Source organism: Hoplias malabaricus, chromosome 9, assembly GCF_029633855.1.
Source record: "Hoplias malabaricus isolate fHopMal1 chromosome 9, fHopMal1.hap1, whole genome shotgun sequence".
Taxonomy (NCBI): Eukaryota; Metazoa; Chordata; class Actinopteri; order Characiformes; family Erythrinidae; genus Hoplias; species Hoplias malabaricus.
In genome coordinates this window covers 17,331,189-17,387,587 of record NC_089808.1, presented here as the reverse complement: position 1 = coordinate 17,387,587, position 56,399 = coordinate 17,331,189, and the positions used below count along the sequence as shown (strand labels likewise).

Sequence of the window (56,399 nt, the reverse complement as noted above, 5' to 3'; positions counted from 1 at the left end):
GTGGCATTTGGTTAAAATTTATTTAAGGTTAAAAGGAAAAGGAAAATAAGGGAAATAGAAGAGAAAAGATGTAATAAAAGAGAAATAATATAAGAGGATAAAGGGAAAAAAGGAAAAGAGACAGTGAGTTAAATAAAGAGAGGACGTCGCCGATTTGGGATTTAAGCCCTCTGTTGAGGCGGGATTAGCCCAGCCGTAAACCGTGAAAAATTCACTAGGTGATTTTTTAGGTCACTTTGATGAGAAACTGGAGGTGTGATACAGAGATTTAATTAGGGGTGCCCACTCGAAACACTGTTGACGAACACTGTATTGATGCTGCCTCTTTTTGAATTATTACACCTCATAAGGTAGCATAAATTAAAAATAAGGAAATAAAGGAATAAGGGCGGCACAAATCATGCTGTTAATGTGTGAATGAGTCGACTATGACAATTGTGTTGAAAGTGATGGGTGTGTAAGCGCTGTTTGGGGAATGTTGGATGCTGTGTATGTGTATGGTCAGCTGAAAGAGTTTGCAAGTGGGGGAATGATCAACACCCCTCCCTTCTTTGGTCCCTCATGAGTGTGTGTGGGGAGAACTGGTCTCTCCCTTGCGCTGTAAAGAGCCATAAATTTTCTGTGGGTATGTTTAGAGAAAGTAGGGAAAGGACACCTTGGCCCAGAGAGTGTCAGAAAGAGTGAAGAAAGTGTTTAAAGAAAGTAGGGAAATGTGATGAGGAATGAGAGATTTAGAAATTAATAAGGAAAGAAATTTGTAATGGTAAAAATTATGAGCTTCGTTCAAGGACAGTTATTTAAATGATTATGAACCTCAATAAAATGAGGGGTTTGTTTATTTATGAAAATGAGCCTTGAACGGAAGACATTTTTAACACTAGAACTACCAAACCGCTGCCATTTGGAAATTATACCTTTAAATCCCAAAGAACTGCCATTTGGCAGGTGTGAATAGCTCTTCTTGCCTCCAGTGTTATGTAAATGAGGCCATTACATTTGAAAGGAGACACTCTACTGCACTCTACACTCTTCTCTGCAACAAGCTGGTGAAACCCCCCCCCCCAAAAAAAATACAAAAGTATTCATAAATATAAATGTAAACTACACAGAAACATAAACTATGCTAATAAGCCTATTTACATACAGTCATTGTGCAGTAGTGTGCTACATTGCTTGTTGTCAGACTAAATTGTCTGAACACACCTGGCACTGCCACAACATCTCCTTTTTACAACACAATGCTTAGTGGCATGGTTATTGCCATGGGATTGCATTCAATTGGGCTGTGATGCAGAGGTCTTCCGATCTGTTCTTCATGCCACACTGTGCCATCTTTTGCCGTCTCTGTCAGCCACTCGTGTGTCTCCATGCGACCTCTCTTTCCTGGAGGTGGTGAAGTCTCCTCATCTACAGGACCATATGTTTGAGATTTGATTAGTGAAAGGTTGAAATAATGTGAAATTGACACAAACATGGTATTTGAATTATAATTCCAAAACATCTCAAGTATGCCTCCTTTGAACTAATGTAGGATTGTTTTCACAGTGCAAAAAGTGGCATATTGATTAGTCAAAATAGCTCTGATATTTTGTAACCTTATTTTAAGTTTTTGTCTTTTGAAAAACTGCCAATAGGTAAAGATACTTTTACATAAATATATACAAAAAAAAAAAAAACAACCCTCAGCAACTTGTAAAAAAGACATTTTTACTTAAACTTTTTAAAACCCAAAGTAAAAGAATCTTATCAGGACATTTTGTCTTGTTTTAAGTCAAAATACAAGTCAAAATTACTCAAATTAAAATAGAATAATATTCTTGAGCAATTTTAACTCAAGATTGTACTTTTTGTAGTGTGTCTCTTCTAAAATAACAACAGCCATAACCGGCAAACCAAAATAGAAAATTTAGGAAATCTTACCAGAAGAGATTTCAGAGTCACCGCTCTGATCAATAGTAATTTCTTCTCCATCAGAGTCACAGGGGTTGACATGGTTGAGGATCATGTCCAAAGCCTGCTGAGTACTGTAAACTTTTGCCATCTTTGCTTCTCGGTCAACAGAGTAAGTGAAATATGTGTGGTGACTTGGCTTTTTATCCACGTGGAAGTGGATACACACATAATCGTTATCATCATCGTTCACGTTATCACCCACCACACCCATCCCTGTTCACTGTTACCTGGTACTGGCATATTTGATCTAATGGCTGCAACAACAACATTTTTAAAATAAATATAGAACCCATCTCAGTTACCTCCATCGTGTATATTTGTAATATTTTACTATAGTGAGAAATGTTTATTCTATTTTATTTCACTCAGCATGTAGCCAGATAGGCTATTTACTTTGGTGCAGTTTATTATATAAAGTTTATGCACTTTATTAACAAGTTTTCATATGTCTGCACTATGTCATATTTCTCTTTATTCTGAAACTGACACAAAGACATTATTTGAACTATAATTCCAAAACACCTCAAGTCTGCTTCCTTTGTACTAATTTTGGATTGTTTTCTCACTGATGATTGGTCAAAATAGCTAAAGTTCAGATTTTTTAACCATTATTTTAAGCAATTTTGTCTTTTGAAAAACTGCCTCCTTTGTACTAATGTAGGATTGTTTTCACAGTGCAAAAAGTGGCATATTGATTAGTCAAAATAGCTCTGATATTTTGTAACCTTAGTTTAAGTAGTTTTTGTCTTTTGAAAAACTGCCAATAGGTAAAGATATTTTTACATAAATTTATACAAAAAAACAACCCTCAGCTACTTGTAAATAAGACATTTTTAAATTCAAAAAAGTTTCATTACTTAAACTTTTTAAAACCCAAAGTAAAAAATCTTATTGTCACGCCTAAATCCCAGGACTCCAATTCCCAGAATGCACCCAACAGTCACATGACTCTCCATCGGTCTCCCTCACCTGAATTCTAATCATGCACACCTGTTTGTTTCCCTATATATACCCCTATCATTGTATTGTTCTCTGCCGAGTATTGCCGTGGTTTATCCCTGCTTACAACGCATTCTCTTGTTATCAGTCTGACGATTTCTTGTTACCTACTTCTTGCTTGTTATTCCGGTTTACGTCTCCTGCCTCGTCCCTTTTGGTACTGTCTGTATTCTTCGGTTTTTGAACTCTGCCTTATTTTTGACTACGCTTTTCACTTATTCTCTGAGGTACTGTTTGCTCCCTGTTTTTGAACCTTGCTTGCCTTTTGATTACTCTTTTGGATAACGTCAATAAACTGTTTACTGTGATCCGCAACTGTCAGCTCTCTGTCCTGTCCTGACACTTATCAGGACATTTTCTCTTGTTTTAAGTCAAAATATCTCACCCCATTGGCAATTTTTTTCTCTTGACAAGTAAATATGACTCAAATTAAGATAAAATACTATTTTTGAGCAATTTTTACTTAACTTATTTTTTTATTTATATTTTTCAAGGTTTTTGTAAGTTTCACATCAAATAATATTGCATTAGATCAACAAATGTAAACTAAAAAGCTTAAATAATTCTTTGTGTGTATTCTAAATAAACAAGTATTATTTCATCATATTTTTAAAAGATTATAATAATAATTGTAATTATTATCAGCAGCTGAGAAAACTGCCAAAGTACCAACATATTTTTTATTTGTTGAGATTGTTGCCCTGAACTAAACTCCTGAAAGTCTGTGCCTTCTGTGACTGTCAGAGCTTTATCAGTCAACATAGTTCACACTATCACCCATCCCCCCGTTTAGCACCTAGTAGTGGCTTAATGTACATAACAAAAGATGGCCTAATGGGATGCAAAGTACCCCAGCACTGTCATTTGGAAGCCTCTGGTAGAAAAAGGGGTCATATGAAAATCCTGGTACTTCTAGTGTTAAATTAAAAAATAAAAAGTAAAAATAAATGAGCTTTCTGGGGGACCGTAAATTAAAGAAAACAGTAGAAAATGAGCTCCAGAAAGACGTTTTTATGAGCTTTCTTGGAGACTATACATTAAGAAAACAATAGACAATGAGCTCCAGAAAGACGTTTTTAGATGCTGAGAATAGGAAAAAGGAGAGCGAGGTGTTAAAGCTGAGTAATTAATAGGGTACATTGAGGAAACTAAGGTTTAATCATGGGAATTAAAGGTAAAATTGTTATTGGAGAAAAGGAGAACATTTGAAATCTCCACATGTTGGCTTTTATTGGGAGAAAAACGAGATCATGGTTTAAGTTCCTCTCGATTTCGCTGAAGCTTTGAGATCTTACACTTTGATTGTTCCACTCTTGAAAAAGAGAGAGATGGCAGGATTTTAATTTATGACGTACTGATAAAAGCCATGTTGATTTGGTTTAAAAAGAAACTAATAGTTATTTTGGGCAAATTAAAAATATAAATTTGGAGCTCCTGAGAATGGGTGCGTTTGAACTGAGTTTTTCAATGGGTGTGGTGCTTGTGTTGTGCTTATGATCTAAAATAAAAGGGAAATAGAGGATAAATTTAACATAGTGAGTGAGAGTGAATTGGTGGAGCAGTAATTTGTTTGGGTTCTCTTTGAATGCAATGGTTTGATGAAATTGAGACACATTGTATTACATTGTTTTTGGCCAGTAGAACTGAGTGATGGCCTTATATGGAGAGAGCTGCCACAAGATGAAATATGGATTGAATGAATAAAGTGGGTTGGAATGGTGTTGTTTGGTTGGATGTTGAGCATTAAAGATGCTCATTTGGGTTTAATGAATTAACAATTGTTGCTCAGAAAATTGTTGCCGCAAACTATAGTCTCTGGTGTTTAGATCTCTGTGAAGTACTGTTACTTTATATAAAAAAATAATTAGCTGCTAACTGATAAATGAAAAAGTACTGCCAATGTGGGAATATTGGAAAACTCTGAGTGTTTGACAGTGGTGCTTTCTGGGGTTTAAATATACCACTGCGATGTTTTTATATGTGAAAATTACAACATAGTACATCAATCTTATCTTAGTATATAAGTTTTAAGAACCAAGATTCAGGGTTGAAAATGTACTATCAGGAGGTCATAAAATAATATGTGACATGTTTATGTTTAACTGGGGAAAGCAAAACCAGATTTTAAAAGAAGCTGTATTGAGGATACAAAAATATCAGAAAAATTTTATAAGCGATGGCCTGACATAGACCAACCATGGCCAGTAGAGGGGACACTTAACCCAGATGTAATTAAAACAATGGAGGTACTTGTATCAACATACAAAGCAGGACAGAAGAATGGGCATCAAGGAGAAAAGCGAAAGGAAGAAAGAGAAATAGAGCTTGGCATTCTCCAGTTATTTGAATGAGAGAGTCAGAAACTGATAAAGGCGGCAAAGGAAAAGAGGGAGAAAGGTGCAGAAGCAATAAATCAGCGTACAAAGGCAATAGAAAAACAAATGGCAGAAGTTAATGTGTCTTTTTCACATGTGGACTCGGTTAAGACACCACCACCAGAAGGAAGTGAAAACTCAGAGTCTATCCTCAGCTTCCAGTGATCAGTCAAGTTGGAAGTTACCACATTGAAGACGAAGAAGAATGCATCATTGAAACAGGACAAGCAGAGACAACGATAAAACTGTATCCGAGTTCCAAAAGCAAGAAGAAAACTCAACGTCTGCAGAATAGAGGTGAACTGAGAATGAGAAGGAGTACCATTGGAGATGAGGATCTGAGTGACCAGGAGGAGGCCATGGGTGGATACGACCCAGCCATCAGACGAATGCTCGCTAAAGCAGAAAAAAAGAGATGTGAGTAGAAGGAAAGAGGACTCAAGAGATGGAAGTTCTGATGAAACAGAGAGCGGCGATGATGGATGGAAGAGTAAGGGACCTCCCCAGGTCTGGTCAGATGATTCGGACAATCGGGTTTGAGGGAGTAAAACAGCTGAATCCTCTCACAGAACCTATTGAGCTCTGCTATAAACATCTGAAGACTACAATACCCATACTGGTGTCAGAACATACACCTATTGCACTTTTGGGAAGAGATGCTTTGTGCAGACTGAACTGTACAATATAATGCACACCAGTCGGCTGCCTGGTGGAAGTGCCAAGTGAAATGATTGATCAATTGATGATGAAAACGGTGACTGAAGCTTCTTCAGTATTTTGGATTGGAAATCTTAGCGAAGAATTCTTTGAATCAGCCAAGATGTGGGAGAAGTTTATTGTAGCAAACATGCCTGATGCAAAGACTCCAGAGTATCCATTTCATTGTACACTGAAATACTTTAAGGATGCTGAACAATCAGATGCAGAACAATGGTTGAGTCATCAACCAAAGCAAGTTGAATTACACTCATGTTGCATAATTTTGGGACCACAAGGAGCTGCTATGAAGATTACTTGTATAAAGAGTTTGATATGGGAAAAAGTGTACCACATGTGACTTTGCTGGTGTCTGAGGATTGTGAGCAGAAACAAATAGGTGAAATGATGGCAGAAGCAGAAGAAGTTGTCTTTAAACCGTTAAAAGAGAATCTTTCCATCTGGAGGAGTGAAGATTAGGGGTCAGGATGACACACGAATCACTTTGCAATGAGAAGATGGATTCAAATTCTTTGAAAGAGTAGATGCTGCGATATGTTCCAAAATGTTTATGGTCACAACATAGCACTGACATTGGATTTGTGAAGTCAGCTCAACCAGTGAAAGTTGAACTCCGACCAGGAACAAAACCTCCATGGAAGCTTCAGTATCCTTTGAATGAAGAAGCAATCAAAGGGATCGAACCACAAATTGAAGGTCTTGTGAAAGCAGATGTTCTGAAGATAACACAGAATCCGCAGAGTAATACACCTTTGTTGCCTGTGAAGAAGCCAGATAACTCTTATCATTTAGTACATGATTTGAGAGCAGTAAATGAAGTAGTAGCAGACTTTCCAGCAGAAGTGCCAGATCCACATGTTTTGTTAGCCCAAATTCCTCTGAATGCAAAGTATTTCACATTATTAGATTTATGTGGAGCATTTTTTAGTGTTCCACTAATATAGAAAGTCAGGGTTTATTTGGGTTTACATACAAGGGGCAATTCTATGAGTATAAGAGATTACCACAGGGATATAAACATAGTCTTCACATTTTCAATAAAGTATTGAAAGATGATCTAGTTGGGGTAGATCAGAAGTTAAAAAGTACTGTCATTCAATAGATGGATGATATCCTTCTTAGTGCACCAGATGAGGAAACAGGTCATAAACTAAGTGTAAAAATGCACAAACTGTTGTCAAGTTTTTGTGTAGAGAAGTCATAAGCAGGTGGGGACTTCCAGATCGAATATCCTCATATAATGGGAAAGAGTTTGTGGATAAAACAGTGAAATTAATTTTGCAAAAATTGGGAATTAAACAGCGTCTGGGAGCTGTGTACCATCCGCAAAGTCAAGGGATTTGTGAAAAAATGAATGGTGTCTTGAAAAATCGGATTGTTAAAATCTGTCAGCATACGGGTTTAAATTGGATAGCAGCACTTCCATTAGCATTAATGGTGTGTCGCTCAAGTGAGCTGCGTGATTTACACATGACTCCTCATGAGTTGATGACAGGTAGACGAATGCCATGCCATGTTTGCGTACAAGTGGGAAAGGTCCAAGTTTAGCCCTTTTAGAAGATGACATGCGAGCATATATTTCATACTTAGCAAATTTACATAAAACAATATCCACATACGTTTCAGAAAAGCAAAGAAAAGAGGAGGAGCAGGAGAGGCTGGATTAGCAAAGGAAGAATACAGTGCAGCCTGGAGACAAGGTGTTTGTAAAGATATTTAGAAGAAAATGGTATAACGAACGCAGAGAAGGAACTTTTGAAGTTGTTCGCAGTACTGGAACGGCAGTTCAAGTTAAGGGGTCTCCAACGTGGTATCATTTATCTCACTGTGTTAAAGCACCAAGTGAAGAGAAGCCTTTCACAAAGGGAGGAGAGGTTGCAGGTTCAGGAGAACCAAATGAACATGAGGAAATAACATGCAAGAAACAAACCAGAGTAAATCTCCTGAAGAAGAGGTTGTCCCTGGCTTGGATGATGCTGATGACTCTGTGTATATTTCTGACAATGCCAGACATGACACAGCAGATTATAAACAAGACAAAAAGTTTGGAGAAATTGAATTTCAATATGTCCCAGAAACAGCAGGTCCCATTCCAGAAAGCAGTAATTCCATTTCAAAACAGTTCAGAGACGTGGATCAAGAAAAGAGTCCAAGACCAGTTCGAAAAAAGGTTAGACCTAAACGGTATGAGAACTAAAGAGAATGAAACTTTAGCGAATTTTACTTTTCCAGTGTCGAAAATTAGTGATGGGGGTAAATGGATCACATCTAACTACACTAGTGCCTTTGATAATTTCAACAACGTCATCACCTTTGAAGACGGTGATTAAAGTTAAATTAGGTAAAACAGTTCATCTTCCCTGTAAATGTGGAAGATTTAATATAGGGAGCAATAGTCCTCCTAAGTGGAAAAATAGTCATGGTGAAGAAGTGGTGTTAACAGGACATGAAGTTGATCATTTGCCTCGTGACCAGAGAAAGTATCTTTTGTTTAATGCCTTTAAGTGGTTCAAAGTTAGAGATGATTGTTCAATTCTTTTACATAATGTTACATGGGAAGATCAAGGGGAATACACTTGTACTTATTTGGAGCCAGAGCTTAAATTTGTGCCATTTCAAAATGTGTGGAGAGGGTACATAACTCATACAGTGATAGTGATGATAAAGGACCAGAGTTTTTACATCTACTAAAAGAATTCAGGACCAAACCACTATAGCAATGACTCTGAAGGTTACTAAAGAACAAATTAAGCCATTTACTTTAGCTCCAGAAGTAAGTAAAGGAAATAATGTAACAAATCAGATTACTACATTAGATATGCCATTAAAGGAGAGGAATATTACTACACTCCCAATGATAACTTCTGCTTCGGGTATATCTGAATCTATCACAACTGTTGAAAATGGAAAAATAACAAGATCACATAATGTTGTAATACTAACCCAGACTCCAGAAGTAATGTCCTTTCCATTGCAGAAGAAAGTAAACATAGCACAGGGTCCAGAGTTAAATATGGAGCATGAAGTGAATATTAGGCAAGTGACTTTAGAAGCTAGAAACCCAATGGAAGACATTGATTCAAATGGTTTAGTAACCACTCAGAAAATCACTTTAGAAGGGCAGAGAGAGTTTTTTGATTTTGACCTCTGAAGAAATTACTGACCATTACCATGCATTACAGAAAAGAGAAGCAAAATGGAAAGCATATGGATTTGATTCTTCAGTGTTACAAATCACAGACCTATGGGCAGCTAGAAATTTATGGTTTCAGCAAATAACCCATTCCGTAAGAAGGAGTACAAAGTTGACTGGTCCATGTGTGGTGAAAGTTCCAACACCAAGCACATGGCCATCAATTTTAGAGACAATACCAGAACCACTGCATGCTATGTGTCAATCTTATGCTTTATCATGGTTATTATATCAGCAAAACTCTGAAGAAGATAGAATAATGGCTTTATCAGTGCATTTGTTTAGACTATTAGACTGTTTAGTTAAATTGTACTTGGTTGATGAATAGCTGCCATATGTGAAGCTGCCATATGTGAATTTCCTTGATCAGCATGAAAATATACTGACAGCATGGCCTGATGCGATGGAAGTAAAATCTGTGGAGACTAAAGACTGTTTTTGTTCCAATGATACTCACAATGGACAGGGGATGTTTATAGGAATATCTGATTGTGCTCGTTATATGATGAATTTTAAAGAGCCTAAACCACATACACCAGATAGCAAATAGAGTAGAGCATTAATGGTGCAGTATGACATTTTGCCTGTAAATGTGACAATAGGAAATTTTAAGGATATTTGGTGGGTTTGTGGAGATAAAACATACATATTTCTACTAGATGGGTGGACAGGCTGTTGTTATATGGCAACATTAAAGCTAAAAGTATAAAAGTATTAATCTATTAGTATTACTATTATTAAAGTTGTATTTGATGTTTATTTGCATCTGTCATTTTTGCAAAAGATACTGGCTGTTGTTTCTTTCTTCCAGAAAGATAAAAGGGGGGAACATCACTGTAAGAAAGGATGGTTGTTCGAGATTCCTGAAGTGCTACAGGAATCCAAAAACTCAAAAGAGGACAATAAAACAGAAGGACTTTGAAACAGAATGGTGAAGACTTTCTGAAGCTCAATATGTCATCAACATCACATGAGAAGACAAAATTGCTGAAAAGACAATATTATGTCATATGTTGCTATTGAATTGTTTATTATTAGTAATCTTTGATATTGATAAATCATTATACGAGTGATATTAAAAATTGTAACAACTGCTTATTATGAAGACTTATAGACTGATGAAATGTAATCTGTGTAAGTGTATTGAAATCTCAGATGTTTTTGTTTTTATCGATGTTAGGGCCAAGGGGTGTGTCAGGTAGGGACAGGTCCATTGGAAGGTCAGATGGGTCGACCAGCCTGAATTTGGATATTGGTTTGATTTTATTTTTATACACATTTACTTAAGTCAACTCCCTACACATATAGAGTAAATTTAATTGGACTGGAGTACAGTTTGTGATCGCCTAGGCAGAAGGATTGTGGGGGAATTTTTCCTGTCTAAAATGTTTGAAGGATTTTCAAGAAAGATAGCTGCCTGGCAGGTTTTTTCGCCCTCACACTCCATGAAATTGTGTTACATCATAATGCAAGTGATGTTAAAATTGTGTGTAGGAAGGTATCACTTATTTGTTATGACATTAACATGTATGGGTTGCTTAAAATTTACGAGACTTTAACAGTCTTAAAGGGAGGACATTATGAGGTATATTTAATCATAAGGCCTTAAGCACAGTATTAAGTAATGTTCACTGTTTTATATGTTCAGCCATATGCTCTGTGTCTGTGTTCCACAGAGAGAAATGTTTAGGATAAGCTGTCAGTGAGGGTAAGAGACTATAAATTTTACCCCTCCCTTAGTCCCTTAGAACATGCAAATGTTAACCAACCTCTATGTTTACCATATTTGGAAAGGAGCAAGAACCATATAGATCAGGGTCCTAGCCAAGAGCACTGAATTGAACACTCCTCTCACGGGATCCTTAAGAACCCGTAAGACACTGTTTTGGTAAATAAAGATGTATTTACACCTTTAACCGTGTCTGCGGAGATTCTTTTCCATCACCTGTCTTCACAACACAGCAAAGTTAACAACACAATGAAGCATGACAAAGCTACGGTTCATTTAGTCAGTTTTACATTTCAAAGAAGCTCTGGTTTATTGGCACCATGTAGCGCATGAGTTACGAGTAATGAATTATTACAGCAGATGCTGAGAGCTGATTTCCTGAACAATAGGGCTGGCCCCAAATATTCATATATTCAGATATTTGTATATTTGATATGTATTCGGTTTCTAATTTTGAGATTCTGATACTCTTGTTTGTGATTATAGATAAAGGCAATGCTCCACCACATTCAGACTCCAGCAGTAAAAACAGTGCTCTCCACACTCCACCCATATTCAGGCTCATCAACATAAAAGTATTTGTGCAAATGAAGCCTAAAACTCCCTATAAAACAGCCTAACATGCTAAAAAAAACACACACTTACAACAAAGCAAGGCCACGCCACAAATTCATTTTGTTAGCTTTGTGCCTGAGCACCTTTTTTCTCCCTCAAATTATATTCTACCGATGAGGTGCAGCAGAAGTTTTTCATAAGAATAACTGGCTAAGACTTAGTATGCCATACCAGCAGGAGTAGAAGATTTGGAGCAGAGTGAATTATGCTGTACAAGCCTACAAACCCTGGCAAAAATTATGGAATCACCAGTCTCTGAGGATGTTCCTTCAGTTGTTTAATTTTGTAGAAAAAAAGCAGATCACATACATGACAAAAAACTAAAGGCATTTCAAATGGCAAATTTCTGGCTTTAAGAATCACTAAAAGAATTCAAGTAATATAATTGTGGTAGACAGTAACAGTTAGATTTTTAGAACAAGCACAGGGAGTGAATTATGGAATCACTCAATTCTGAGGAAAAAATTATGGAATCATAACAAAATAACACTCCAACACATCACTAGTACTTTGTTGCATCACCTCTGGCTTTTACTAACCTGATTCCAAAAAAGTTGGGACACTAAACAAATTGTGAATAAAAACTGAATGCAATGATGTGGAGATGGCAAATGTCAATATTTTATTCATAATAGAACATAGATGACAGATCAAAAGTTTAATGTGAGTAAATGTAACATTTTAACGGAAAAATATGTTGATTCAAAATTTCACAGTGTCAACAAATCCCCAAAAAGTTGGGACAAGTAGCAATAAGTGGCTGGAAAAAGGAAATTGAGCATATAACGAACATCTGGAAGACCAATTAACACTAATTAGGTCAATTGACAACATGATTGGGTATAAAAAGAGCTTCTCAGAGTGTCAGTGTCTCTCTGAAGCCAAGATGGTAAGAGGATCACCAATTCCACCATTGTTGTGCAGAAAGATAGTGCAGCAATACCAGAATGGTGTGACCCAGCATAAAATAGCAAAGACTTTTAAGTTATCATCATCAACCGTGTATAACATCATCAAAAGATTCAGAGAATCTGGAACAATTGCTGTGCATAAGGGTCAAGGCAGTAAAACTCTACTGGATGCTCATGATCTCCGGGCCCTTAAACGTCATTGCACCTAAAACAGGAATGCCACTGTCAAGGAAATAACAGAATGGGCTCAGGAATACTTCCAGAAAGCATTGTAAGTGAACACAATCCACCGTGCCATCCGCCGTTTCAAGATGAAACTCTACAGTGCAAAGAGGAATCCATTTCTAAGCAAGCTCCACAAGCTCAGATGTTTGCACTGGGCCAGGGGTCTTTTAAAATGGAGTGTGGCAAAATTATGTCATCTCTTTCAGGGAAGACCCTGCATTTTTCAACAAGATAATGCCAGACCACATTCTGCAGCAATCACAATATCATGGCTATGTAGGAGAAGGATCCAGGTACTGAAATGGCTAGCCTGCAGTCCAGATCTTTCACCTATAGAGAACATTTGGTGCATCATAAAGAGAAAGGTGCCACAAAGAAGGCCCAAGACGATTGAACAGAAGATTTGTGTTCTATTCTGAATAAAATATTAGATGTTGGCACCTCCACATCATTGTATTCAATTTTTATTCACAATTTGTTTAGTGTCCCAACTTTTTTGGAATCCGTTTTGTATAACTTCTTGCAGTCTCTGAGGCATTGACTTAATGAGTGACAAACAGTATTCTTCATCAATCTGGCTCCAGCTTTCTCTGATTGCTGTTGCCAGATCAGCTTTGCAGGCTGGAGCCTTGTCATGGACCATTTTCTTTAACTTCCACCACAGATTTTCAATTGGATTGAGACCCAGAATGTTTGCAGACTATGACATTGTACATTGACATATATGACATTTTCACAGATTTTGCTCTATAGCAAGATGCATCTTGAAAAATGATTTCATCATCCCCAAACATCTTTTCGAAAGATGGGATAAGAAAAGTGTCCAAAAGGTCAATGTAAACCTGTGCATTTACTGCAGATGAAATGACAGCCCCAGTGCTTTTACCTGACATGCAGCCCCATATCATCAATGACTGTGAAAATCTGAATGTTTTCTTCAGACAGTTTGGAACGGCACCAAACAAAAGTTCCAGCATCATCACTTTGCCCAATGCAGATTCGAGATTCATCACTGAATATGACTTTCATTCAGTCATCCACAGTCCATGATTGCCTTTCCTTGCCCATTGTAACCTTGTTTTTTTCTGTTTAGGTGTAAGTGATGGCTTTCTTTTAGCTTTTCTCTATGTAAATCCCATTTCCTTTAGGCGGTTTCTTACAGTTCGGTCACAGACATTGACTCCAGTTTCCTCCCATTTGTTCCTCATTTGTTTTGTTGTACATTTTCTGTTTTCAAGGCATATTGCTTTAAGTTTTCTGTTTTGACGCTTTCATGTCTTCCATGGTCTACCAGCATGCTTGCCTTTAACCACCTTCCCATGTTGTTTGTACTTGGTCCAGGTTTTAGACATAGCTGACTGTGAACAACCAGCATCTTGTGCAACACTGCGTGATGATTTACCCTCTTTAAGGAGTTTGATAATCATCTCCTTTGTTTCAATTGCCATCTCTGGTGTTGGAGCCATGATTCATGTCAGTCCACTTGTTGCAACAGCTCTCCAAGGTGTGATCACTCCTTTTTACCTGCATACTAACAAGCAGCTTTAATCTGATGCAGGTGTTAGTGTTTGTAATGAAAATTTACAGAGTGATTCCATAATTTTTCCTCAGAATTGAGTGATTCTATAATTTATTCCCTGTGCTTGTTCTAAAAATCTAACTGTTCCTGGCTACCACAATTATTTTTCTTGATTTCTTTTAGTGATTCTTAAAGCCAGAATGTTGCCATTTGAAATGCCTTTAGTTTTTTGTCATATCTGTGATCTGCTTTTTTTCTACAAAATAAAACAACTGAAGGCACATCCTCAGAGACTGGTGATTCCATAATTTTGCCAGGGTTTGTAGGCTTAATTTAGCTTACTGGTTAGCTTCCTTTTCTCTGAGGGGAATGGAGCAGATTTTCCCCTCCCCCTTCAAGGCATCAAGTCAAACATTTTCAGAAAACTAAATGCTAATAATTAACATCATGTACCAGCTTTAACCACAAGACAGCAGTCCAACTCAATAGAATGTCACTGCAGAGGAGACTGCATGGATCATCCAGCCACGTGAAAAAAATTGTTCACCTGGAAAGGCTATACCATGGATCATTAATCTTATCCAAAAAAATTGGCCTCTAAATTGATATACAGGGATGAAATGTAATGAAAACCTGCAATCACACAGGCCCTTTGTGGATATCATTGGTGGCCTCTGGGCTACATGAAGGATTTGAGCCATTACATTCTGCCTTAAACAACTGAATAGCTGAAAAAACAAGCTTAATGTAATTTTCATACTTTACCTCTTACTGTCACTTAAAAAGCTAATAATTTCTTCCAGGAAATATATATATATATACCCAGCTAGCAAAATTGTATCGGTCAACACTCGGGTCGAATCACTCACGTCGGAACAAAAACACTCGGCCCGATGCCGGCACGCAGAGTCGGCATTATCTCAGCCGTGATGTACAGCCGTAGAGTGGGCCGATAGTTCTGGTCTGAGTCTTGAGTCTGAGTGTTGGCTCAAATGACTCGGCCCTAGTCCAGCAAGCCATAACTAAATCACGGTAACCGGGTCACGGCCGAGTTTGAGGCAGAAGCACGCCATTAGTGCCAGACTCGGCCCAGATCTGGCTCATTATCGGTTGTAATAGTTTATTTCTATACACCACCCCCCCAACACACACACACAACCCACCCCCCTCCCTTCCCTCAGAAAAGGGTACAGTCAAGTTCATGGTGAAATTACTGCTTTATTAAATAACTTACACTTTAAAAAATGTACATTATTGGTCACTAAAGGTACAAGTGTTTAAAAGTCCAGTTTGTTCTTTAAAGGTACATTGCATTTTCTTCTCCAGAGGGAGAGATACATGTTTGTAGTATTTCATTATAGAAATGTCATATAACAAAAAACATAATAAAAGTCCTGAAGATGAAAAGTATGAAATCAACACATTTTAAAATCTACAATTATAATATAAATATGTTCCCTACTTAAATCTACAAATATGTACAATTGAGGGTACCACCACAATGGCAACATATCTGATAATGTAATATTAGTAAGTGTGCTTTTCATACAACCTTAAAACAATGTAAACATACAGCAATTGCAATGTATACAAACAGTACATAAAAATCTATAAATAGAAAATACATTTGTAACTGGCATTAAACTTTGAAATTGGCAGTGTCATGATTTCCTAAACCCAATGAACATTCAAATACTGTTTTTCAAAGAAACAACTGGTTTTACACCCTAAGAACTGCCATTTACATTCAGACTTTTCTTTAAAAATATATAATTTATGTATCAGTATTCTTCCTATCTCCGACCGTCCCGATTCTGGCCACTACCGTATAGGGTGCAATTCCACTCTCTCTCTCCGCCAATCCCATTGGATAAAACAATAAAACGTAAGTTCACGTCTTAGTAGGGCGTTTAACCATCAGTCTTGCAAAAAATCACATATCTAAATAATATTTAAGTATCTCTAACAGTGTTGTAATTCTGTGTGTGCAAAACTGCATGTGGAACACAACACATTTCCATTTCGCAACAGATATTTCCCTCAGTGTAAAAGTTAGCTTACCGGTTAGCTTCCTTTTCTCTGAGGGGAAAATCTACCGCCATTGTAATCCTTACATGTAGAGTATGGATACTAACTCAGGACAAATGTTATCTCATTGTGAACCTCTCAAAACCACTGATTGTGGTAGCAACTGTCTTGTTTCACTGTCACAAGCAGGGGAGGTTGTTAGGAGTTAGGGGGCACCAATAATCTTAGCCGTATTGGTGTCACGCCCTCGTCTCGTCTGTTTTCCTGATCTCAGCACATGGCTTTGTTTTGTTGTCGTTCACGCCCCGCCTTCTTGTTCGTCACTCTCGTTATCCGTTTCAGGTGTTTCTCGTTTGTTGGTGTATTTAAGTCCCCACCATCTACAGTTTACAAGCCTCTGCTGTGTAGTCACACTTTGTCAATACCTCACTGCCCTCAACAATGATGGAAATATCAGCTGTATCCTCATCTCTGGCAGCCTGGACAACAAAAATCTTCAGGACGTGCAGTGTAGTGAAAGAACGCTCAAGTGTAGTCACCTCAGTTGTACTCCTTGTTTAATTCCAGCTCTATAATTATACATACTGAGATTATGTACATGTTCTGTTTACTTCAATATATTTTCTTTAAAAATATTTAACGAAAAACTTTAAACTGTTTATTCATGCAAATTCATTAACTACAGAACTTCAAATGTAAAAGATTATCAGGTTATAGTACAAACGGTTATACAAATGATTATGCTACAACTGATGCTAAAGGTCTCATCTAAATAACTTAAATTAACCTCCTATCTGCTTTTCTCCCTGCCCACCTGCATTTCTCACTGCCCCACTAATTTTCTTACTGCAGTCAATCTTTACATAATTACATAAAGAAAACAAGGAAAAAAGAGCTAGCTAGAGTTAAACAGGTTAGCTAAAGTTTGTCATTTGAAAAAAAAAAAGGTTCAATATTACGTATGTAACATATATCAGTTGATAGAATAACGTACACAACATTAACGATGTTAACTACATTTGGGCGATATCAAAATATTTCCGTATCCAAAAATATAAGGTTAAATTGAAATATTTACGGGATGAAGCTGTTCCCTGAGGCCGGTGAGAGCTGCGGTTACAGAAAAGAGCGCGAATCTTCATCATCGTCGTCTTCTGTTTTTACAGCGGTTCACTTCTGCCACCTTCCGTTTTCTCATTCAGAGTTAATTCATTTTAAAGCTGTCGTTCCAGTCCAGTCATCTTCAAAAACTTAAATAGCAATTTCGTCCCTTCAGTACGGCACTGTCTCCTTATTAACCCTATTTATCATAATCATTTCTGTCGTTCGTGTCCCAGTCATTACATCAATATTCTAAAATATTACAGAGCTTACCTACAACTGTGTGGCATTTAACAAGTTAAAATAATGATTCTATTTATTTAACATTTATTACATCATGTTCCAGACAGTTACTAGAATTTTCTTTTATTTTTAGATGTGGGCCAAATACGATTAATATGCAGTATTTAATAAAATGCTCAGTGTAGTGTGCTAACTGCAATGGCAATCGCCTCGCCAGCCGACAGAGCCAACGTGCAGCCGGAATTTGGGCCAGATCCAGCGTGCCGCATTCACGCCGAGCCTCAGCCAGCTGACTTTGCCAACATGCAGCCGGAACTGGGCCAGATACAGGGTACCGTATGCACGCCGAGACGGCAGGCGGCCGACAGTACCAAGCCTGAGCCAGAATCGGTCCAGATTGCCAGATTGCTATATATATATATATATATATATATATATATATATACCATATATATATGGTACACTTTGGTTCGCCTCGGTAAAATAAAAAGAATAATGATGAAAGAAATTAGTTTTTAATAGCTAATATTGTACAAGTGATGCTAGAAATATTTTTTTGTTTTGATGTGTTATATAGTCTGATAAGTGGTGTGGGAAAGGAATTAAGAGATAACACACTTTAAACCTTTTTTTCCAATGTAACACTTCAGGGCTTCTGAAGTGATCCAATATATGATCAAATAAAGACAGTTTTAAATAGCACGTATATATTTACATAGGAATGAAGTTTTAATATTTGTTAAAGCAGCGTTTCTCTGGTTCTGGAGGCACCCTGTCTTGCATATTTATTGCTTTCCCTCCTCCCAGAACACCTGATTCAACTAATCTATTAATAAACCAAGCTTCAGAACTGTAGTAAGTCTGTTAAAGAAGGGAAACCACTAAAATATGCAGGGCAATGTGCCTTCAGGGTTGAGGAAAACAGTTTTAGAATCACATTTCAGAATTGTGGGAGCAGCCAAATATAATTTGTGTTGGACACATCTATTTCAACAACTACCATGTTTTAACCTTTCTGATGAACCACAATATTAATAATATTATAAATATATTGTATATAGCATATTTGCCCAGATGTCAGGAAATTATAGATATTTTGGGTTTTCCCCTCTTATTCTGAATCTCTTTTACTTTTAAAATTGGTTTACCATAAAAATGAAAACAGCTTTATGTATCAACTTATACAATTGTTTTTTAAAGACAGTCATTGTATAGTGCATAAGAAATTAAGAAATAAATTATACAGTCAAACATATATGATTGTGTCCATTTTCCAGGCATGATTAACATTTCACAACAATCAAATAATTGGATAATTTGCTTCTATGTATATTTTCTATATTGTTTAGCTGTAATTTTTAAGCTGCTTTAAAATCCTTTGTCCAGGCAACATTATCCTTTTTTATTTTTTATTTTTTTGTTTTTAAAGAAAAGTATTAACAAAAGTTATAATCATTTGTAAATATACATAATATTTGAAATTGTTTGAACAACAATATTTTTGAAAATATTTATTGGTTTAATTATATTTACAAATTAAAATAAAACAAAATATATTTCTTGTAAACCCAAGAATACCAGTGTTTTACCAAAATAAACTTAAACCAGTGAATTAAAATTGTCCTTAATAAAAGTTTAGCACTATTTCTTTGTTGACTTTTTTGTTCCTTCTTTGGCTCTTTTCTCTTCGCTCACCTTTTTCTCACTTGCTTTTTTACCCTTCCCTTCTTCTTTTTCTTCTTTCTCTTTTTTTTCTCCTTTCTTCTTTCCTGTTTCTCCCTTCTCCTCTCCTTTACTTTCATTTGCACTCTTTCCCTCCTTTTTTCCTTCTTTATCTTTCTTCTTCTCTCCTTTCTCTTTATCCACTTTTCCAGAGATGGTAGACACTTCCTCTTTCTTTTCATCAGGTTTTACAGCTGGAGGGAGATAAAAAATATGACAACACTATGAGCAGTTTTATTTTCCAGGTATGTGCCATTAAATTAGATCAAAATAGATTAAAATAGAATCCCCATATCTTGGAGGTCAGGGTCAGTGCTAAAATTGCTGCGCTTTTGGAGCCAGAGTAAAATTTTCTTTATTATGTTTGCTTTTATATAAACATTAAACAAATAATATTGAAAAATCAAAATCTTTAAAATTTTACAGTTTCTTCTCAATTGCCAAGACACATTTCCTGAAACCATGCATCTATTTTTCCACACTGTAAAGACAACCCAATTCACACACTAAATTCAAAAAACCTCTTACTCTTCCTGCAAAACCAAATAATTGCCTCAAAACAAGTCCAAGTGGTGCTCAAAACCTAACAATGATGTCAAATCAGGCCTCAATCAAAAAAAAAAAAAAGCACTGAATAGTCATTACACACAACACCGAAACAAGGAAAACACAATGATCAGATCGTGAAGCTGTAGAATAAATCTTTATTGTCCACAAAGGAAAATGCAGTTTCAAAACAAAATTCTTGTTTATCAAAAATTAGTAATTATGTATTGTGTAAAAAAAAAATATATATATATATATATATACACAAAGAAATACATTAACAGAAGTGCATATAGTATCTACTCTTCTGCAGCATTATGTCAATGTGCTGAGTCAGGCCACAGAACTTCATCTACATCACAGGCCACATTCACCCTGGCCAGGCAGTATGGGAAATAACTCCTAGTATGTCAGATCCATGCTTGGCATGCATCCACCTCTATGTCATTACAGGCCAGTTCCATGGCCTGCAAGAGATTTTCCCTGCTTTAAGGTTGCCGGTCATAAACTTTCCAACACCACGAAGAGAAGAGCTCCTCTGTTGGGTTGAGGAAAGGGGAGTATACACTTAGGAAATCTTGGTTGATATTGAACCACTGTCTGACCTGGACGGCAAGGTGAAAACTCACATTGTCTGACATGACATGGACAGAATGTCCTGTCTGTTCATGTTCCTGCTGCTCACGCCCTATGACAATATCTTGAAGATCACTCATAAAAGCCAAGAGATATTGAGTGTTGTATGGCCCCAACGTGGCATGATGGTGGAGAACCCCATGATAGCTGATGGAAGCACATAACATGACATTGCCACCACACTGGCCAGGGACTGCAACAATGGCTCACTGGCCAATCACGTTCCTGCTTCTACTACTCCTTTTGGCGAGATTGAACCCAGCCATATTCATGTACACAGTCTGAGGAATCCAGTTGAAACATTCTCTGCTGTATTTCACACAGTGTGATTACACTTGTCTTTGAGGGACCATGTCAACAATGAGGGTCTCTTGGTGTGGGTTCAACATAGACGCCCTCCCCCTGATGTGGCAGTCTTGCGATTCTACAAAAGAACATGCTGTTACAAAATATTACATTCAGCACTAAGCCTACAAATGTTTTAGGAAATTCATGCAATGAAACACCTTTTTACAGATCTGTATTGAGTCATACTGTAAACATATACGAAATGAATAAAGCAATTACCTGTTCTCCTCTCTGAATGTTTGGACTATGGTGGACATAGTGAATCTACTCAGTTTGGGCTGAACTCAAAGTCCTGTTTCCCTCAGTCAGAATGTGGTCAATGATGGTTGCCTTGCGCCCAATGATTCCATGTAGGCTCTTGTCCCACTGCGACCCACCGTGACCCTGAGCTGGATAAGTGTTACAGATAATGAATGAATGAATGAATGAATGTGTGTGTCACCCTGTAAGGCACTGGTGCCACCTCCAGGGTGTGTTCCTGCCTTGCACCAGTTATTCTGGGTGGGCTCTGGACCCACCACAATCCTGAACTGGATAAGCGGTTACAGACAGTGAGTAAATTAATGAATTAATAAATAATTTAACATATTTTTCAGAATAATATTTCAATAAGAAGGCAGCACAGAGGCGCAGCAGGTAGTGTCGCAGTCACACAGCTCCAGGGACCTAGAGGTTGTGGGTTCAACTTCGGGGGACGGTCTGTGAGGAGTTTTGTGTGTTCTACCTGTGTCTGCATGGGTTTCCTCCCATGGTCCAAAAACACACATTGGTAGGTGGATTGGCGACTCAGAAGTGTCCGGAGGTGAGTGAATGTGTGAGTGTGTGTGTTGCCCTCAGAAGGACTGGCGCCCCCTCCATGGTGTGATCCTGCCTTGTGCCCTGTGATTTCAGGTAGGCTCAGGATTCCCTGTGACCTTGACCTGGACAAGCGTTTACAGACCATGAATGAATGAATGAATTTCGCATGCCACTTGCCACTGCTGACATAGAGACATAAAAAAGGCAGTAAGAAGCAGTTCTCCTGGGAAAATGTAATGTGGACAGATTAGACCTAAGTAGAGCTTATTGTTAAAGCACATTGTTGTACCATTTGCAGAAAATGAAATGAGTCTGTACGGTAAATTGTGTGAATTAAGGTGAAGACTATAAAAATATTTTTTCAACAGGATAATGACCAAAGCATACTTCAACAACTACTTGTGAGTGGTTTAAGACAAAGTACTGGAGAGATGTAAAGCTCAGAACTGGTCCAGATGTAAATCCCATACAAATCGTGAGAGTGAGTGATGGTCTGGATCATGGTTGAGTTCATAGTTGTTCACAACTCAATTTTGTTTTTTCTACCTGTAGATGTATATTAGAAAATTTCTTAAAAGACCAGTCAGGCGAGATGATTTTTTACAGTTTAATGAAAACATTCAAAATAGTTTTAATTTTGCTTTCGAAAAAAATTATAATAATAAAATAAAATTGATTAACCCTTTATAACCTGACACAATAATAATACAATTTCTGAAAATCACAGATTATGTGGCCCTTTCGCAAAAAATCCTAAATCCTAAATCCTAAAATGTAAATTTTTACATTTTGGATCATATAAATTTTGAATGCATCATATTTAGGCATTTACCAATATATTTTTTCTTTAATTGGTCTTTCATTTAGTTCACTCCATCAGTTAAAACTGTTTTTTAGACTGTTTTACAATTTTTTCTTAATTTTGATTGATTTCAATAAAACAGTGAATAACAAATGATTGTCTATGTTCTTCAGAACTTATCAGGAAAACATAAAATTGCGCCGATGAATTGCGCTCCAAAAGGTCTGTGACCTATGAGTACTCTGTTCTTCATTCTGGCCTTTTTACATTTTATATACTGGTGATAATAAAAACACCAAAACCACAAAGGCTCTTTTTGTTTATCTGCACAACCATGTTTCCATATTTAGACTAACTACAGTTGTTTCTGTTACTGTCTAACCTGGCTTGATAATTATTAGATAATTCAACAGACCTCCCACACTCACCTGTATCATCATCTTCTTCTTCTGAATCTGTCTCACAAAATCTATGTCGACAACTGAGCCAACACATTTTACACACAATGGCTTTTGAAAAACTAAAAATACATTTTTGTTTCATAAAAAGACTTTGTAAAATTGTCTAAATGTGTTTTGCTGCTGTAAAGAACAGATTGAATTTTCCGAATATTTATTAACATTAATTAGCATTTGACAGGTAGAATACACTACATCTAAGTAATGGAACAAAAATGCTTAGTTTTACTACAAGTAACATCATACAATCATACTGAATTGCTTCAGTTTAGCAAAAAAAAAAAAAATTCAGATTCAGATTTTTTTCCTGTGTTTCCATGATGATAGCAACAATTTTGTAATGGTTTGGTAAATGCATGGAAATTCCACGTCATTCACAGGTAAGTAGAGATCTCAGAACACTTGCTCCAAAAAAACTGAAGTTTGTTTTTGGTATTTCTTTTCATTAGATGATTAAATAGTCACCTCCATAGATCATGTATCATATCTGATGTTTGGATTTAAAGGTTTAAAAAAAGATTTGTAATATATACATATATGAAAGTAAATAATACAATTTAACTGAGAAACTATTTTTGCTGTCAAATTCTGACATCCAGGTTATTAAACAGAACTACAACTATAGAACAAATGCACATTCATTGTACCAGTCAATATTCTCAGTATTTGTGCGTATGTGGGACCTGCTATTGTACGTAATATTGTGGCTTTGCTTTATCTGTACCTCGTCAAAGAAATTTGCTGCTATGTGGCAGTAATCCCTAGACCCCTGTTAAAGCATAGCCCCCTAATCTTTAGTCTCTAGTCTCTAGACGGCCCTGTTCTGCATCTTAGTGTTTTCTTTTAAAATCAACTAACATTTGTACTTTCCTTTTTGTCTGTCTTCATTGTTGTCTGAATAAGGCTTATAGTAGTGTGCATTGAGTGCAGTGAGTCACAAAAAATAAAAGCCGACAAAAATAAAATTATCCAGCTGCAGTCCTGCAGTGAACCCAAAGTTGGCCCATAGCTTTCGCTGTCAAATGCCATTAGCCTCAGGCTAATTTTTTTTAAAACCATCCTATGTCAAAATTCACAGAGAGAACAGGATGGCTACTGAAGTACAAAAAATGCAAGTACAACTATTAAATCAAGAAGGAGTGGGGTGGGACACTTCACATTTGTGCTGAGGGTGGGGAAATTTACACATGCAAATTGTAAAAAACAGCATTTCTATATTTTTATCCTTTTTATTTGTGCACTTTTGGAATTGTGTCGCAATGATTTCTCACTTCATAAGAGAGGGAGAGAGAGAGAAAAACACAGAGAGAGAGAGAGAGAGACAGAGAGAGAGAGAGAGAATTAGGTTAGCAGAAAAGGCAACAACAGGAAAATTATTTTTTTATTGAATGTAAAATAAAAAAGGCAAGAAATTATTTATAAAGAAGTAACAAACATCCATATAAAAAGTGGTAACACTTTATTTTCCTTTATTTTATGTGTAAAATATTATTTATTTATATAATTCCTTTATAAGATACTTTAAATAGTTATTATCTAATGTTCTATACATATTAATGCAGTGCAATATACAGGGTGGGCATATGGATACACCTTAATAAAATGAAAATGGTTGGTGATACTAACTTCCTGTTTGTGGCACATTAGTATATGGGAGAGTGGAAACTTTTCAAGACGGGTGATGACCATGGCAGCCATTTTGGATCCAACTTTTGTTTTTTCAATGGGAAGAAGGTCATGTGACACATTAGACTTGTTGGGTATTTCATAAGAAAAACAATGGTGTGCTTGGTATTGACATAACTTTATTCATTCATGAGGTATTTACAAGTTTCTGATTACTTTTAAAATGTGTTCAAAGTGCTGTCTATTGTGTTGGATTGTCAATGCAACCCTCTTCTCCTACTCTTCACACACTGATAGGAACACCGCAGGAGAAATGCTAGCACAGGCTTCCAGTATTCGTAGTTTCAGGTGCTGCACACCTCATATATTCACAGCATAGACAATTGCCTTCAGATGACCCCAAGGATAAAAGTCTAGGGGTGTCAGATCGGCAGACCATGGGGGCCATTCAACTGGCCCACAATGACCAATCCACTTTCCAAGAAACTGTTCATCTAGGAATGCTTGGACCTGACACCCATAATGTGGTGGTGCACCATCTTGCTGGAAAAACTCAGGGAACGTGCCACCTTCAGTGCATAAAGAGGGAAACACATCATCATGTAGCAATTTCCCATATCCAGTGGCCTTGAGGTTTTCATTGATGAAGGATGGCCCCAATATCTTTGTAGCCCATATACCACACCATACCATCAAGATGTGCAGCACCTGAAACTACGGATACTGTAAGCCTGTGCTAGCGTTTCTTCTGCGGTGGCAACAGGGCGAGCAAAGAAGCCCAGACGTCTCTGTCCCTCGCAACATCCACCAATTCTTCCTGGGGGTTCCCAAGACGTTCCCAGGTCAGCCGGGAAATATAATCCCTCCAGCGTGTCCTGGGTCTACCCTGGGGCCTCCTTCCAGTTGGACGTGCCTGGTATACCTCCAGTGGGAGGCGTCCAGGAGGCATCCTGATCAGATGCCAGAACCACCTCAACTGACTCCTCTCAACGTGAAGGAGCAGCGACTCTACTCCGAGCTAGTCACTGAGCTCCTCACCCGATCACAGAGAGTATGCCCAGCAACCCGTCAGAGAAAGCTCATTCTGGCCGCTTGTAACCGCGATCTCGTACTTTCGGTCATTACCCAGAGCTCATGACTATAGGTGAGAGTGGGGATGTAGACTGACCGGTAAATTGAGAGCTTTGCTTTATGGCTCAGCTCTCTCTTCACCACAATGGTGTGATACAGTGACCGCATCACTGCAGATGCTGCACCTATCCTATGGTCAATCTCATTATCTCTCTTCCCATCACTTGTGAGCAAGAACCGAAGATACTTGAACTCCTTCATTTGGGGCAGGTTCTCACCCCTTACCTGAAGGGAGCATGCCATCTGTTTCCGGGAGATTACCATGGCCTCAGACTAGAAGGTGCTGATACGCATACCAACTGCTTCACACTCGTCTGCAAACTGCTCAAGTGAACACTGAAGGCCTACGTGCGAAGAAGCCAGAAGAACACCATCATCTGAAGAAAGCAGAGATGCCACCTCCTGAGCTCCTCGAAGGAAGCCCTCCTGTCCCAGGCTACACCTCGCCACCCTGTCCATAAATATCAGGAACAGGAGTGGAGATAATGCACAGCCCTGACGGAGTCCAATGCCCACACTGAACAAGCTTGACTTACTACCAAGGATGCAAACACAACTCGAACTCTTACAGTACAAAGACCGTACGGCTCGCTGGATCGACCCTGGCACCCCATACTCCCGGAGCACATCCCACAGAATTTCTCGGGTAACACGGTTATATGCCTAATCCAAATCCACAAAGCATGTGTAAATTCCCATGCCCCCTCAATTATCTGTGAAAAAATGTACAGCTTTCATTAGTTATAAAAGGTGAAAAATTTACACATTTGTTATGGCCTTGCAAATTACTTAATATTTTTACAATTATTGTAGGTTGTTCTTTATTACCTACTTCCCCAACATTCATAAGTGCTTACTTCCAGAAACTGTGTGTAAATGAGAATGAGAATGTTCTGTTTTAGTTTTGCAACTACAATAAATGAGTCTTTTAATCAAATAACCACTGACATTTTATATAATGAGGATGAAAGAAACATCTGTAAACACGTAGTATGCTCTTGATACCTACAATAATTGTGAACATGCCTAGCAGATTCCAAACAAATTAAAATTATTGATATTAGCCAGTTGCCAGTATTTAAGACATTGTATAAATATATTTTTAATGTTTTAGGCTCTCTTACACATACGTTAATCTTAAATAAGCAACTATTAACTGCTTTTTAAAATATATAATATATTGCTTTTTTTATAATTTCAAATATAGATAGATAAATATAGATAGATAATATGAAGTACCATATTCAGTTTAATTTGATAAAGCTTGTCTAATTTCCTAATAGTAGCTATGAATAAATCAGTTTGTTTTTATTGAAAAGTTGATTTTGATTAATTATCAGTGCAATTTCCCATAAATAGTGTTTTTGTATAGATCAGGGTTAAGCTACAGGACACACCCAATAACAATTAAAAAAAAGTTGCACAAGACTTGGTTTGTTGGGATTCTGCTGTGTGAGGTTGTTCAGTTCAACCAGTGATGACATTTTTTTATTATTTAATATATTTTTTTAGAATTAAATTACTGTGTGTATCCCGTAATACCATGCTATTTACATTAAGGGTACCTAGTAATACCATGCTATTTACAGTAAGTTTATTTATTTACACTGTCCTATTTACATTAGGTGTGAGTTAAAAATGGCAGATGCCATGTATATTAATTTATGCAGGTTTGGCTTCTAAAATCGGACATCCTCTGAGTTCTATACAAACTTTTTTATTTTTTATTTATCTTTACACTTATATAGCGCTTTTCTAGACACCCAAGGACGCTTTACAATCCACACTGCTCAGAACGCTCAATCCACACACACACTGGTGAGAAGCGGCAGCCAAACGCGCACAGCGTACTCTCCACCAGGAACGACCGTCCACCTGGAGGACTGCATCGGGCACTAGGGTTTAACCCAGGATAGACCGCCAATCCATATCTGGGCACACACATACAGACATTCATTCACACACCAGGACAGTTATTAGAGAAGCCAATTCACCTACCCTCCATGTTTTTGGAAAAATGGACTAAGATAGTAAAACAATTGTTCTGTTTATGGATTACTTTAAGATTGCTGTGATATTTAAATTATAGTCAATTATTTATTTGAGTATGTGCATAAACTGAAGGACTGGTGCCCCCTCCAGGGTGTATTCCCGCCTTGCCCAATGATTCCAGGTAGGCTCTGGACCCACCATGACCTGGAACTGCATAAGCGGTTACAGAAATTGACTGAATGAATGAATGTGCATAAACTGTTCTGGCTGATATGTGGCACAAAATTATGACTGAAATTTGGAGAACAATATAAACTTCAGCCACTCCATTCAAATATGTGGACCTTTTGGAAGCCTGGAATGTTCCATTTGCTTCTTTACAACCAAAAAGTGCACACTATTTAATTATTGTTCTCAATACAGAAAAAATATACATTCTGCACCAGCAATGAGCCCAGATGAGGCTTCAGACATCAGACAGGTTCAACTGGTAAAAATCTGTGCAACAATCCCAGTTATTCTTTAAGCAAAGGAAATATTTTCCACACAGATACCCAAAAAAGAGTTTTCTGACAACAGCTCAAGCCTTTAGCATATAAAACTCAAATGAAAAGAACAATTGAATTTGTTTTGCGTGCAGAAGGAAGAGAGTCAGGAGAGAGGAAAGGATGAGGAAGAAACATCCAGGTGTATTAGAGGAAGAGTTGTAGATCTGTTATCCACTCTGAGATTGGAAAAGGTGATTGGTCAGTTCTTCTTCCTCGCTTACTGCCACTAGCTCTCGACTCTGAATCTGCTCTGAAATGGTCCTCAACTCTGAGAAATCAGCTGTAGACAGCAAATAAAACACAGGAAAAAAGGAGAAGAAATACAGACCAGCAGAAGGATCAAGTTGTAAAAAAAGAAAGCTCAGCTGAAGGTAAAGGAAAGAAATACACATAAGCATAGAGGCACAAAGTTAGGGTTGCTTTGGGTCCTACACTCTTAAAAATTAAGGTGCTACAAAGGGTTATTTTAGTGATACAATAGAAGAACTACTTTGGGTTCCATATGAACTGTATTTGTTTAAGCAATGTGTGATTGTGAAGAACATTTTAAATGTTTAAAAATCCATCACTTGACCCTCTTAGCACTTGATTATGTCTTCATGCATACTGACCCTGCGACCAACTAACCTTAAAAGCTGATAGAATATGTGTCAGTGTGACAACTCCTCTACATAATCTACAGCTAGGGTCTTCTCCTACCCACTGTCCAAGGTTTTGCGGTTTTAGATGGACGCCATAAGCAAAAACGTAATAAGATTTGCCTTCATGGCCCACAACACTTGCCAAGTGATCTTCCAATTCTCTAAATTCTCCTAACAAAGCCACTGGCCTTGTTGCACACTGGGGGAGCTGAGTACCATCATTCAACTTTCCCTGCCTATGATCCAATTAGAGGCTCTAATTACTACCTGCATTGCCATTGTAAACGCTAATGGTGAATAGCCATTATACCTATTTCTAATTGCTGCCATGAGGTAACAAATTCCCCTGTATTAACCCACTGGAATTGGCAATATTGCAAATAAGAACAGCCTTAGATAAGGAAGTTATTGAGGATCTATGAGGCCTGGGTCTTCTCCGCCGGACTACTACATCAGGAGGCGCCAGAAGTGGTGTGAGCGGAGATAGAAGCGAGCTAAACGCAGAGGTATCCGTGCTAGGCTAGTCTCTAGCCCGCATAGACCCGCAATACCATCCCTCATACTTGCCAATGTGCGCTCACTGGACAATAAGAATGATCCCTTAGAGCTCATGAGATATATGCTATGTGAAGGAAAATAATTACTTTTACTGCAAAAATACAGTGTATATATCTTGTCTAGACCTAATGTCAACATTTTAGTGTTTTTCTTTACTTTCTATGAGAAACTCATCTCCTGTCCCTCACCAAGTGGCCATTTACCCCTCACCAAACATTAAAAAAACAGTGGTGTGTTTTATTCTGATGTATTGAGTTTATTTCTGATGTTTACACTTGTTTCTCACCGAGTACAGTGTTCCTTTAAATGACTGACGTGTTAAAAGGCAATAGCTGCACTCTGATTGGCTGTAGAGCAAGGCAACCTCCCCCACACCCCTGCTGCATTTAAATGTCCTCAGTGGGGGAAATGTAACTAGTAAAAGACAACTGAGCTTTGAAACATGTTTATTGACTTGATAGTGACTGTCTGTGAGGAGTGTGGAGATCTGGCAACCCGTTTGGCTGTTTCTGTACCCGTTTAGAAGCTGTTTTGATCGCTCGGGTTTTCCTGTTTACTCGTTTCCATTGTTATTTCTATATTTATATCTGTTTTTATAACCTACTAACCATCCATAGATCTATCTTTTAGATTGTCTCCGCAGGAATATTCATTACAGAGGCACTAAAACTGCCACCGGACCCTGGAGTAACGTTCTTGGTGTAAGTTACTAAAATTCACTAAAAGCGGTAAGTACCTGCAATTCCATGGCTACTACTGGCTGTTTTGCCTGCTCAGAGTGTGGCATGTTTAGTTTAACGCCCTTTTCCACCTCTAGCGATAAAGATAGTGGTTCTGTTTGTACTAAGTGTCAGCTAGTTAGCTCTCTGGTGGATAAAGTTGAGGGATAAACAGCGAGATTCAGTGTTAGCAACTCCGGGTGCCTTAGGGAGAGTTAGCACCCCCACGACTCCGGCGTTAGAGCCCTCACAGCGGGGTGAATGGGTGACGTCTTGGCGTCATAGCTGGAAAGCTAAGGCTGATGCTAACACTGAGGCCAAAGCTAGCCCACCGGGACACCACACTCCTCCGATTCGCGTGTCAAACAGGTTTGCCCCGCTCAGCGAAGCACCCGCTGAGGAGCCTGTTAAGAGTGCTCTGGTTATAGGAGACTCTATTGTTCGGCACGTGAAATTAGCTACTCCTTTAGGGGCGCCGGCAGTAACAGTTAGCTGTTTATCGGGAGCCAGAGCGCCGGATATTAGTGGCAACCTTAGACTGTTAGCTAATAGGAGATATTCGAGGGTAGTCATTCATGTAGGGGCCAATGATATTCATCTGCGGCAGTCTGAGGTAACTAAGGGTAATATTACAGAGGTGATTAAACTGGCCCAGACGATGTCCGATGCCGTAATCTGCTCTGGCCCCATACCAATGCGGCGTGGCGACGAAGCTTACAGCAGACTTTGGGCGTTAAACTGCTGGATGTCCAAGTGGTGTTCCGAAAATCAAGTGGGCTTTATAGACAATTGGTTACGTTTTGAGGGCAAGCCTGGTCTTATAGGTAGGGATGGTATCCACCCCACGCGGGAGGGTGCTGCCTTACTTTCTTGCAGTATAGCACATAGTCTTTTAGTTAGTCAGCAGAGTAGTGTAGATAGCTGCTGACAATCCAGAGCCGGGACCAGGCCGCAGACAGACAGGCTAAACCGACCGTCTGCGAACTGTCTTGAGAAGTCACCCAGGTTCAACTGTATTGAGACTGTGTCTTTCCCCCGAACTAAATGTAAAAGTAGAAAAACAAAATCAGCCTGTTTCAGCAACCTAATCAATATTAAATCACACATAATCACACATACATTAAAATACACAACACCTAGCAGCAACACCTCAGAACTAAAATTTGGGTTACTCAACATAAGATCACTAAACTCAAAAGCACTCATCGTAAATGATATTATAAGTGATCATAAATTCAATGTTTTCTGTCTCACGGAAACGTGGGTTAAACCAAATGAATATTTAGCACTAAATGAAGCCACTCCCCTAGGCTATAATTATGCACATAGCCCAAGAATATCAGGCAAAGGAGGTGGAGTATGTGTAATTTACCAAAATACCCTAGAAATTAGTTTTAAACAATGTGACACCTTCTCTTCTTTTGAGGTTCTCTCCACTATTATTACAAATCCGGTCACAAAAAAGGACGCATTTTTATTATGCAACATTTACAGACCACCAGGGCCTTACTTAGAATTTCTGAAAGAATTCAGCGATTTTGCTACAAACCTAGCGGTGTGCAATCATAAAGTTATAATTGTAGGAGATTTCAATATCCATTTTGAGAAGGAAAGTGACCCACTAAAAAAGGCATTTACCTCAATCTTAGACTCTATTGGTATTACTCAAAATGTAACAGGGCCTACACACTACTGCAGCCACACTTTAGACTTAGTTCTGACACTAGGTCTTAACATTGACATAATTAATATCTTACCGGAATCCTCAGCAATCTCCGATCATTACTTAATTTCATATGAGCTACGTTTTATCCATAATATATGTAAGGACCCTCGCTATTCTACAAGGCGTATAATAAAACCATCTACCGCCCTATAATTTATAGAAAACCTACCAGAACTATCGACCCCAGTTCCAACTCCATCAGACCCAATGGACCTAGATGTACTAACTGATTACCTAGAACATACCTGTCGATCTACTTTAGAAAAGGTAGCACCACTTAAACATAAATGTATAAGACAGAAAAAGCTCGCACCATGGTATAACGATAAGACCCGTACTTTAAAACAAACATTACGAAAACTAGAGCGGAAATGGCGATCAACCAAGCTTGAAGTGTTCCATTCTGCCTGGAAGGACAGCTTTACAGAGTATAGAAATGCCCTCACTAAAGCTCGCTCAGCATATCTGGCCTCGCTGATCTCCCATAATAAAAATAATCCGAGAGCACTGTTTAGTGTGTTTTCTAGAATTACAAAAAATCAAGCAGGTTCTGAACAACTAATTCCAGCAACTCTCACCAGTAAAGATTTTATGGACTTTTTTAATAATAAAATTGAGAATATTAGACAACAAACTCTAGCCACAGGATCAAATCCATCCTGGCTGCCACCTGATGTGAATGAAATAAAACATAATATAACTGTAAAAGAAAGACTTGAAACCTTTTACCCACTCCCACAATTAGAACTAGAGAAGATTATCACCTCCGCAAACTGTACAACTTGCACACTTGATGCAATTCCCACAAAGTTGCTCAAAGAAGTACTACCAGCTATTATTGATCCTCTTTTAACTATAGTAAACTCATCGCTTAGTCTGGGCCACGTACCCAAAGCTTTTAAATTAGCAGTTATTAAACCTATGATCAAGAAACCAAATCTTGATGCTAGTACACTGTCTAATTACAGGCCTATTTCTAATTTGCCATTTCTGTCTAAGATCTTAGAAAAAGCTGTGGCCCAACAACTTAGTTCATATCTACATAAGAATCATATATATGAAAAATTCCAATCTGGATTCAGGCAACATCATAGTACAGAGACAGCTCTAGTCAAGATAACAAATGATCTTCTTCTTGCCTCTGATCAAGGCCACGTATCCCTGTTGGTGCTTCTTGACCTAAGCGCAGCCTTCGATACAATAGACCACAATATTCTCATAGAAAGGTTAGAAAACATGGTTGGAATCACAGGGACAGCCCTATTATGGTTCAAATCTTACTTAACGGAACGTTATCAATTCGTAAAAGTAAACAATCTAAATTCAAATTATTCTAAAGTAAGATTTGGAATTCCACAAGGCTCTATTTTAGGACCATTATTATTTACATTATACATGTTACCGCTAGGCACAGTTATAAGAAACCATGACATTAACTTTCACTGTTACGCAGACGACACACAATTGTATATTTCAGCCAAGCCCGATGACAAACACAGATTAAAGAAAATAGAGGACTGTGTAAAAGACGTGAAAGGCTGGATGTTGCGTAACTTCCTCCTTCTAAACAGCAACAAAACAGAGGTCCTGCTTTTGGGTCCAAAAGTGACAAGAAATAAATTATCAGACTTAATTTTAAATCTAGCTAACTTTCCAGTTAAACCTGGTTCAGCAGCAAAAAATCTTGGTGTCATAATTGACCCGGATTTATCATTTGATCAACACATAGGTAGTATCACTAGGACAGCTTTTTTACATCTTCGCAATATTGCTAAGATTAGAAATGCCTTATCCCTCCAGGACGCAGAAACATTAGTACATGCCTTTATTACTTCAAGGCTTGACTACTGTAACGCACTACTGTCAGGATGCACCAGCAGCAATTTAAGAAAACTTCAACTAGTTCAAAATGCTGCAGCTAGGGTCCTCACTAAAACTAGAAAATTTGAACATATCAGCCCAGTTTTATCATCACTTCATTGGCTGCCTGTTAAATTCCGCATTGACTACAAAATTTTGTTATTAACATATAAAGCTCTACATGGGCTTGCTCCTGAATATCTTCAAGATACAATTTCCTATTATGAGTCTCCACGTTCACTCAGATCACAGAATGCTGGATTTTTAAATGTTCCCAGAATTCAGAAGGCCTCAGCTGGGGGAAGAGCCTTTTCTTATAAAGCCCCCCAACTCTGGAATGATCTTCCAGAAAATGTTCGGGACTCAGACACAGTCGCAATCTTCAAATGTAGGCTAAAAACTCATTTGTTTAGTTTATCATTTGGTAGCTAATGCTCCCCCATATATAAAGGCGGCAGATCCGGGGGGCCCATGGACACAGGGAATTATAGTATACTGAGACGCTGGTGCTGTCGTCCCGCCGCTTCTCGCGATCACTCAGGTTTGTTGACGGTGGAGTGGAGGGATGCCAGTGTTTCAGGATGCTCCCGTGTCTGTGTGTCCTCCTGGTTCTCTCCTTTTAGTTAATGCTGTCATAGTCAGATCTGCCGGAGTCATTAGCCACACTCTGGAAATTTTCATATTTTCTACTTTACAAACACAAAACAGTTCAAAACTAATTCCATCCCTTTACATCTTTCCGAGTAAACGACTGCCCACCTGTCTGTCTGGACACTGATGGATGACTGTCGAGATCCTCCTCCACGCTTCAGACCAGCTGCCCACGCTCCAGCAACCACCAAGTGCCTTGAAGCTGTCCCTACACTGAAGTTCTCATGGACTACTAACTATCATCACCAGTAGATTGACCAGAGGAGGATGGGTCACCCCTTGTGAGCCTTGGTTCCTCCCAAGGTTTCTTCCTCAGCTGGGGGAGTTTTTCCTTGCCACTGTCGCCCCTGGCTTGCTCACTTGAGGGTTTTACATTTGTCTTTACATTTCATGTCAAATCTTGTCTTACTGGAATTCTGTGAAGCTGCTTTGTGACAACATCAGTTGTGAAAAGCGCTATATAAATAAATTTGATTTGATTTGATTTGATTATTGTTTGTGGAGCTTGTGGCTGCCAAACAGAGCCGTTTGAGTCTCTCGTGCGGTGTCTGGGTCTGTAAGGTGCTGAAAACATATGCGCTCTGCTGCATTTTTGTCCCTCTTAAAGCCTAAGCTACACGGCAGTAGGTATGACAGTGGTGGGCCTCATCACTAACAATGATGAAGCCAACTACAGAAATGAAGTGAGCCAACTGGTCCAGTTGAGAAAAGACCATAATATCCTCCTGAATGTTGGGAAGACCAAAAGATTGTGGTCGACTTCAGGAGAGGTCGCTCACAGTATCCCCCCTCATCATCAGTAGTGCTGCAGTGGAGAGGGTGAGCAATAATTATTTTGCTTTTATTCTCTGCCAAATTCCTTTCTCTTTCACCCCTTGTTTCACCCTCTCCTGCTCTCCACCATTCATCTGGTTAACATCAGATTCACCCTCCTTTATACCTGTGCTGGTTTTCTCCTCAGTAGTAACAGAGGTGTTAATATCCTGTGAACTGTGGTGAATAACCTGTCTGCACACACACACACCTGCAACCTCTTTCCTTCTCCTACCACCCCAGTTGCCACAATGTTTACCTCCTTTCTCATAGTCAAACCCGTTCCATTGTCCATAGCCATGACACGTGAGTCACTTTCCACCCCTGCTCTTGCAGACTCAGGGGGTATTAATTTATATGTTTCATAGTAGCCTTTATTGGTCGAATCCACATCATTGCTCACACCATGACTGCTGCTGCTATGGGTTGCTAGCCAATGGGTCTATTCCCCTATGTCAGCTGTCTCTCCAAGCTGCCAGAAGGTCTTTGCCCTGTTGTCAGCTGCTCTGTTCACAGCAGGCACTAGGTAACTTAGATAAGTAATTATATTCATACACAGGATAAGATGTAAAATATACCATGCCAATATACTAGAGCTTGACATAGCTCTAGTGTATTGGCCTCTTCCTACTGGCACCCTTCCTACACCCTCTTCCTACTGGCAGCCAAACAATTTCTACCGTTCCAATCCTACAGCTACAACTTAAGGTTGCTCTGGCTGTTTATGATCCAAACAGCAACCAGCTACCCTTAACATCTGTGGATACTCATTGAGCCCAGCCCATGAGTACCCAAACCACCCACAGCATCTAATAATAATAACTGACTATATTAAATTTACATTTCATATATCTAGAATTAAACTGACTTGTCATAAAGTAAGTTACAGATATTCTGCATTTAGTTCAGTCTCATAACTCCAAATCCTAAATTTGCTTGTTACTTAATATATCTGAAAATATCCTTAAAATCTTTTCAAGATATTCCCAAATTTCAGATATCTTGATAATAATTTACCTAGATGGTTCAGATACATTATATTGCCAAAAGTATCCAGTCACCCATCCAAATAATTAATTCAGGTGCTCCCATCTCTTCCAGGGTGTCAGGCCCTTGTCCCGTCATGTCTGTTTTCCCTGCCATGTGCTCTCTTAGCACATGGCTCTGTTTGTTATTGTCCATGTCTCTGCCCATGTTCCCTTGTGTCACTTCCTCTTTGTCGGTCATTTGTATTGTTGCATTTCATGGTTTCCCGATCTGTCTGTCTTCGAGTCATTTCCCAGGTTATGTTGCTTCCCAGTCTGTCTGTCTGTCTCCGGCATTCACCTTTGTATTGTTTCGTTCCATAGTCTGGTTATCTCTCAAGTCTGTCTGTCCCGTTTACCCTGTTTTGCCCGCCGTGTCCAGTTTAGACTGCTTAGCTCCCTGTGTGTTTTCTTTCTGTTAAAGTCTCTTTGTTTTGTTATATTTTGTAAATAAAATACTGTGTTTTAGCAAGTGCGCCTGCCTTCAAGCCTGACAGAATGACCGAGGGGGCCTCCGTGGACGTCGTCACAGGGCCCCCTGCCTCCGTGGACGTCGCTGCAGGATCCCCTGTCCCCGAGGACGTCATTGCAGGAATGCTTACCGCTGCTGCTTGAGTGTGCATGATGGCGGCGATCCAGGCCGCTCCTGTCCCTATGAAGGCGGCTTCCACAGCCGCTACTGTCCCTGTGTTCATGGCAACCGTCGCTCCTGTCCCTGTGAAGGCGGTGAACCCCGCCGCTCCTGTCCCTGTGAAGGTGGCGAACCCAGCCGCTCTTGTGCTTGTGAAGGCGGCGTACCCAGCCGCTCCTATCCCTGAGAAGGCGGCTTCCACGGCCACTCCTGTCCCTGTGAAGGCGGCATCCGCCGCTCCTGTCTTTGTGAAGGTGGCTAACCCAGCCGTTCCTGTCCATGAGAAGGCGGCTTCCACAGCCGCTTCTGTCCCAGAGAAGGCGGCGCACCCAGCCGCTCCTGTCCCTGAGAAGGCGGCTTCCACAGCCGCTTCTGTCCCAGAGAAGGCGGCGCACCCAGCTGCTCCTGTCCCCGAGAAGGTGGTAACCACTGCTCCAGTTCCTGGGATGGCGGCTTCCCCGGCCGCTTCTGCACCCGTTCTACACCCATTCCCAGTTCTCCATTCCGTCACCTGTCCTGTCTCCTGTCCAGTTCCAGCACCCAGCCTCAGTCCAGTCACCTGTCCTGTCTCAAGTTCAGTCACCTGTCCTGTATCAAGCCTCAGTCCTGTCACCTGTCCTGTCTCAAGCCTCAGTCCTGTCACCTGTCCTGTCTCCATTCCAGTCCCCTGCTTATAATCCTGTCCAGTCTAAGTCCCCATCCAGTATCTGGCCCAATGTCCAGCACCCTGTCCTGTCCCCTGTCCAGTCACATGCCCCTGTCCAGTCTTTCGTCTCAGGTTCTGTCCTGTCCTCAGTCTTGCCTCAGTTCCTGTCCAATGGGACAGTAAGGGTTTCACAACAGGAGAGCTTGGGATTGAGAGCACTGTTTCTTTTACAAAAAGTTTGTAGCTTTAGTCATTCTAGAATAGAATAGAATAGAATAGAATAGAATAGAATAAAACTTTATTGCCCTGCCAAAGCAGAACATTTTTGTTTGGTTTCACCACAGTACAGTTAATCATTGTGGGTTATGAAGCAATCTCAAGAGATTTATTTCATGAGGAAACATGTAAATTAATCCCATTAACCCCAGGTGGGCCCACATCCACATCAATGCCTATTTGCACATAGCATAACACAAACGTTCATGTAATTCGATATTGCAATGTGACATAAAATGTCTACCGTGTTTCAAACTACCTTTTTAAATTTACACATATCAAGCTGTTATATACTCTAAATAATATATTTTTATATTGCTCAAACCCTGCTAATCAACCAATAATTTATTTCTTTTGGCTCTTTTCACTATCTAATACCTGCTTTTGTGTCTATGTTTTGTACATTTGTCTTGAATAGTGCAAATATTCTATGCACTTGTCTTCCTTGTCTTATATGTTATAGTTCATACAAGGGTGCACTCACCAAGACAAATTCTATGTGTTGGATACTTGACAAATTTCCTGAGTATGACTCTGATTTCATTTATTATTAGCATTTTTTGCATTACGGAATCTTTCAAATTAACCCAACAAAATAAATGCTAAAATGCATACCTCAAACACAAATCACACTACATGTAAAAACATCAATATATGTTCTCTTATGAGTGCTGACTGAAGTGTAGGGTGTTTTTTACCTCCTGGTATTTCTGTGAGCTCGTTGAGTGGAGGAACAGTCTCTAGCGTGTTAGCATATGTTTTAGCTGCTTGTCTCTGAGCATGCCTTGCTTCTATTTCCTTCTTTGTTCGAGGAATTCGGCATTTGAAAATACAGCACAGCGTAATGACTGTGAAATAAAGAGAAGCAAACAAATTCGATTTAGAGCAAAGGGCAATTTTAACCAGCTTAAAAAGACCCCCCTCCAAACTTACTATGAACAAACCCTCAGAATGTGTTCATAAACATGCATACATAATTCTCATATGCATTTTAAAGGAGCAAGAATGTAAATGTTGCAGTAAGGTGCAGGGGCCAGTATGCACACTTGGGAGTGTTATTAGGTATGTAAGTATACTGGTGTTAAGATAGGTAGATATTAAGTGTAACTATCACTCATAATTCATTTAGATTATTAAACATACATCATATAATATTTACTATTAATTAGTTCCAATATCCCAGCCCTTAACTGTGGAACACATTGACCTATATTACAAATAAATTAGCCTATATATTTTTTGTAGTTATATTTTTAGTTCATATACATAATTTGTAGTATCTTTAGTTCTTCAAATATACCGTTATGTATTGCCTCTATTGTGGGCTATAATCTTCCGGTAGTAAACAGGTCTCTAAATGATACTTTTTTTCTGGCAAAGTCTTGATTTTATATTTTCATTAGTTCTATCCACACTATCATGAAGAGCAAAGCCAATTGGACCTTGTGTGACTCTGACTCTTGCAGAAGTGAAAGAATTTAATTTATTCAGCATTTCCTGAAAATGTCATCAACAGAACATTGTAGCGAAGTGAGATGAATGTGCTTTAATTTCTCTCATAAGAAATTAGACTTTTTGAGACTTTAATCTTCAGAACTAATTAAGAGAAAAGAGAGGAGCACAGAGGAGATGAACAGAACAGAGAAGAGAGAGTAGAAATGGGATAATAAAAGAACAAGAGAACTGCAGACATTAAGGGAGAGAGAAGGATTAATAGATTCACACCAATCTACTATAAGTAAGTTTAGAGCCATTACCTCAAGGCAATAGAAACTCCAGACGAAGTTTTAATTCTTTAGTTTAATCTAGTGATGCTCAGTGCCACACCCTGAGCATGAAATATACCTCAGACCTCTGAACCCTGAAAGCTGGGCAACATGAGCTCATTCTGTGGTCCAGGACAGACGTGCATGCAAGTGGATCACCCAAGGAATCAGATCCAATGATGGAGAAGGCCACAGGCTCCTGCAGAATGGTCACCCCAATATGGCTGTGTCTCTGACCAAAGCCATAAGAAGATTATGGGCTGATGACTGCTGATGATGCTGCTGCAGTGCAACAAGGCCATGTCTACAAGAAGCCAATGAAAGCCCTGTGCATCTGGGAACTCCAGTGCTCACAATCCCAACCCTTTCAAAGAAAAAGGTCACATGGTTCATTTATGACTCAGAGGTTGGCGTTGATTGTATTTCTGGGATAAACTATAGCTCAGGGACCTGGAGGTTGTGGGTTCAAGTCTCACTCTGGGGTCTGTGAGGAGTTTGGTGTGTTCTCCCCGTGTTCATGTGGGTTTCCTCTGGGTAGGTGTTGGTGGATTGGCAACTCAAAAGGGTTCCTTAGGTCTGAGTGTGTGAGTCTGTGTGTGTGTTACAAATAATTGTAAATTTTAAATGTTAACAACAAGTGCAATGGCAATAAAATATATATTAAATGCAGTTATTGCATGTTTCAGCCATTCAGATCTTAGACATGTCATAGGAACATCACAGCAGTCAATCTGATTGGAACGGGGACATGAATGAGAGGCGCGCATACACACAACTAGATTGATATGCATCATTTCAAGATGCCTCTTCATTTTAAAGGTGCCCCCCCACACACACACTAATAATAACCACTAATCTGCCGATAAACCATCTTATAAATGAATGACTGCAAAATCCTTAAATTACAAGTGATGTGACAAATGAATGAACAACCACAAACACACACAGGCAAACTAACACAGGCACAAGCCTAATAGCCTAAAAAGCAGAGAACACCTCGACAGCAATCAGGGATGTGTGACAAGGGCATAATGAAATCAACACCAGGGCCTGATGAAAGAAAGAACTGGGGAAAAACAGGAAAGCACTAGGCATACAATGATGTCAAAACATGATGACCGAAAAGGTGTTCTTTCATAACAACTTTAAAATAAGAGGTGTCACTTTATATGCCCTTCTTTATGCCTAGAGCTTTCTTAAGGCACTTAATTATTCTTTAAATTTTCATATGGAATTAGCTAAATTACAAATAACAAAAATACTCTCTTTTTATGTTCTCTTTTTATTTCAAGTAAAATTTTGATATATAACAAAGCTATTGAAAAAGAAAATGTGAATATTAAAATAAAGTGCTTAATGACTTGTCTTGTAATTGTTGCTGAATTTACTGCTTTTCAACAGTAGCATCACCGTATCGCTCGTTGCATGTCCCGCATGGTGATGTCTATTTCAGTCTATTGACTGAAAGTGGGGACTACATCCATATTGTTATATACCTGTCCATCCTTTTTGACTACAACCAGTCATGTACTACATTTATGTTGTCAGTCATTATTTATTAAAAAAAAAATACATTTATTCAAAAAATTGACATCTGGGCTTGGCTGTCATTTTCCAAGAAAAGGAGAAGTCAGTAGTCTTTGTGAACAGTGGCCTACAATCTTTACATGGATTTGGCAAACCCTGTATTACTAGCTTAAACAGTGCTATACTATTTAAAATATTTCATTAATTATGATGAGATTTCAAGTAAATGCAGCTCATAGGTCTATGGTGGCTGAAAAACAATCTTATTACATTACCATAATTGTCATGTTTTGTGTTCTGTTTGGTTTTGTCAACGTTCTTATGTTTAAAGCCTAAGGCCATGTGACTGAGCTCACAGGTGTTTGCTGGTTTCTGTAGATTTAAAGACATGTGTCTTTGTCTCATGCCTGGTCAGGCATTTGTCTTTTAGATCTCTTTGAACAATCATGTCTGTTGAAGCTCTTGTTTTGTAGTGTTTTCCTTTTTGTTCAATTTATTGAGTAATAAATCTCCATGTTTGCATTTGCCTCTTACTTCGACAGTGTTACAACATTTAACTTAGATCCAGTCAAAATGTAAGTACTTATGTTAAAACTCCTTTGTTACCAATGTTCTGTTTATATCAATGTTTAATATACAGACTGCTTATTTGGGACTCCTAAATTTGTACACTCTAAGAATAATCTTTAATGTTATTGTTAATCATATATGAAAATATGTAATGTTATATTTATGTATAAATATTATTTTTAATCAAAATGTTTTAAAATGTTTATACCCTCTCTATTTTAAAGTTTCCCTTGCTTGACAAGCTTTTTTCCCTCAGCCTCTTCCTGCACTTCAGAGGATTTACATCGCTTTGGAAAATGGGTGGGTTTTTGACAGTTTAGGGGTGGAATCAGGGCCATTTCTCTCAGTGAATTCTATTGGCTGATTTTTCCTGGTTCTGGACCCTGGACATTTGAGTTTTGTTTTGACATGGGGAAATTGAAAATTACAAAACTACTCAATGCCTAAACTTATTCTCAGGGTATGGTTTCAAGGCCATCCCGCAGCTTCTCAAATATGAGACAATTCCATATTTTACAGGATGGTTGGCAACTCCGCTAGCATCAAAATGCACAGATTTGATTAACTGGGTATTGCCACATGTGATATGTACAACCAATGTGATTGTTCGGTGAGCTTCCAGGACTACAAAACCTGCATTAGTTTTTGGAGTATGCACATTTTTAAGTTAATTCCATTTTTAAAGCATTGTCTTTGGACAAAGAGGTACTGCATATAAACCTCAGCTCAATGCCCTAGATGTTGTTGGAGCAAGTGTACATATTTTGTCTGGGGCATTGAACTGTCACTCTAAATGTGGATGCACTCATTAAACAAAGCAAACTTTTGTGTTAAAAGAATTTTCAGTTACAGAGAATTATATTCCCTGTTTGAGAAATGGGCAGGTTGTGTACAATGGGGAGCTGTGGCAAAGTCATTTTTAAAACTTCCATCACCATACATATTCATACATTTATTTTTTTTTTAATGAATGATAGGCATAGGGATGCTCTTATGTCATTTTTAGTAGTTTCTTGGGTATATAAAATAGCAGTAATAATTTTAAAGGTACTTATTAACCCATTTTTCCACAATATAACATAGATTTCTGTACTCTGTGTATGTGACATATTGGGGTCAACATACTCCAAAGATCAAATTACATAACACCATTTTTACCCTGTCTAAACAGTCATGGTCAGAATGAATGCTTTTAGCACCTGTTCCTTTAAATGCAAGCCACAACTCTCATCAACACAAACACATGACAGTAAGAAAGCATTGAGCAGAATCTATGGATTTTAGCCACATAGTTCAATTAATTCTTCTTTTCTGTTGTCCTTTTGATCATATTTAATCAGGCCACTTACCTTTTCCCATGTTTACTGACTTAGCAAGCCTATGAAAATTGACTGGGTTTTCCTGTTTCACACTCTCTGTATTGGTAGGCACTCCTGATCCCAAATTGATTGTGCAAAATGTATGTTTGGTGTAATATATATCTTTAGTTTTGACAAATTATGTCATATAGTGTTATATACAAATTGATTATATCCTGAGGCCAATGTCAAAACTAAAGATAAATATTACACCCAACACACATTTTGTATTTGGGAAAAGCAGATTAGCAAGTAAAATTTTTAGTTATTTGCCAAAATGAAATTGTACTTAATGTACTTAAAATACTTACTAATTGCTAGGATGAACATAGAGAAGATTCCAACGACTTGCCATAGGCGGAGGCCCCAGAACACCACAGTCTCTGAAGTGATGGGGTCTGGCTTTGGTGGGGGGTCAGTAGGCAGGAGCTGTAGTGGGAAACATCAAAGAAATATACCAAGTTCTACCCATATTATTGCAATGTTCCTGCAGTTATATTACCAAGCACTTGAGTTCAGAACATAAGGTGAACTTGGGGGGGAATTCTAAAGCTTTGGGATTTTTACGAAAAGGCTCATTGTGTTATAATTACGGTAGATAAAAACAGGCAGCAACAGTGTGATTTAAGTAGGCATGGTGGTTCACAATATGAAGTAAATGCATAAGAGGCATTTATAGCTTTAGGCTGCCTGCTTTACTGACAGTATAGGAGCACAATTACAGAACAATTACTGTAATTTGGTTTAATTAGGTATGCTTTTGGATGTTAACATTCGGTTTGCTGTACCAAAATGAAAGGGACTACCAAGACAGCATTTTCCATGATATGTGGGGTGTGTAAGGTAATATTACTGCAGAGTGGTAAAAAAAAGTCATTTGAAAGTGTAGCATACCTTTGAGGAAATGCAAATTTCTTTACCACTCCTAAAGGTCCGAGTATATTCAAATAAGATCTAGAGCATTCTAAGAGACTATAAACTGAGTGAAAGTATCATTGTATTGGTGACATGCATATATGTGAAGGTACCATTGATGTGAAGTGTATATGTACCCCTGTCAGTTTCAATGTATGAAAATGCATGTTTCTAAACCACTCAAAAAAGGTCCTGGTAATTGCAAACATGTTCTAGAGCATTCTAATCAATTATAAAGTGAAAAATGCTTTTGCAGTAGTTCTCTATTCAGTTATTACGTAAATTAGACTATAAGTCAAAATATCTTCTGGCTTAATTCTATAAAAACATGGTATTCCATTTTCTTTCCACAACATTTATTGAAAATTATATATATTAGTGCTGTCTAACTATTTAAAAATGTAAGAAATCACACAACTTCCTAAAATTATTCATATTATCCCGTCTTAAGACTGTAGCTATTTAATCATGGATATTTAAATGTAAAATAAACAATGTTAATTTAACACAATGAAACTGTATTCATAAGTATTGTCAATTTTAAAATATAACCACAACAATAAAGTTACAATGCTATAGTACCTACTCTTCACTCAAACACACAACTCAAAAATAACTTTGATATTAATTTTTTTTTTTTATTGTTTCTTTCAGGATGTTTAGTCCTCATTCAAACATTAAAAAGATACAGAAGTGTGGATCCCTGACCCATTTATCCATATCACATTTTTTAACAGAGCTCTATGGAGAGAGATTAGTCTCAAAATACTCAAAATATAAATGCATAAATGATTAAACACAAATAACAGATGTTTCACTATTCACAAATAAATTTATCCAGTGCAACATAGTGGGAGCTTGTTCACCTGACGGCCATATTTGTGGATTTACAGATGCATGTGTGTGGATTGAGAGAAGTATAAAAGGATGCCTGCTGCTCTGTGTGTGTGTGTGTGTGTGTGTGTTTATGTATGATCAATTTCTTTAGCTGTGCTCAAGTTGCGTCAGTCTCAACCACAGACGCTCTGCCCAGATAGAGAGTGCACTACCCTGGCCGTACAGTCAGGATTTTGACAGTTGCATTCTGATTGGCTGTGTGTACATCTGCGTATATGCACTTCTGTGTATCGTTTTGTACTAGCTTTTACTGGTCCTTTTTTCATGAATAATAAAAACTGCCTTCTTCTACACGTCAGGCCAAAATAGCAGACTTATCATTGGCCCTTTTGCATGTCAGTTGAAAGGCACAAAATTTGCTGTGTTCATCGCAAGAGCCAGAATTAAACAGATAAAGTCAGGAAAGAGTAATGGGTAATCCACTCTTTACAGCAGGCTCAGGTGGTAGCAAGATGAGATTTGTTTTAAGTTCGAAGTACGCTGCACAAACTGAAACTGAGTCGACTCTAAGAGTTTTGATTTTATTTATTTATTTTATTATTTTGACTATACACTTTTAAATTTTATTTTGCCCACTCTCATCAGAACAACACTGGACAGCAAGATGGATTTAGAACCATACTCCAATACTACATATTTGGGATAGTTCAAAGGATTATCTGCCTGCAGACTGGAGTCCTGCAGGAAGACTTGCAGGAAGATTTTTTAGATAAAACTAGTGAATCAACTCCATTTTAGACAGAGTCACACTGAAGAAAAGGCAAACACAGTTTCTTCCATATAAACCAGCAACATAGTAGCAGATACATCTGTGTCTTTTGGGTTTTTCTCCATTTTTCTATTGCAGGATTAGAGATGGAAAACCAGTTAACGAAAGGTACACAAACACAGAATATACCCTATATTATAATATATATATATATATATATATATATATATATATATATATATATATTTTTTTTTTTTTATTGACCATAGTATTCTACTAGTCAAAAAGGATAGGGACCATAATGATTGTTACCCATACAAAAGCCAGGATTGTTAATTGTACTGAATTTTTAGTGCCAGAGAAATGTCTAACTTGCACAGTAAAGACATGTTCCTGTTATTATCTGAGACAAAATTCCCAAGCCTCTGTCTGCACATTGTGAATTTTTGTTAAAAGAATGCAGGTGATAGAATGAACTGTATGTAAGTATGCAGTATGAATGGAGGACCAAAAAATTGTTGAGCAGCTCAACTTTCATAATAAACAAGAAAAACATTCTACTTTCCACATAAATCATGCTCAAGTTTCCAAAGAATTACTACATTTTGGTAAAAGGAATGGTGATTTATCCGAAGGATAGACATGCCCTTTTTGGAAAATGTTTAAAGCATTCAATTTGATATAAGCATTTATATATAAAATAAGTACAATTTTAAAATAAGACTACACTTATAAAGGCTTATAAATCATTTAAATGCCTGTTTATTATATAATTCTTAATTAAATTATAAAGTTAAAAGTCATTAATAATCATTTGTAAACCAGAGACAGGGAGTACAACAGTGACCTCTTTTTTTTTCTTCTAATTTTTAGTGTCAAATATCTGAAGATATCAAGGGAATGAATAAGCTAAGAAAAGATTAATATGAATTTAGTCATTTCATATGTTAAGGTATACTACCTTTCATTAATGTATAATAAGATACCTTGTTTTTAGCATGGTTAATTAAATGGTTAAACCTATTAACACATGTGTGATGAAGCTGGCAGGGTTAATGTTGACTGATGGAGAAGACAAATAAGGGTTGTATTTGGCAAGATCTGAGGTGTAGATAGATGTGGCTTCACTATTTGGCAAACAACAGGTCACTGTTGACCTTTGTATTAATTTGTTATAGCTGATTATTAATGACTGTCTATGTATCAGCAATGTAATTAATAACTGTTAATAAACAGACCTTAAACATTTCTAAACATTTCAGGTGAATACATATTTTAAAAAAAAATCAAATCACTGCTCTTTTTTTTAATTAAAATGTTTCATATATTATTTCTGAAATTTTGGTTTGCAGAACATATTAAACTATTCTAGAACACAATATACATTCTAAAATGCACCAAGTCACACATTCTAAAAATGTCTATAACTCACAAATATTACTAAAATGCTTAAAAATAATTTAAAAAGATTCTTGATGCTTGTATGTACGGTATTTCTAACCATACATGCATTGAGGTGAGATATAAAACTGTGATTCAATCTGAGTGTTGCAAATCCTCTGTAGTAAAATTTGAATAATAACGATTGGTTTAATTTATATTATTTATATAATTCATATACAAATGATGTGTAATGTGTCATTTTTCATTAATTAACATGTTCTGCTACTGTTTTAGTAAAGCACAGTGGAATTAATATTGTGACTGCAGCATTAGCTTGTTTTCTTTGCACTGTGAGGTGTGCAGGCAGAGAAATTTGAGGTTTATCTTACCGCTGGATCAGGAACCTGGGCTGATGCCTTGAAGAAATATTGAGACACGAACACTGCCCCAATGCTCATCAACAGAGGTACAAATGCTGAGCGTGTGTGAGCAGCCAGTTTATGCGCCATCATTATCTCTCTGTCCTTTTCTACCTCTTCCTGTGTATTTCTGTGTGCTCTTGCCCCTCCCAGGGCAGTGATCGACTAACTGATGATCAGATGGGCTGAAGCTTCCAAAACCCCTCCTCTGTTTCCTTCACTTCTTTTTTCTTCTTTTATTCTCTTTTTTTTTTTTCATTTTAATCTGATCTTTTTCTCATTTTCCCTTTTTATGCTTCTTCTTTTTTCATTCTTCTACCCAAAACGATTTGTTCTTTATTTTTTACTTATTTTCCCTTTGTTCTGTTTTCTTCACCCCCACATTCCTCCAAACATTAATTTCTTATCTATTCTCCAATTCCTTTTTCTTCTCTTATTCTCATTTCCTCTCGTCTGTTTTTTCCTCCACTCATATATTCTGCATTTCCTTCTCTTGTTCCTTTGTTTTCAGTCCTCTTCTTTTTCTCTTCTCTTTTCGTTTTCTGACCCTATTCTTTTCTTTTCTCTTCATTCCTCTTCTACACCATACTCCTTATTCCTTCTTTTATGCAGTGCTCTGTGCCTATGGCGAGCCCTCGTTGAAGGACCATAAATTAATTAAGAGATATGGTGTCATTTACAGCCTTGGCCGCTAGGAATTGTGGGAGTTGTATGGCTAGTGGGGGAGGAGGCAGTACAGCATCACTAAAAACTTTTCTCCTCTTCTGTTTTTCATTCCTCCACCCGAAGCCACCCGTTTCCTTTTTTCCTTCCAAACATGACACTACACTATACTCATCTCCTTTTCTCTTAATTTTCATATTTCAACCTTTTTTCTTATTTCTTTTCTTCTTTCCTTCACTGAATTAATGTGCTTATCTTTTCATTTTCCTACCATTTTCCTTTTTCCTCATTCCTCTTCTACACTATACTCTCTATTCCTTCTTTTATGCAGTGTTCTGGACACAAGGCCAGCCCACTGGTGAAGGACCATGAATTAATTAATAGCTCTGGTGTCATTTACAGCCCTGGCTGTAAGGCATTGTGGGAGTTTTATGGCTGAGAGGGGGAGGAGGCAATCCAGCATTAGTAAAACGTTTGTGTCAACATTTGGGAAGAACTGAGGTTGACCATATGCTAAAATATTTTATTTATATAGCACATCCTCAAATAGAGGATAGAGGATGCTTAGAGTGTTTAAAAGAATAAAAGTTACATAAATGCTGCTTCTGTATTACAGCATTAAACATAAGGACATTTCTCTATGCCCTGTGAAGGACTGGCGTCCCCTCCAGGTTGTATTCCCGCCTTGCGCCCGATGATTCCAGGTAGGCTCTGGACCCCCGCGACCCTAAATTGGATAAGCGGTTACAGATAATGGATGGACATTTCTCTATTGTTGCTGTAGCAAAAAAATGAAATTCTACAACAAAAAGTTGGGCACTGTAACAGATCGTGTCACTGTCACACATCTCCTGGTTCTGAGGTAATGGGTTGAAACCCCAGCTTGTGTCACTGTTTGTGATGAGTTTGTTATATTTTACCTTTGTCTGTATGGGTTTCCACTGAGTGCTCTGGATTTCCATCCACAGGTGGATATGCTATTCAAATGTGCCCACAGATGTAACTGGGTGAGTGTTCTGTTCAGTGTATTACTAACTTTCACCAAATGATTCTGTGAAGGCTCCAGACCCACTTTGACCATGAACACGATGCAGCAGCTACAGAAAATGAATGTATGTTCTCAACATTGAATTTGTCATTTTTCATCCAAATACCAACTAGAGAGAGCCATAGAAAAACTACAAAAAAAATATTATATATATATATATATATATATATATATATATATATATATATATATATATATATATATATATAAAGAAACAAAACCTAAAAGAGACAAATACTTAACGAATTAAACTTTACAGATTAAAGATAATTGAAACTTAATATGCTATCAACTACAGCATTAAGGTCAGCTATCCTGCCAAAAGGTATATTATAAGATGCAAGTTGCAATGGAGCAGCACAGCAGTGCTGCTGTATTATCAGAGTTTGACAAGGTCTTAACAAGAGCCACTGTTCAACCGAGCAAAAAGAAAGTCCTCTGAGTTTGATAGCTTCGGTATAGCCTTGGCCAGAATTTACTGCCAAAATCTCAGCAACAACAAATGTCTCGTCTGTGATATCTGTCAATGAGCGATTACATTTTGTGAAGGGCATGAGGTTCAAGTGAAGTAATAATCACTAGTAAACATATTTCTGTGTTCTGAATTTGTATATTTTATATGAATTTTATAATAATAAAATTGAAGTGTACTTTTACAATTTTAATTTAAAAAATATTTTTATTGAAATTTGAAGTTTTCTCGCCATTTGCTTTTTTTAAAAATATTTATTGTTTATAACTTTCTACAGTGTAATGTTTCTGTTAAGATGTATGCTCTATGATGTGAATGTATATGTTTTATTCCCAAAGGTCAGTTGTGGGAAGTGACGTGTTATATACATAGTCCAATAAGGAGTGTTGTTGTTCTGTGACGCAATGTGAGAAATAAAAAGGGACTTGGCGCGAACAGGAAGCTCCCTCTGCCTGCTCCAATTTTGAGTTTAATAATGTGTGATGTTCTTTCCCTCCATCAAGGTACTGCTAAGTGAACGGGTCTGAATCTTGCTGTGAAGTCTCATCTGATAACAGGTTATGGGCCAGACCCGCTTCGAGACCCAGGCAAGAGCGAGAGTGAGCACCAAAAGTTTATGGCAGGTACCGCTGAGAAAAGTCGCACTGTACTGCGTGCCCGGTGAAGATAGGTGCTAAGGCTAAGTTTTTGATGGAGATGTGGAGAAGTATGAACTATGGAAAACAATGTTCTTAGGCCACTTTCAACTGCAAGGCTTAAAGTTATTTTAAAGCCTGAAGAGGAAGGCGAAGACGACACAAAAAATGCAGAAGCATACGCAGAGCTCATCCAGTTTCTGGATGACACAAGTCTATCGCTAGTGATGCGCGAAGCTGCTGATGATGGAGGAAAGGCTCTAAAGATTCTAAGAGACTTCTACGCAGGAAAGGGTGAGCCCCGTGTCATCAGTCTATATACAGAGCTGACTTTTTGCAGAAAGATAACAGTGAAAGTGTCACGGACTATGTTTTGAGAACCGAAGCAGCCATTACAGCATTAAGAAATGCAGGTGAAACTTTGAGCGACGGCCTGTTCATTGCTATGATTTTGAAAGGACTACCGGAGTCATTCAAACCATTTATCATCCATGTTACGCAATGAAACTAAAATGACATTTACTGACTTCAAATGTAAATTAAAGAGTTATGAAGACACCGAAAAAATGCGCGCGGCAGCAACAGAGGACAACGTCACGAAAGCGCGAGCACAATCAAGCACAAAGCATGCACAGGCAAGTGTGGGCCACTGGAGAGTGGATGGCACCGACTTGGTGTGTTTCTGATGCGTACAAAACGAGAGTTTGTCACTGCAAGAAATGGTGCAGTTTCTGTAAAAGCCCCACACATCAAGTGGAAGTGTGCAAGAGAAAATAATGACTGGATGAGGTGCGGAAAGCTGCTGATGAAGAGGATGGCAAAGAATATGCTTTTCGGCTGAGTAAAGCAAATTGGGAGGTGCAGACGAGCGGCAAAGCTTTGATGGTGGACACATCATCACGAACCTTGGAAGTTTTAAAAGGTTTGAAGACAACTTTAAACCAGAGACACACTGCATCGAACTGGCTGATGGCACCCGATGCAAAGGAGTAGTGAGAAGAAGAGCAGAGGCAGAGGTGACTTTGATGGACAGCAGAGGGCGACACTGCAAGACGACCCTGAAGCAGGCGCTGTACATATCCCCTCTTATCAACAAGACATCTTTTCTGTAAAAGCAGCGACAAACAATGGTGCAACAGTGACTTTCAAACAGGGAGAAGATGTTCTGAAACACAAAGATGGAACGATGTTCCCCATCAAAGAGTGCAATAGACTGTACTTCAGACTGCACTATCTTCAGACTGCACTGTAAAAAGAAATTAGTTGATCCAACTTAATTAAACTGCTTCAATTGGTAACAAGTAATTCAATTAAGTTTATCCAACTTAATTTTTTAAGGTTAATCTTAAGGAAGATCAGTGTAAAGGTTCTTATGATATCCAAATTCTGGGACATTGTAATTACGATGACATAAGAAATTTACAGGGTGTTGTTGAAGGAATAAACATTAAGGGCAACAGTGATAAACAAGTGAAACAATGTGAAATGTGCATTAAAGGAAAGTTCACTCAATCGAAAAACAGGGAACCAGATAAGAGAGCTAAAGCTGCATTAGAACTGGTTCACACAGATTTAGCTGGACCAATAGACCCAGAGTCTACAGAGGGCTACATATTTGCATTATTTGCATCATTCACTGATGACTTTTCCAGTGCAGTTTTTGTGTACATAAGAGTGACACACTGCAAGCAACAGAGAGGTTTATTGCAGACACAGCACTGTATGGCAAGATTAAGTGTATGCGATCTAATAACGGCACAGAGTTTACCGGAAAGTGTTATCAAGCACTACTTAACAAAAACTGTATCAGACATGAGACCTCATCGCCATAATCGCCACACCAAAATGGCACTGCCGAACGAAACTGGCGCACACTTTTTGACATGGTGAGGTGCATGTTGATAGAGAGCAACTTACCTAAAGCATTGTGGCCTTACGCAGTTCAAACAGCAGCCACAATAAGAAACAAATGTTTCAATAGATGTACAGGACAAACCCCTTACCAAAAAGGAAGTGGTAAAAGACCAAATCTGTCCAGGATGCAGAAATTTGGTTCAGCCTGTTACGCCTACAAACAAGACAAGGGAAAATTAATTCAAAATGTGAGGAGGGAATTTTTGTAGGATACGACAAAAATAGCCCTGCCTACCTAATCTATTTTCCACACAAGGGAAAAGTGCAAAAACACAGACTAGTGAAGTTTGTTTCCAAAAAGGCGGTAGCGCAACAGACAAACTGATGTAATAACCGAGGATGAGTTTGACATACAAAAAAGGTCCAGGAAAGAGACAGAGGAATCTGAGACACCTGAGCAAAGTCAGGATCCAGTCTCCTTATCAGAGTCAGACAACAAAAATGATGCTATCTGTGACCCAGCCACAACAAGCTATCCTTCAAGGGTGAGGAAGAAGCCAAGTTACCTGAATAAATATGTAACTGATGAGGTAATCGATGATCAGGTGTTAACAAACATAGATTATTGCTACAGAATTGTGTGTGATGTACCTTTAACATTTGAAGAAGCTGTACATTCTCAAAACTCCAAAGAATGGAGAAAAGCAATGGATGAGGAAATGTCGCTACGAGAAAACAATACATTTACTCTAACAACCCTTCCTAAAGGCAAGCAGACAGTGGGGGGATAATGGGTTCATGCAGTGAAAATGCAGTCTAACTAGCAGTAGAGTTTTGATGCAGAAAGCAGTGCAGGAAAACCTTATCCTGCATCAAATGGATGTCAAAACCGCTTATCTCCAAATCAAATCAAATCAAATCAAATTTATTTATATAGCGCTTTTCACAACTGATGTTGTCACAAAGCAGCTTCACAGAATTCCAGTAAGACAAGATTTGACATGAAATGTAAAGACAAATGTAAAACCCTCAAGTGAGCAAGCCAGGGGCGACAGTGGCAAGGAAAAACTCCCCCAGCTGAGGAAGAAACCTTGGGAGGAACCAAGGCTCACAAGGGGTGACCCATCCTCCTCTGGTCAATCTACTGGTGATGATAGTTAGTAGTCCATGAGAACTTCAGTGTAGGGACAGCTTCAAGGCACTTGGTGGTTGCTGGAGCGTGGGCAGCTGGTCTGAAGCGTGGAGGAGGATCTCGACAGTCATCCATCAGTGTCCAGACAGACAGGTGGGCAGTCGTTTACTCGGAAAGATGTAAAGGGATGGAATTAGTTTTGAACTGTTTTGTGTTTGTAAAGTAGAAAATATGAAAATTTCCAGAGTGTGGCTAATGACTCCGGCAGATCTGACTATGACAGCATTAACTAAAAGGAGAGAACCAGGAGGACACACAGACACGGGAGCATCCTGAAACACTGGCATCCCTCCGCTCCACCGTCAACAAACCTGAGTGATCGCGAGAAGCGGCGGGACGACAGCACCAGCGTCTCAGTATACTATAATTCCCTGTGTCCATGGACCCCCCGGATCTGCCGCCTTTATCTATGGGGGAGCATTAGCTACCAAATGATAAACTAAACAAATGAGTTTTTAGCCTACATTTGAAGATTGCGACTGTGTCTGAGTCCCGAACATTTTCTGGAAGATCATTCCAGAGTTGGGGGGCTTTATAAGAAAAGGCTCTTCCCCCAGCTGAGGCCTTCTGAATTCTGGGAACATTTAAAAATCCAGTATTCTGTGATCTGAGTGAACGTGGGGGCTCATAATAGGAAATTGTATCTTGAAGATATTCAGGAGCAAGCCCATGTAGAGCTTTATATGTTAATAACAAAATTTTGTAGTCAATGCGGAATTTAACAGGCAGCCAATGAAGTGATGATAAAACTGGGCTGATATGTTCAAATTTTCTAGTTTTAGTGAGGACCCTAGCTGCAGCATTTTGAACTAGTTGAAGTTTTCTTAAATTGCTGCTGGTGCATCCTGACAGTAGTGCGTTACAGTAGTCAAGCCTTGAAGTAATAAAGGCATGTACTAATGTTTCTGCGTCCTGGAGGGATAAGGCATTTCTAATCTTAGCAATATTGCGAAGATGTAAAAAAGCTGTCCTAGTGATACTACCTATGTGTTGATCAAATGATAAATCCGGGTCAATTATGACACCAAGATTTTTTGCTGCTGAACCAGGTTTAACTGGAAAGTTAGCTAGATTTAAAATTAAGTCTGATAATTTATTTCTTGTCACTTTTGGACCCAAAAGCAGGACCTCTGTTTTGTTGCTGTTTAGAAGGAGGAAGTTACGCAACATCCAGCCTTTCACGTCTTTTACACAGTCCTCTATTTTCTTTAATCTGTGTTTGTCATCGGGCTTGGCTGAAATATACAATTGTGTGTCGTCTGCGTAACAGTGAAAGTTAATGTCATGGTTTCTTATAACTGTGCCTAGCGGTAACATGTATAATGTAAATAATAATGGTCCTAAAATAGAGCCTTGTGGAATTCCAAATCTTACTTTAGAATAATTTGAATTTAGATTGTTTACTTTTACGAATTGATAACGTTCCGTTAAGTAAGATTTGAACCATAATAGGGCTGTCCCTGTGATTCCAACCATGTTTTCTAACCTTTCTATGAGAATATTGTGGTCTATTGTATCGAAGGCTGCGCTTAGGTCAAGAAGCACCAACAGGGATACGTGGCCTTGATCAGAGGCAAGAAGAAGATCATTTGTTATCTTGACTAGAGCTGTCTCTGTACTATGATGTTGCCTGAATCCAGATTGGAATTTTTCATATATATGATTCTTATGTAGATATGAACTAAGTTGTTGGGCCACAGCTTTTTCTAAGATCTTAGACAGAAATGGCAAATTAGAAATAGGCCTGTAATTAGACAGTGTACTAGCATCAAGATTTGGTTTCTTGATCATAGGTTTAATAACTGCTAATTTAAAAGCTTTGGGTACGTGGCCCAGACTAAGCGATGAGTTTACTATAGTTAAAAGAGGATCAATAATAGCTGGTAGTACTTCTTTGAGCAACTTTGTGGGAATTGCATCAAGTGTGCAAGTTGTACAGTTTGCGGAGGTGATAATCTTCTCTAGTTCTAATTGTGGGAGTGGGTAAAAGGTTTCAAGTCTTTCTTTTACAGTTATATTATGTTTTATTTCATTCACATCAGGTGGCAGCCAGGATGGATTTGATCCTGTGGCTAGAGTTTGTTGTCTAATATTCTCAATTTTATTATTAAAAAAGTCCATAAAATCTTTACTGGTGAGAGTTGCTGGAATTAGTTGTTCAGAACCTGCTTGATTTTTTGTAATTCTAGAAAACACACCAAACAGTGCTCTCGGATTAAACAGTGCTCTCGGATCTCCACACACCAATAGACTGTGAAATATACCTGGAACAACCAGAAGGTTACGAAGAGTGATCAAATGTAAAAGAAAAGTTGGTGTATAAACTGAACAGATCACTGTATGATTTCAAACAGGCTGGTAGAAATTGGAACAACATTTTGCACAATTACCTGTGTGTGGTCACCCCCTGTTGGTGGGAGGCCCACAGCGTAGGCGGCCCCTTACAGTGTGAGGACAATTTTGTACAAAATCCAGCAGATTATTGTGTTTACATCGATGCCACTAATGAAAAAGTGCTAAAGGATGTCAAAGAGGTTCTGACAGCAATGTTTCAAAAGAAGGATTTGCGAAAACTGATATATTTTCTCGGGATTGATTTTGAACAGGGTGAAAACTATGTAAAAATGTCTCAAACAGGGTTTGTAAAGAAAATACTCGAGAGATTTGATATGCAGGACTGCAAACCTAGAGTCACACATTGTGAACAAAAACTGGACTATGATGAAGAAACAGAAAGAATGAAGAATGTCAAAAAATACAGAGAAGCTGTTGGTAGTCTTATTTATTTGACTACTTGTACCAGACCGGACTTAAGCTTTGTAGTGACTAAACTGTCACAGCATTTTGCAGAACCTACAGAGCAACAATGTATATCTTATATTGTATATCTTAACACATGTGTTAAGATACCTTAAGGGCACATCTGGCAATGAGTTGTGTACAACTGAATTTGTCATTACAAAAAATGTGAAAATGAAAATCTTGGATTACATGCATACAGCAATGCTGACTGGGCAGCTGATGTGAATGATCGCCACAGCACAACTGGTTATTGTGTTAGCTTGTCCAAAAAGGGACCACTGATTTCATGGAAGACTAAAAAGCAGCCCACAGTCGCATTATCCACATGCGAAGCAGAATACATGGCTCTAGCTGCTACCATTCAAGAGTGTCTGTATTTGATGCAACTACTTAAAAACATGGACTGTTATGAGTATGCATCAGCTAAG

General features: G+C 38.3%; 1 protein-coding gene across 1 annotated transcript; it reads right to left on the bottom strand.

Annotated features, from left to right (window-relative positions):
* Positions 1-19,249: 19,249 nt before the first annotated feature.
* On the bottom strand, positions 19,250-47,432 carry tmie (transmembrane inner ear). Its single transcript, XM_066680231.1, has 4 exons — positions 47,276-47,432; positions 43,294-43,411; positions 38,460-38,609; positions 19,250-19,524 (listed from the first exon to the last, which is right to left on the bottom strand). Exons 1-4 carry the CDS (start codon positions 47,396-47,398, stop codon positions 19,250-19,252), a joined length of 666 nt encoding a protein of 221 aa, XP_066536328.1. The 5' UTR covers positions 47,399-47,432.
* Positions 47,433-56,399: the final 8,967 nt, after the last annotated feature.

Excerpts from the sequence above, each read along its gene's own strand:
- tmie (XM_066680231.1), bottom strand. The coding sequence starts at position 47,398 with ATGATGGCGCATAAACTGGCTGCTCACACACGCTCAGCATTTGTACCT. Across the intron at positions 38,610-43,293 it reads TATGTTCATCCTAGCAATTA|TCATTACGCTGTGCTGTATT; the intron begins GTAAGTATTTTA and ends TTTATTTCACAG. Across the intron at positions 19,525-38,459 it reads GCTCACAGAAATACCAGGAG|CTGTAAAACCTGATGAAAAG; the intron begins GTAAAAAACACC and ends ATCTCCCTCCAG.